Genomic DNA, 60948 nt, shown 5'->3' with positions numbered 1-60948 from the left:
TGCAGGGTGCCACTGATGGCGCTCAGATCTCCATTGTAACAAGCAGTCAAGTGTGTCAATCGCAAGAGCTTCCATTCACTGAATGTTTAGCAGGTGTGCGACCACCATAAATGCATCTTGCAGGGCCGCTCACAGTTCCCAGGGAATGTCTACGACTCCTACGTTCTCAGTCAATCTCAGATCCCTGAAGTCTTCCAGGGTCCACAGAGGCTGCAGGGATGTCTTCTCGAGCACAAGGGCTACCCGCAGAGGCTGTGGCTGATGACACCCATGCGGTGGCCTCAGACTGCAGCAGAGCGATGGTATAATGAGGCTCATGCTGCAGCTCGCAACTTGGTGGAGTAAACCATCAGGATGCTGAAAATGAGGCTCCTGCAATATAGTCCACAGAGATTGTACATGTCATAACCTGGCGCTGCACTGTGGAGAGGAGCTGGTTGAGGAGGGGATGGAGCAGATATACATCTCCCCCAATGAGAGGATGTCAACGGGGGTGAGTGTGAGAAGGTCCTCGAAGTTGATGATGTCAGTGATGCGGCCATTGCACTGGCCAGACCAGGCAGGCACACTCAGGAGGCCCTCATAGCTGCTAGATTTGTGGAGGATGATGATGACATGCAGTGAGGAGACACCATAGATCCTCACATTGCACCTATAAACGTTTGACTCCAGTCTGACTGATGGCAGCTCACATAACTTCTGTGAACAATGCTCCTGTCATGGAAACATAGCAGAGGCCCTAATAGTCGCTCAATTGTAGGAAGATGATGATGACATGCAGTGAGGATACTCCATAGATCTTCACATAGCCTCTGTGAATGTCTGACTCCTGTCTGGCTGAGGGCAGCTCGCTTGCACTCTGTGATCAGGGTCATATCATAGAGATGCAGCCATGAAACTTTTAAAACATCTGATCTTTTGTCAGCCTTCAACGCCTGACCCCTCCAGGAGCAAAGCATCATGGGTCACAGCTGCTGAAGAGATGGGGCCAGCCCCACCTTAAAGATGCCAAGAGCACACAGAGAGAATGATGGAACTTTGTGGCGCCTGCCCACAGGACTCTGGCAGCTATGACAAGCACCATCGAGATGCAGGCATCAGTAATGTTTCCAGAGAATGTGAGGCCGGACAATCACTTTGGTCTGAAGGCTGCACAAAGCAAAGGGAAGAGGCCCTGGACTGAGACACCTGCCTTTAGCTTGTGCAGGAACCAAGGTTTCACATCTGAGTGACGCAAACACTGCTCATTAGAACAAGCAGCATAAGCAGGGAGAGATTCTTGGGAGTTTATTGGCAATAGTTAACATTTTGTGCAAGTGATTAACGCCTGTGCCCAGGCTGTGCTATATCCCACAGAGGTCACCTGTGGATCCCTGAGGGGAGTGATTGGCATAGAAATTGAGCATCGTGGACACTTTCATGACCACCTCCATGTCCCTGTAGCATCAAATCCTGCAGCAGCTGGCAGATGTGACTGATCAGTTCCCTAGACATGCACAGTCTTCAGTGACATTGGTTCTTGGTCATTTGCAGGAATGAAAGGAGTCAGGTGGAGTACATCAGGAGTATGGAGACTGGTGACCTAACTGTATGCCTCATGGTGTACAGAGAGTGGAGATGAAGGAGAAAAGAGCAACAGACGTGGCTGGCTAGGCAGAGGGAGGAGCAGCATCTCAGGAAGAAGTGGGTCCTGCGGTGTGGCAGTGGCACTATCCTCGGCCTGTGGAGCTGGAGCTGCTGGGTTCACAGGAAGATGGGATTTGGATGGGCTGGGCACTCCTGGAGTCACCTGGGTGTATGACCGCAGGGTGTGATCCTGCTGATCCTCCTCCCATTTGGTGCCCTGGCTGACTCCTTGAGAAAAGGAAGCTGAGATTGAGCTGCCCCACACCCCTCTCGCATACACACTGTTGGGGCCAACTATGGCATCAGTGATGGAGTTCAACCCATGCAACAGTGCAGGATCAATGTCCTGGGCCAAGGTCTCCATTGCAGCTGCCATCCTACCAGTGTTGACCTCAGTGCATTGGCATGCCGCCACTATCACCTCAGAGTGAAGGCGGACGGACTCTTCCATCATGCCTTGCAATCTGAGGAGTGCAGCGGACATCCCATCCTGATGTTCCCGAGCTTGGTTTTGCAGCTCCAGCAACTGACACATGATCGAGTCCAGAGGCTCTTCATCTGACTTGGACTCAGCAAATTTATGGCTCTCATCAGTCCTGCTGAAGACCTGCAAAATCCCTGCCCCCAGCTGCTGTGGATTAGACTGTGCAATGTGCTCACCAGATTGTGATCCCGAGTCTACTCTAAAGCTAGGTCCTACTGAGGTGTGTGTCTCTGCGCGACTGGAGGGTATGGGTGAGCACTGTAACGTGACTTCAGTGGAGGTGCCTTCAGATTCCTCTTCAGAGGTTTCTTCAGGGCCTCATTGGAGCCCTGTGTCCTGGACTGCATCGGCTGCTTTGCAGATGTATCTGCGAAAGCAAGGGGAGATAATTATTGCATGGCAGTGGCCTGTGAAACAGGACTCATCACTCACAGCATGGTTGGCTGATGGATGTTGCACTGCTGAATCCTCACTTGGTAGAGCACCGCCAACCTCACCGTCAGCACAGGACTGTTCCAGATCCTCACCGTCCAGCTGGATGGCCCTGTATTCAAAGTCCGTGAGGACCTTGATTTCAGGCATTCCTCCACCAGTTTGCGACCTCTCCCTCTTGTTGTGTGCCAGCTTGTCCTGTATGAATAGGGATGGAGAGAGAGTGTAAGCAGGACGTCTGCCAGGCCAGATGATAAGTATGCCTGGCATTTGTGGGTGACAAGTGGTCCCATTCATGGAATGAGGACAAAGAAGGTGAGTGTCAGAGAGTGAATGGTGATGTCATTTGAACTGACAGTGAGTGAGGGCCCTGTGGATGTGTGATGGGTTTGTGAGTGTGTGAGTTGAGAGTGATGAGAAGAGTGACTTACCCTGGCGGGACGGAGGAGATCATTTGTCTTCTTTTCAGTGCTGGGTGGCTGTCCTCTTTTGCAGGGCGTTGCCGCTGACCATCACTGCCACCACCTCCCACGCTGGGTTAGTGATGTTTCTGCTCCTCCTGCAGCCAGAACGGAGATAGAGGACATATCGGCGGGCCTCCACTGTAACCTAAAGACGCTCAAGGGGTGTGTCATTAATGTGGGGGTGGGGGGCTGCAGTCTTCTTGCCTTTCGGGGCCATGTCCTCTGTGCAGCAGTTGTGGGCTGGAAGCACTGAGAGGCACGCGCGCAGCTGTACTGCATACATGGCACCCAGCACAAGGAAGCAGCGAGGTGACGGTGTGGCGGGCGAATGAGGGCCCACCCTCCATGGAAACGGTGTGTTTCCCGGGAATGCATCATTAATGAATGGGGACAATGCAGTGTGAAAAGCTGCCACTGTGGCCGGCGGGTAAACCATCCTTTTTCTCACCCACTAACACACTTCTTACAAATCTGAGACAATTCCGCACCCCACCACCACCACCACCGCCACCACCATCACCGCCACCCAACCCCATCTCCTGTTGGCTTTACACTATCCTGAAACTTTGCATCTGTTTCTGAGATGAGACATCAAAATGCAAATGCCTGTTCAGAAATAATGGCTGCAGCAGACATGGACTAATAGAACTTCCCCAGAATATACAGCCAGCAGAGTACTTTAAGAGACTGGTTAACAAGCAGGAGAGTGATCAAGAGCAATGCTGCACTGAAACAGGCAGCTGAAGCTGTTTGCCCTCTCTGTCTCCCCTCTCGGATGTATCGCTCCCAAATTTACAAAGTAGCCAATGACATACATATACTGTATGTAGTGAGTGAGCCTGTTGAAGAAGATGTGGTGTTTAGGGTATTCTAAGCTCTTTCTCTACCTCAGTACTGATTGCTGAAGTTGTTGTTCTTGCTGCCTGAGGACCCTTCTTCGTGGGGTGCGATGCTGCTTCTGCTGCAGTTGCTATGCCTGAATGGCCTACAGATGTGAGGTAGCTGCATCCGTGTCCCATGGGAGACTTCCTTGCTTGGGTAGCAAGCCTGGCTAAATAGATCGATGCCCCATTGGTGGCAGATTTTAGTCCAGGCTCTGATTTTTCAAGGAGCGCCACTCCTGCCTCCTCCCCACTTTTCCTGGTGTAAATGCAGAACCTTCCCTGAGGCCTTTCTGCTCAAAGTACAGAGAAAGTATCCTTGGCTTGCACACTTTTCAGAACTTTCCCACACATCTGAAGGGCCTCCCACTGTGTTCCCAACTGCACTGAGCTGGCATGGATTCTGCAGTCTTCTGAAGCTCCCACAACTCCCTGAAAATTGCTAAGTTACTGTTTCAACCATCCTTTCAATTCCCTCACTGTACGTGTTGGCTCCCAACCTGCCTGCACTGCTGAAAATAACCAGTGCTGGAAATGGGGGCAGGAATTCTGGATCCGGGTCCCACCCACCTTTTTCTTTGCCCGCCCAATTCAGCTCCAGGCTAGGACAGCAAAATCTGGCCCCATGTTTTAGTTACCTCCCATCAGCTGTGCATTTTTGATCTATAGGAAGTTAATGGTTATGTGGAGGTACACAGGAAAGTGGACTTAAGACCACAATCAGATCAAACATGAAATGGCAGAGCAGACTCGATGGGCCAAATGGCTCTCCTGCTCCTATTTCTCATGATCTAATGATGTTATGATTTATCCATTTCTTTGTGAAACACTTGAAGATTTTTTTTAAGATGCCATACACTAGAAAAGTGAAAGTAATTGTGACCTTGACAATGTCAGGAAGGATAGCCTACAGAAGATTGCTTATAAAAGAATGAACATTTGCATAATCCTTTATTGTAGTTTTGCAATTTTTCCAAAACAACACATTAATTTCAATCACAGAAGACTCCTTTTGCAAGTTAACCTCGTGTGAAGAAATTGCTATTTTGTGTTACACTGAGAATTCCCAACAAATAGAGATCATACACATTCCAGTGATTGTTTTTAGTTAATATTTGATTTTATTCATGGACTTTGTCGTGGTTTGTGGAACAAGCATTTTTGTTTGGTAGTAAGTAAAACTGATGAGCAAGTTAAACTGGTAAGTCCAAGCAAATATGGTGTCTATTGGCAATAGAAATATTTTTCTAAGCTAACACATATCCAACCTGTCTTGCAACCACAAGTAAATGAATATCACCCACGAAAAGTAAACAATCTTCACTTTAAATAGAGGTTTTCTATCAGGGTTTTATAAACAAAATAGCTCAGCAAAAGATTATTATAAGCCACTATATTAACCCTAAATGAGATATTATTTATTACTTTGTGTAGTTAGCAGATAAAATGTGATAAAATTTTGATAATCAACAGGCTATGCAGAAAATAAATATCTCAGTGGAGGAAAATAATCTTAAATAATGAATTATTTGTTTTCTGAATAAACTAGGTAGTGATAGTATAAATGGTCCATGTGAATTCAGAGATTAAAGGGAAGTTTACACAGTCGGTGCACAATATCAGTATTATCCAAGAAATGCATCCTCACAACAGAAGAAAGCTCTCACAATGATAGACCAGGTTTTTATATATAGGCTGGAACTGCTTTGGATGACAGGCTAAAAGAATTAAGTAGTTTAATCACTGAAAGCATGTGGCCCATTAATGTAATGATTCACTCAAGATCGTTCTTGGGAATGGTGACTAGTCTTCAGTAAGGTCAAATAAAAGAATTACGCCTTAGCTTCTCTAAACTCTAAAAACATGTTGTAAACTGGTCAAATCCACTTCTTTCCAATCATCTGGATGAAAAAATCTTGAGAGCAGCTTTTTCAGACTCTAGGATAAAGCAGCATGACAAGGAATGATCCAGTTGAAATGGATGGGTATCTGTTCCAAGCTCTGATAAGTCTATGTAGGAGCTTGAAGAAGGGGTGACATAAACTGAACTTTGCACTTGGATAGATTATCCATGACAACATCTAACTTATTCCGGCGCCCAATATTCTACTGTATCTGGAGAGGGTGCTTCTTCTGACTGATCTAAGAACCCTCTGTCTGGAATATAGCCAATATGGTAACCACCTGTCTTTCAATTCTAAACCAACCTAAAGTTTTCCTTGTTTTCTATAACCATTAAAGAACTTCTAATTTTTCAAAATTTTATCCTCCTTTCCTTTTCACAATTTCCTTTGCATAATATTGGATTCATGAACTAGTTAATATTTTCATTTGTGTACAAACACATTTCTCTGTGAAAAAATATACTTTTAGGAATCAAAGACAGGGAGTTTCCAAACCACTATCATCTCACAAACTTAACAATTCTCCCATCTGTCTAGAATTATTTCAACTGGGACATAATAACAGTGCCTAATTTACTTTGTAAAAGTAATTTGTATGATGCATTTGCAAATATTTCTCAGTCATGATATGGCATTATATAAATACAAGTCGTTTTCCCCAAAAGGATTTTTGAAAATTTGTTCATGGGATGTGGGCGTTGCTGGCTAGGTCAGCATTTATTGCCATTGCTGTGGGTCTGGAGTCACACGTAGGCCAGACCAGATAAGAACAACAGATTTCCTTCCCTAAAGTACAGTAGTGAACCAGATGGGTTTTTATAACAATCAGCAATGGTTTAATTCCAGATTTAAAAAATAAAAACAAAAAATCCAAAACAAAAACAGAATTACCTGGAAAAACTCAGCAGGTCTGGCAGCATCGGCGGAGAAGAAAAGAGTTGACGTTTCGAGTCCTCGTGTTCTGTTGAAGGGTCATGAGGACTCGAAACGTCAATTCTTTTCTTCTCCGCCGATGCTGCCAGACCTGCTGAGTTTTTCCAGGTAATTCTAATTCCAGATTTGTTGTACTGAATTCAAATTTCACCATCTCCTGTGGTGTGATTCAAATCTGGGTCCCCAAAGCATTACCCTGTCCTCTAGAATACTAGTTTAGTGACAATACCACTATGCCACCAACACACTCCCCTTACTTTCTCCTGTTGAGTTCATTTCCTGAGTGAAATAATTTTAAATATTACAAAATATTTGCAGCACATGCTACACGCATCTTCTCCAATCCTTCTCAATGTATCCTTCTATTCCTTTGTCCCTCAAGCCTGCCCTTAAATGCATCAATACTAGCCATTTCTTGTGCAGGATCAGTGCAACCACTCTGCAGTACAGAGGAATCTGGGTGTCCTGCATATGAATCACAAAATGTTAATATGCAGCTGCAGCAAGTGATTAGGAAGGCAAATGAAATGTTGTCGATTATTGCAAGAGGAATGGAATATAAAAGCATGGATGTTTTGCTACAGATGTATAGGGCATTGGTGAGACCACATCTAGAGTACTATGTACAGTTTTGTTCTCCTTATTTAAAAAAGGATATAAATGTTTTAGAAGCAGTTCAGAGAAGGTTCACTCAGCTGATACCTGGGATGAGGGAGTTATCATACAAGGAAAGGTTGGGCAGGTTGGGTCTCTATCCATTGGAGGTTAGAAGATTTGGAGGTGATCTTATTGAAACATATAAGATCCTGACGGAACTTGACAGGGTGGATGCTAAAAAGATGTTTCCCCTTCTGGGGTAGACTAGAACCAGGGGACACAGTTTCAAAATAATGGATCTCTCATTTAAGATGGAGATGAGAAGAATTTTTTTCTCTCAGAGGGTTGTGAATCTTTGGTATTGTCTTCCCCAGAGAGTTATCCAATCAATATTTTTAGAGCAGAGGTATCACATCATGTAAGCCACATATAATGTGCATTTTGTCTAGTACATATCCTGTGAAAAGGGTAGAACAATGAGAATATACAATCAGTATCATAAGATTCTCCTTTTTCTTCTAAAATAAGTCAATAATTATAAATACAGTATTTTTATTCATACTAACGCATAATATTCATTTCAAAAGTTAATTGTTGGTGGTGGAGGCGCAAGGCTGAAGGTTCATCTAGGGTTCCTAATACGCTTGCATTGGCCCTGTCCTTGCGGTAGTGATTTCTACATTCTAGCCACTCTCTGGGTAAAGATGTTTCTCCTGAATTTCCTGTTAGATATATTAGTGACAATCGTCCACTTATGATTCCTAATTATGTCTTGTCTACATGTGACAACATCTTTTCTATATCTACCCTATCAAACCTTCTTATAATCTTAAAGGCCACTATCATATCACCTCTCGGTCTTCTCATTTCCATAGAAAAGACCATTCAATCTTTCCTAATAGATATGACCTCTCAATTTTGGTATAGTTCTAGTAAATCACTTTTGTACCTTCTCCATTTGTCTCTATGTCCTAATTATAATATGGAGACCAACACTCCTGCTTGCTATACTCCAACTATGGTCTGACAAAGGTTCCATGCAAGTTTAGCATACCTGTTTTTCAATCCTATCCCTTTAGAAATGAACCCCAGTGCTTTGTTTGATTTTTTATGCACTTATTAACCAGCCTCACTACTTGTAGTGATTCAGGTATATGTAGCCCTAGCTCCTTCTGCTTCTCTATCCCACTCAGGCATCTATTTTCCAAGCTGTATGTGGCCTCCCCACTCTGCCTACCATCTCACACTTAGCTATATTGAAGTTCATGGGGTTATTTGGGGGTAAAAAATAGAGGCCTCTCATGAATATGTAAATTGCCTGTTTAAGGATCTAATTTTGACTTCATGCTTTTACTCTGCCATTTTCAGTCTCCTGCTTTTGTTAGATTACTGATATTTCCAAAAGAATTTACTTCATCTCATATAAAGATGATTTTAATATGCCCCTACCGATGGACAGGTGGGTACAGAGATGCAATTGCAAGTTTTGCTTATGTTCAGATACAAGAACTTTCTTTATGTTCTGAGGCAATTTTGCTCCTGAATCTGCACTATATGCAGAGGTAAATGTGGTGGCCTAATCATGTTTTTTAATGTTTAATATTTTTTTAAAAACTGGCTAACTGTTTTGTCGTATAGTCTACTGCAGATGTATAAAGCACTTGGTGGTATTTTGTGAAAAGTGTGAGTTGCACGTTGCAGTGTTTTATACACTTCGGGGGGCGGAGTAGGGGCAATTTTCAACAAATACTTTCGGTGCTAAAGGATGCTTGTAGGCAAGGTCACTTGTGCCAGTAGACAGAGTCCTGTCTATATCCATATTTCGATTGGCCTATTTGGAGCAAATAGATTGCTCATTTTATGCAGTCTAAGGCGAGTCCAACAATAATTTGGCGCAGTATCTAATCATCTAGTTCATCCCATGAACAAAGTTCAAGGAATTTATCTGTTATTCCATAACATTTGTGATCTGTAAGGACAAAGTCTGAGTTTGTGTATACTCAGCTCAACTCAACACTTTTTATACAGGGCCTTGATGAGACCACACCTGGAATATTGTGTGCAATTTTGGTGTCCTTATCTGAGGAAAGATGTTCTTGCTATATAGGGAGTGCAGCGAAGGTTTACCAGACTGATTTCCTGGGATAGTGGGACTGACCTATGAGGAGAGATTGAGTTGGTTAGGATTATATTTGCTGGAGTTCAGAAGAAACCTATAAAATTCTAACAGGACTAGACAGGGTAGATGCAGGAAGGATGTTCCCAATGGTGGGGGAGTCCAGAACTAGGGGTCACAGTCTGAGGATACAGGGCAGACCATTTAGGACTGAGAGAGTGGTAAGCCTGTGGAATTCGCTACCACAGAGGCCAAAACATTGTATGTTTTCAAGAAGGAGTTAGATATAGCTCTTGGGGCAAAGGGGATCAAGGGATATGGGGAGAAAGCGGGAGCAGGCTATTGAGTTGGTTGATCAGCCATGATCATAATGAATGGTGGAACAGGCTTGAAGGGCCAAATGGCCTACTCCTGCTCTTATTTTCTATTTTTCTATAAGGAAATCTTTTTACACGGTAAGATGTTAGATTCAGGAATGCATTACCTGAGAGTGGAGGCAGGTTCAATCACGGCTTTTGAAAGGGCAACTGGTAAGAGTAAAACAATGCAGGGCTTTGAGGAATGGATGGGGAGTGGCACTAACTGAGTTGCTCTTACAGAGAGCCAGCAGGAACAAGATGGGCTAAATGGCCTCCATCTGTGCTGCAGCCATCCTACAATTGGATAATTCTATAACGATTGTCCAGTGTTCTGATTACATTTTAAATTACAATTTGCTCATGATAGCAACAGAACTGGATTTGCAACTTTAGCTGACCAGGTTTTTAGGTTTATTGAGAAATCCTCAAGTATTTGTGAAGTTGGATTTTGAGTTCAGATGTGCCCATCTCTTGAACCAAAATATGCACACCCTTTTATTTGACTATATGTAAAGGAACAAAAAGGTGCTTGTTGACTTAGCAACATATTGGGAAAGCAATTCTTGTTTCTCCAGTCTGGTGCTGAGCTGCAGAGATGTCCAACCCTTTTTAGCCATCTAAGTGAGAGTGTATAGCCTGGCGTGATAATACTGTGTCTTTTCACTCAGTGAAAAATGGGCTTGTTTTGCAGCACTCATTGTACTGCCATTATATTGTAGATACAGATTACACCAATACCCACTTTGGCAGTGTGCACCGGGCTTCTTCTCAACCTTAGGCAATATTAATCCCCCAACCAGTGCCACTGATTATCTAGGTAGTTACCTCATTATTGTTTGTCGGGCCTTGCTATGCACAAATTGACTGTCACTTTCACCTACATAACAAACAATAACTACACCACGAAAGTACTTCATATACATATGTGAAGCATATCAGAACATCCTGAGATCTGAAAGGCACTGTAAATGTAAATTCTTCCTTACCATGCATACTAGCAGAAATGAATAGCCCAGTCTAAATGGAAATTTTAAAAATTGCTTGAGGAGCAATCTGTCCTTTAGCAACTCTTCGCTTTAATGTTAAGATTGTAACAACAGTACTTAAGACCACCTGCAAACATTTCAAAGTTTGGAACACTTGTATCCATAAGTGTGAGTTTAACTACTTGAGGTGGTCTTGGATTACCTATGATAAATTAAATCTTATTAAAGTTCACCTAAATTCGATTCTTGACCCACTTGATAGTCATTAACAAGGATTTGTACTCTATTTCAGGTTGAATTAATTATTGATCATTGTGAACAATGTTCTTAGTTTTCACGAGCAGTTAATTTAATTTTAAATAAAGATAACTCAACTAAAATTGTAAAATGCATTATTTTTTAAAATTCATTCTTAGGATGTGGGCTTCACTGGCTAGGCCAGCATTTATTTCCCATCCCTAATTGCCCACGGTGAGCTGCCTCCTTGAACCGCTGCAGTCCATGTGGTGTAGGTACAGCCACAGTGCTGTTAGGGAGGGAGTTCCAGGATTTTGACCCAGCGACAGTGAAGGCACGGCGATGCTGAGGAAGGCATGTCACACTCGCCTGAGGAGCTGGCAGAGGCATAGAGGTCCCAGGGCACCGGCAGTCAGAAGATTGCTGGAGGCCAAGACAATGCTGAGGCTGAGGTAAATGAGCCTTTGGAGTTGTCTATTAGGCAGCAGACGCTGGATGCCCAGCGGGATGCACATGAAGATCTAACAAAGACCCCTGAGGGTCCACGTGCTATGGTCTTTGTTTTGGAGGAGTCCAAGCAGAGCTTGAGCACTGCATCGGCCCAGAGCTCTGAACGCACATAGAGAGTTCTTCCATAGAAAGTGGCAACTCACATGGAAAGGCAGCTCCAGGAACTCAATCAGGGATTTCTGGTGTTGCATTCAGACCTTGGAGCCCACACACTGGCAGTGACCTCAGCAGGTCACTGCCAATGTGAGAGATGGATGAGGCACCTAGTGACTCTGCTGCTGTTCCATCCATCTCTGGTGAGTAGGGAGGTTCAAAAAAATCTCATGTTGGTGGATGACCTGTAGCTCCATGCATCTGGGGACTCCTGATGATGGCAGCAGCTCCTCCACCTTTCTGCCAGTGACCATCGTATCTGAGGGCACCGCAACGACTGAGAAGTGCCCAGCCATCGCACAGGACTCTCCTACCCTGCCAGGGCCTATACAGGCCATGGTAACCTGAGGACAGCCATAAAAACCATCAAGGCCAATAGGGTATCAGAATCGGCAACCTACGTCCAATGCAGCTGCCAGTGAAGGGGAAGCACCGAGATGTAGCACTTGTAAGCAGAAATTTAAGTCACTGTGATCGTGTAAGGGGTCTGATGGGTGAATATTTTTTCATTGACACATGTGTAATGGTGTAAGAAAATCTCACACTTCACTATTAAAATATGAGATCATTTATAATGGCTTTAGTGTGCTTCATGCAATTGTTAGGGAAGAGGCCTGGGAGTCGTGTATCACACATATAATGGGCTGCAAAGTTTATTTCAGAGATACGGACATGAGTGGAGGGTGACAGGAGTGCCTCATCAGCACCCATCATTAAGGTGGTGCTTCTCTTCCCATCATATTGACTCCATGCTTTGGAGTCTTAACTGAAAGTCCTCTGAATAAAGGCCTCCCCGGTCCCCCTGCCTCCCATAAGGATCCTCAACTCGCGCCCCATTTCACGAAGGGTCAGGCCTTCCACATGCCCACACGGCAATCGTAAAATTCTCCCCCTTGTGTTAACTTGGATTTTTTTACAAGGGATGTCGACCCCACAGGATTAAGTTCAGTTATTTTCCTGATATCCCTGATGTACGCGGCTATACCACTTCCTTCTTTATACACTCAGGTCTTTATGAACACTCTAGACACCCAAATGCTAAATTCATTTCCATCCTCTGCATTTAGCCTTGTTTTTGCTATTCCCAGCACATAATCCCCACTGCCAGAACTGTTTTCATGTTCCAGTATTTTAGCTCTAATGCTTCTGCCATTTGTGTATACAACTAGATTAGCCTCCTTTCATAAAACTCAGCAGGTCTGGCAGCATCGGCGGAGAAGAATAAAGTTGACGTTTCGAGTCCTCATGACCCTTCAACAGAACTGTTGAAGGGTCATAAGGACTCGAAACGTCAACTTTATTCTTCTCCGCCGATGCTGCCAGACCTGCTGAGTTTTTCCAGGTAATTCCGTTTTTGTTTTGGATTTCCAGCATCCACAGATTTTTGTTTTTAGCCTCCTTTCATGTTCACTGGTGATTGATTTTCCTGGACTCCTGTCCATCTCTCTGGGATTTCTGAATACAATACACCTATTAACCACTTTCTATCCAATGATCTATCCCATTTAAAATCCAGTTAAATCACTGCAATTCTCTCCACTCCACACTCCGACAGGCATCTATCTAATTTAAATCCCCTCAATTACAACAGTTCTGCACTTCAAAAGTACTTTATTGGCTGTAAGTCATGAAAGGTGCTGTATAAATACAATGCTTTCTTATATAATTATTTTTGATTCCTGCTTATTCCTCTCTCTGTTATTGTTTTGCTCCCATTTGATTTATTTGCAGCCCATCTCTCCTGTACCAATTCCCTTTATTCGGAAAATACTTCTAGTTATTTATGCTAGAACTATTCTTTTGATACCAGGTTTACAATAATTCATTTACATCATCAGTTTTATTGGTGATCTCTTCTTCCCCAAATAACAGAAACATACCAGAGAGCACTACTTTGCACCTTCATTTTTGAGTTTCAAGACAATCCTCAATGTGCTGTTTATAACCCTTATTTTCACCTACGTCATTTATCCATAATTAGATTACCAAAGGTGCTGCTGACTTGGGGCAAACCAATAATGCAGAATGGCCCTCAAGTAAGCACTGACAGGTATATCTAGAGACATGAATACACACACAGACAGGGGATGAATTTTATATCCCATGGGCAGGCGCGCTTCACACCCAATTGGGCGTAAAATTGCGTAAGATGTTGGGCGAGGGTCCCAATGTCATAGCGCACTCACGCGATATTTCGCTCGGCGGGCGCGCACAAAAGTCAGAAGCACGCCCGCCGACAATTAAGCTCTCGTTAACGGCTCCAATCTTTCGTGGCCCATCCAACCTTACAGCTGGCAGACGGGCAAATCAGCCAGGCGGCATTGCACTTTTCATCAAACCTCATCCAAGGGCGGGATGAAATTTCCGTGATCAAATAAAATAAAAATAATGTCTGTGGGCAGAATTTTATCAGCTATATATTCAGGTGATTGATTGTGATGCATGGCCTTTTTCTCAGCTTTTAAAAGCTTTATTTGGGCATTTTCAGGTCTGCAGCTCCCTGAGGGAGCTTTCTCGCCAGCGGTCAACCGCGCCCATGGTGACGTCATTGCTCGCCTTCTTCCCACCCCCACCCCGGCAATGCTGAGCATTTCAGTGCGCGTTTCACACGGGCTGATTGTTTCCCGATTGCTCCCAGGCCCGTCACAGGTAAAATTCAGGCCATAAAATACATACACATTTCTGTTTTTCATTCTGACTCTCTCTCCCTCTCTCTCTCTAATTTTAACCGTCATTAGAATACAGGTTCAATAATTGGTCAGCTTCAAATTCAACTTCCTTTGAAAACTGGAGTAACCTTACATGAAAAGAAATTCTTTGCCTAGAAGTTGTTTTGAATTTAAGGCACCAAGTGGTCTCTTAAGTCCCCAAAATAGTGAGCAGACTTCTGACTGTAAAGAAGCAATCTGCCATGTAAGGTGAGGTCAAGTAATTGGTGACTCTTGCCCATGCCTGAAGCAGGAGATAACTCCTTTGCATATACAAATAAGGGGCCTAGTACTTGTTGGTACGATTGTGACAGTCCATTATCTTTATTTATAACAAATGCAGCCGGGACCTGAGATGCTTAACACAGAGGGTGGAATCATCCATGCCCGATAGTGTTCAGTGGCATGAGCAGGCAATACGGTGAGAAGGCCAGAAATCGGTTTCATGACGTTATGTAACCAGTTTGCAATCATCCACTCAGCCTGCCGGCGGCGGGCCACATTCTCCGCCATCTGACGTGGGGAACCTCATTGTAATACATCAGCAGATCATTATAAGCCCAGGCCACTGGACTCATGCCCCCGCCACCCTGCTGGATCATACGACCACATCGCCAGTTCAGAACACAACTTGATAAGTGTGACGTGCAGAAGTCGGGACTTACTGCCAGGACCTTTTACACATCGTGGACATCTGAGGAGAAGATGCTGGAGCCAGACAGCAACAGGACCCTGGAGAAGCATCCATGGCATGCTGGGTGGATTCTCATGGAAATGGCTCTGCTGCGAAGCAGTTCACCGAAGCTAGAAAGTCACTGTTGATGTTCACAATGGATGATGGTTGAGTGGGTGGGAGGGGAATGTCTCAGATCCTCGGATCGACTGGGATAGGAAGAGTTGTTGAGGGGGTCAGGTTGTGAGGGGGGAAATGAAGGTATGGGGGGGTGGTGAGGTGGTGGGGTGGGGGGGAGGAAGGTGTCACGGGGGTGATGTTGGGGAGGTAAGAGCATAGGGGAGGAGGGGGTTAACGGGGGAAAAGATCGCAACTGGGGAGGTAGCTGTAAGGGCGGTGGAATGTGAAATGGAAGGAGTTTGGAGGGGAGATGGGTTGCAGAGAGGGAAGGGCGTCCGGGGGAGGAAGGAATGCAGAGAGGGGAGGGAGTGCAGGGAGGAAGGAGTGCGGAGAGGGAAAGGAGTAAAGTTGGAGGAAGAAGCAAGGTTGGAGGAAGGAGTCGAAAAGGGGGAAGGTGTAAAGCTAGATGAAGAAGTGCGCCTGGAGGAAGAGGTAAGGCTGGAGGAGTCAGGAAGGGGGAGTGAAAAAGTGGGGGTAGTCTAGGATGGGGGGTGGGGAGCAGGGAGGACTAAGTGGGGGGAGGGGTTCCAGAGTAAGGGGTCCAGAGGGTGGAGCGGGTTCCAGGGGAGGAAGGGGTTCAGAGGAGGGATTTCCAGGTCAATGTGCAAAGGAGGGGTCTTATGGGTCCATGACTGCCTCTTGGGATGCGAACTTAGGGTGAGTGTGGTATTAGGGAATAGCCAGAATGACCAAGTGCAGAATGAGTTGGTAGGATGGGAGGGTGAAGGTTCAACGGTAGTAGGAGGGACGGCGAGGGTGGTTGGTGGGCACTTGGAGGCAGACACAGACAATGAGGGGTGGGAAGGAGGAAGCTAGTGAGGTTAATGTAATGGGGTGGGATTTTTGGGAAGGAAGAGAACGTACATGTTCACTGGGGCATCCCCAAAGGAAAAGGGTTGTGGCTGGTAGGTCACAGAGAGGAGGTGGAAGGTGTTGCCAGGGCAGTCAACAGTGATGGAGGAAGGAAATGTGTGACTGGGGGATATAAAGGACAGGGGAGCAAAAGTAAACTGAATTAGCAGTATGCTGTCAAAATTGAAAGTGAAACGAGAGTAGTGCTGGGCGAGATCAGATGCTGCATGGGAGTGTGATCACTGGGTGGGCAGAGGTACAGGTGGACAACTGAAAGTGAACCCCAGCAGACAGCATTCAAAACATTCAGGACATTGAGATGAGTGTGATACAGGAGGATCGGTGTGTGTGGGAAAGTGCTTGCACGAGGCTCCCAAAGGCCCTGCCCCCCCACCCCCTCCACACTTCTCCCTCCAGAATTATTCATTGGCTCCCACTGTGGTGACAGAGGACGAGGTTGAGGGGGTCACAGACAAAGGGGACTTGGTGGGAATGGTCAGCCTTCAAGACTGAGTGGATGACCCAGGGGTGTCCAGCTGCCGCTCCTCCTCCCTTCAGTTGCCTGAGGGCCCTGGCCTGACTCGTTGAGAGGAAGGAGCAAGCACCTGGATGCCTTAACCAATCACAGTCAAGCTGCCTGGTTTACATTTCAAACAATGCTTGACAGTTAAATGTCAGTCAGCATTAACTGGTGCATTCTCCATGACAATGCCTCGATCAACCAGAGTCCACTTTTCAACCAGTCAGCACTCTCTTCTCAAAGTTGTTGCTTCCTGTGACATAGGTATTCTTGTGATTGTCCTGATGAGTGCAAGACAAATGGCTTCAACAAAATGTCTTTTATCAGCAATACTCACACAGTTGACTCATATCACAAGTTGGAATGCTGCCAAGTTAGGGTGGCTACATTTTTAGTAAATATTTTGTTATGACATGACAGGTACTGTGTGCCAGGCAGATCAAATCCACAAGGGAAACTTGGCCACGCTATCACAATGGTTTTGCAATTTGTACTTATTGCAAGAAGATTTGGACACTGAATTCAGAAGTAATGAGTCCATTAACACATTTAGAGATTTAAAAAACTAAATTAAAACATTTATTAACAAAAGAAAGGATTTCAAGCACATACATAAGATTACAGTTACTTAATATTATAATAAATCCCAAAATTCTTAATTAAACTGACTCTCAACTACACAAGCCCTTTAAGGCCAAAATAGATGTTAAATTTAAATAGCAAGCCAGCAGATTTACCACAGCACCCACTCAACAGTGGAATTCCAAAGACCTTTTTCCAACTTTAGTTACTGGACACAGCAGACTTTTGCAAATATGGCTGGAGGCTTCCCCAAGGCTGTTTTGCACATTCCTTTTAGTTCTTACAAGTGCCTCTCGACATCACCTTCCTTCCTTTTATCTGTGTTTTGCTCTCTTTAATCTATAAATTCCATTGTTCTACTTGTCTTTGGAAATATGTTTTTTCCCATAATATGAAAATCTTTCATGTTGCCAATATGGTCAGTACCTTTTGGGAAAAATAAACATATTAGCCTTGCCTTATTTACCTTGTTAGTAGTAAACATCCTACCATCCCTTTGAAACCCAAACAACTCCTTCACTTATCTAAAAATGCAAATTTCCTTCACACCCTACATGATAAGACCTCACCCATGCTTATTCATTATCATTTCAAATGCCTTTTATCTCTAACTTACTTTGATAATTTCAATCTTGCAGCCTATCTGACTTTAATTTAATGAAATCACACCTACAGAAACATCCACACTCACACCCATAAACCTACTTTACAATAGACCATAATAATATTATGAAACTTAAGAAATGAATTTTACAATTGGTCTATTTTTCAATGTTCACTCCTGCATATTATCCTCTGGAAAAATCAAAATGAGAGTTATCTGTAAAGTATTAATTGCAACTGCAATACTGGGTATTTATTGACAAGGATAAGTTGAGTAGGTAGGTGGGAATTAACAATTAATCTAAGACATTATCTGGTGATAAAGTAACCAAAATTTACTGAGAAGAGCTGCAGCTTGGAGAAAGTCACAGGGAGGAGGTGATAAAAGAATTGACATGTTCCTCTTTTGAATGAATAACTCCCCAGACAAACGGAATGTTACAAAACAATTTTGTCATATTTTGAAGCTTATAGAAGCTGTGTGAATCATATTTGCAACGCAAATGCCATTGTATAGCAATGTTGACCATCAGACCGAAGGTCAGTTTACTGATTAATGCATAACAGATCTGTTTGCACTTCCTGCAGTATAAATTGGCATTAAACGCCAAAGACCATGTAGAAGGAAGAAGAAAACCACAGTAAGAACAGTCTGCTTCATTTCAGGCAAAAGGGCTTAAAACTACAGTCAGGCATCAAGTAAGAAGCTGCTTACTAAATGGACTTGTCTTAGGAATTCAGTTGACAATATTTGAACCTCTTTAGAACTCAGTTTGCTTGCTATGTGTAATAAAGCATCAGCATTAAGGTTGTACAGTTCCTCAGCTTGAATTAGATGATTACAGCTCAGATTTTGAACAATCTCAAAGCACTGCAAAACAAGTTTGTTCTTTCCTTTGCAGGTTAAAGATGGGGAAACTGATTCCTGTGGCTTTGTTACTCATCACTGTGCTCTACAGTGGAATAGCCAGTAATGGAAAGGTTTCTGCATTGAAAGCTGCAACTCAGGCAGTTCATACTGGTTCAAGATCTAAAAACGATCTAGTTAGACAACTGTCTGTACTCAAACTTTCAGCTGCAAATACAGATTTTGCCTTGCGTCTCTACAGACAGATTGCCTCTCAGCCAAGCTCAACTGCCAAGAATATTTTCTTCTCTCCAGTAAGCATCTCTTCCAGCCTGGCCATGTTGTCATTGGGTGCAAAACATAACACTCGAGATCAGCTTCTACGGGTTCTTGGGTACTACAATATGTCAAAGAATGATGCAGCCGAGGTGCATGTAGCATTCAAGTACCTCCTTCAAGAGCTAACCAGTGAAAAGTGTGAACTGCATTTGACGATGGGGAGCTCTCTGCACATCCAGCAGGGATTAAACCTTCAAAAGAAATTCCTTGAGGACACAAGGCAATTTTATAATGCAGAGGCAATTGGTGTTGATTTCAAAGCAGTGGACAAAGCAAAAAAAAAGATCAACACTTATGTGAGAAAGCAAACGAATGGCAAAATTCAAGAATTTATTAAAACCCTTAATCGGAACACTTTGATGATACTTCTCAATTATGTCTTGTTCAAAGGTAAGAAGTCTTTTGTAGGCTATATACACATATAAAGCATTTTTAAAACAAAGGTGTTACTTCTACATTTCTGGAAGGAAAATCTGTTTATTAATTCAATTTAATATCATCAGGGATAGAACATTTAATAATATTGTCATTTAAGGGTTGGTAATATAAAGGGAAATTTAATCCAAATTAAGTTGTTTTGGTGAAATATTAATCTATTAAACTGGTTGAAACTGAACAAAATACATTTTTTCCATCAAAGCTATCTTGTGAACTTTAGTTAATAAATGTACACAGATGAATTAATCTCTGACAGGTTTGATACTTTCAACCAATTAACCACAAAATGGCGGGGAATGGGGCAGGATGGTTTTGCTGTAACTTCACTCAAAAAGTGTTTTTAAGGTAAAGTTTGCTTTCAAGGGGTTAAATTGAAGGGACATATTGCTTATTAAAAATGAATTCCAAGCAAACACATGCATCATTAGGATTGGAAAGTCGTGTTTCCACTCTTGTTAGTTCTAAAAGAGCCCAAATTGAATGAGGACAAGAGTGGGTGGGGTGAATAAGACTAAAGACAATTTGACTGCCAGCTCTACTGACCAACCAACTGGGGAGGGGAGTGATTGGAAGTCGAGTTTGCTGTGGAGAATGAAACTCAACTTCAACGTTAGTTGATAGAGACTGAGGAAGAAGGCATGGGCTGAATGATACAGGGATGAGAGGGGTTGGTGGGAGGGGCCAATGGCTCACCCCCCTTCACACACCCCGCACACCCCCCGCCCACCACCACCAAGCCCTCTCCCCATCCACCCCCAGAAGCAAAGTACGCGCTGCAGGCTGACTAAAAGGGCTAAGTAGGGCTTTTGCCCCTCACTGGAGCTGCCAATCAACCTAATTGGCTTGCTGTTTCATCAGTCCCGGCAGTTCCAAGAACGCATCAACGGCTGCTGCTGGGACTGCAAGCAAAGTAGAAAGAAGGCCCATGGATCCCTGGAGCAAGTAAGCCTGGGGTCTTGGGCAGGGAGAGCTTGGGAAGGTCAGGGACAAGGGTGGTAGGGGGCAGGGGGGTGGGGGTTGGATTTAAGGCTGCAGGCAAGTAGGAAGAAAGGGGCAGTTCCACCTTTGGGGGGCCACGCCCCAATAAGCAAAGGGCAGCCGCTTCCTTCCCGAACTTTGAAGAACTTGTTTTTAAAATCGGGCTGCCCGTCTGACTGCCCGTGCCGAATGTTTTACGGCATGGGTAGCGCATTATCAGGGTCAAACGGTTTGGTAACAAGACTAATTGACCCTTGGTTATTTATTTAAATATGGTGGATGGGCTGCCAGTTTCAGCGCCTGACTCCCACCACGGCCCCCCGCCTCCCAATTTTACAGGGGTGAGCTCAGGGGTGGGTGTGAAGGACTGGGCACCCGCCCTATTTTAGGTGCCACTCCTGCCCAAAACCCCACCCACCCAGTGGGGACATGTAAAATATGGCCATATGGCTGCTTTTAAAAGAAAACCAGCATACAGCATAGGCTTAGCCAATTGGTCAAATTTCTGAATAAAGGTGCTGTTACCAAAGCGTGAAAGTTTATTTAGGCAGCTAAAAGTGCCAGTGTGGCGCAAGTTATTATTTTATTTTGGAAAAGGAATACAACATCAAGTTTGAAAATTGCTTCAAATATTTATTGAGTTTCTCATCTGACAATTGCAAAATCGACATCCAACCTCATCTCATTAAAGACCATCTTCCAGAAAATTGCTGAAGAACAAAGAAACACTTGTGAAAGAATCACGATATCCAATTCTTATAACACTGTTATACCCCAGGTCATGAAAGGTCAATTAGATACTGGCTTGCGAAAGCAAATTCCTGGTTGTGATATGGATGCAGGTTTGTCAGCAGAAAAAAATCAGTGACGCTAACTCGAAAGATTATCTAAGGCAAACCCTAAATTTGTTTCAACAACAAACTTTTTTTTTAAATCCTTGTAATTATCTTTTATTTCATATTTTATTAACAAATAGATATAATATCAGAATTTATTCCCTGACTATTTTTATAATTATATTCCAAGAGGTAGTCCTCCAAATGATATCCTAGCATTAGGTTATTGTTGCTTTGAGTTTCCAACATGTGAAAAAATGCAGCAAATATTTAATACAAAGCAGAGCTTTACCATCGGTATCTGTTTAAAACTTGACCAAGATGAGTTATGATTAAAAACCTCACCTGTCCATGATCAAGAGCAAAGTGAATTTAACCAGCCTTGACATAATTCTTAGAAGGTGTTTGTCTACAACACAAATCGATCCATTATTCAGCTTTTCAATAGCAGTTTCACTTAAAAAAGCAAAGTCAGTTTTTTTTTAGTAAATGGGAATTTTGTTCATTTCAGAATGTTGGTGATAAAGTGCAAGGTTGTGAATGCTGGGGATTGGAACATTTTCCATCTTGCTTTTCTAGTTTTTTAAAAACTCTTTTATTGCCCAGCCCAATAATTGCTCTTGAGAAGATGGTGTGCCACCTTCTTGAACCATTATAGTTTACCTGGTGTGGGTACGCCCGCGGTGCTGTAAGGAAGGGATTTCCAAGATCTTGTCCCAGCGTCAGTGAAGGAATGGCGATATAGGGCTGGATTTTACAACAGCACCACCACCCACCACCCCCACCCCCACCCCCCATCCCTCCTCAGTGTTGGTGTATTTGAAGGCAGTGGAGGCTGGTAAAGTAAAGCAGGTGGCCTTCCAATTACCTTCCTGCCCACTCCCAATCTGTCTCTCATATTATGGTGGATGGGAAAAGCAGGAAGCCCAGCTGCCCTCAGGCCCATTCAGGCCCTTAAGTGGCCAATTAATTGCCATTTAAGGACCTCATTCTGTCTCCACCACTATTTTGCAAGTGGCAAGGGAAGCCAGAGGGAAGGTAGGTGGCCTGGCAGCTTTCACTGTGCAGGTTGCTAAGGGACAGGAAGTGAGAGTAACTCCTTTGCTGGGGTAGTGGGGGAGGGGGGTCCCTTGTGCTCATTGGAAGTATCCCTGCCAAGGTTATATTCCCTCCTCTTTAACCCTCCCTCCTGGCCCGTCAAACTCAGCTCTCTACCCTTCACTGGGGTCTGCCAGACAGGCCCATCCAAAATCCCAAATTTACATTCCAAGTCCAGACTCCATCAGTCGTCTTTCTCGGGGATTGCCTGTAGTGCCAGCGGTGGCCACCGCTCGATACTGGCGCTGCTGGTTCAACAAAGCTGCTGGCCAATCAGATTGGTCGGCTGCTCTCCAGAGTGGGACTTCACCACAAATTGGGGGCGGGAACAATTAAGGCTGTTCCCAGTGTAATATCATGGTGAAACAGCTGGGTTTTGAGTGGCTGGGCTGATGACTGACTTTTTGGTCGGTGGGGAGGGCAGGGAATACAGTGCTCCATAAAATCCAGGCCACATTTCCAAGTCAAGATGGTGTGTGGCTTGGAGGGGAACTTGTAGGTGGTGGTGCTCCCATGCGTCTGTTGCTGTGGTTCTTCTCGATGGTAGCAGTCGAGAGTTTGGAAGGTGCGGTCGAAAAACGCTTGATGAATTTCAGCAGTGTGCCTTTCAGATGGCCTATGCTGCTGCCATTCTGCATTGATGGTGGAAAGAGTGAATGTTTAAGGTGGTGGATAGTGTACCGATCAAGTGGGCTATTTTGTCCAAGATGGTGTTGCAGCCACATGAGGAGGGGTAAAAATTATTCCCCTATTCTACCACTTCCAGTCTGACTATAACAGGATTTTTTTGTGAATTATCAGGATGAATGTCTGTGCTTAACCATTTACGTGCTGATCAAACTAGTCTGGCTGGCTTTCTTGAGTTTAAAACAATAAGAGGTTAGGTTGTATTGAGTAAAAGGCCCACATAGGTAAAGATATAAAAATATTTAAAAAGGTAAATTCATGCCCGATTTTAACAACCCACTCATCCACACACACAAGCATGCAAAATTGAAAACTATTCAGAAGGTAGTTACTTTCTTAGCCAATACAAGTTCAATACAAAAAGGAAAACAAGAGAGTTCACTGTTTATGAGTCCTTTGCTAGTATCTATGGCTGCAGCAGATTCTTCACCATGCTGGTTTTGAAAATTCAATGGAATTGAAGTCCATGTAGACTGCAATTTCTGGAGATAGTCCCTTTTTAAATCTTTGCCAAAAAGTCAATGCTTTTTGCAGCTGAGGCTTCTTTTGATGAAAACTTCTCTATCTCTGTGCTGGATTTTAAACTTGAATAGAGATAAGGCCTTCATTTGAGGTACAAAGGGAGAGGGAAAGTATTACTGCCCCTTTGGCAGGACTACTCTTGTTTTAGCAGCTTGCCTGCTGTATTAAAAGGGATTTCAAAAACAGTTACTCCAATCACGTGACCTGTCTCCCCATAATGATTTCAGAAAGTCTTTGCTTAGCTGATGTCTGAACCAACTGTGGCTATTGTCCATGGCCTATAAAGCCCCAGCCATTATCTTCTGAATAGTTTATTATCCATCTTGATGAGATAGGGAAAAAACCTTTCCAAGTAGCTATTGTCTAGGTAGACTTCCTATCTACACTTGAGAGGTAGCCTTATAGAAGTACAAATGTGAGGTCCGGTACAGTAACAGTAAGTCTTTTGAAGTTGTCCTTGATGTCAGCAGCTGAGAAATTCCATAAAAGGATGCCATGACATGTCTGAATTGTGATTCATATTGGAACTTTCCAGAAACTGGTCAACTTGCAATGCCAGACATCAGGTGAATTGTAGCAGCCATCTTAAGTCAGTGTCCTTTCTTGCTTTTATAAAGTCCTTTTTAAACAGTTTAATTTATGTTTGATCAGCTGATGAAATTACAGTTAATATCATTTATGCACAAGTCACATAACCGTGACAATGGTGTTGAGCTTCTTGAGTGTTGTGGCTGCATACATCCTGGCAAGTGGAGAGTATTCCATCACATTCCTGACTCATGCCTTATCGTTGATTGATAGGCTTTGGGAAGTCAGGGGATGAGTTACTCGACAAGAATTCCCAGCCTCTGACCTGCTCTTGTAGCCACAGTATTTATATGACTGGTTCAGTTAAGGTTCTGGTCAATAGTAACTCCCAGAATATTGACGGCGCAAGATTCGGTGATAGTAATGCTGTTGAATCTCAAGGGGAGATGGTTAGATTCCCTCTTGTTCGAGATGGTCACTGTTTGTTATTATGTCAAGCAATCTGAGATCTGGGGGTGTATAGATGACAGCAGACGAAGGCATTTCTCATTCTGCCTCAAAAGACAGCCCCACACCCACCCCTCCAGCAACTTTTCTCAGTAGCCATATTTGGTGGCCCTTCTGAGCGTGATCACAATGTTACTGCCAATTAATGCTTAAGTTGAAACATTTTGTGCTGAGTACTCACATCGGACCTGACCACATTAATTTCACTTATAGTCAACAGTGAGAGAGCCTTTCATCTCACCAGTTTCAGCTGGATTCAAGCCCACACCCCATGGATGAAAGAACGTTGTAACCTATTGCATCAGATATTTGTTCTGTTTGCTTTATTTATCTCCTCCTGTAGATTTTGCAATTATATTTGATTTGGTACTAAAGACTGATGACCTGACTAAAAGGAATTGGAGGAATAATCGAGGAACTGTTGGCAATGCTGGGGGGCTGGAAATCAGCAAATATCCAGGATACCTTATCAAAAAGATTTCTTCACCCTTGTCCCTCATACTGCTAGCAGAGAAACTCCCCGCTGTTAGTTTCCCAGTTTTTATCAATAGCCATTAGATAAACAGAAAAAATAAGAGCGCTACTCTTGAATTACAGTACACAACAATACTCAGCTAACATTTAATTTGGGAAGTGAATTGCCCTCCATTCAGGAAAAAATGGGATGATAATTTCTGTTCTTCAGGCCCCAGCTCATCACTGATATCAGCTGAGTGGGAATTAATGCATCGCACTTAAACCTGCTGGTTCTCCTACAGGAGGAGGGAATTTTTCAAATCTGCCCATTGCAGAGGCAGAGGCTGGTGAAAACTATTTGTTTTAAATTAGCTGTGCTGTCATCATGGCTTAGCACAGGCTTGTATCTCCTATGAACCTGGGCACCAGCTTCACATACTGCTGTAAGGTAATGGGACACCCTGTTGGAAGGTGTAAAAGAATGGGATAGTGGCCCACACAACAATATGACTTACACACTTGATTTTACAGTAATTCTTTGTAGTTTCTCAAATTTGCAGAGTATTAATGATAGTGAAATTGCCTTCCTGAAACACACTGAAGAAATAAAGGTGAGAGAGTAACTAATCCCAACCGATGCTCTTCTAGATTTTATAAGACCTTATAAAAGACTTTCAAAATGACAGGAAAAACAATGCTTAACAAGACATATATGAAGAGTAGTTTGGTAGTTCAGAACTTGAGCATTGCTGGAACAAGACACACATTGTCAAAGCTTTTTTTCTTGCACTCATCAGGACAATTCACAAGAGTACCTAATGTAAAGGGGACAATAATTTATACTATAAATATACTAGTATAAGTTGTTGTTCCCTTTACATTTGAGCCAGAATTTTATGTCAAGCAGGCGGGCACGCACCCGACCCAAATGGGCATGAAATGGTACGAGGTGACATCGGGCAAACCTCCCAACGTCATCCCACACGCAAACAATCTTCAGGTCGGCGGGCAGGCGTGGGTGTCGGAGCCACGCCCGCCAACAATTAAAGTACCACTTGGTCCATTAAAAAGCCAACTGTACTCGAATTTACGTTGCCTGCACGATTTCGTGCTCATCGCATGGGCAAAACGGGCAGGCGGACAGCCCACTTTTAATGAAACCTCATCCAAGGGTGGGGTAAAACGGGTCTGCAGCATTACCATTGTGAGTAATGAGGGGTTTAGGAGATAGTTTGCTGCTGGTTGCTTATTTGAACTTGACAGAATCTTCTCTGTTCTGAGTCTTAGCATTGCTAGGCTTCATTTCAGGACTCATTGGTGTCTCCAAGGCTCCCAGAAGGTTGTGACTGTGTGGAGCCTTCCAGTCACCAGACAGACTTCTGTAACACAGGGAATGGGGATTGTAGTCCCCACAGGTGGCACCTCCTCTGAGGAGGAAGAGAGGGGCAGAAGGGAGAGGAGGCCAGATGCCCATACGCAACTTCCAGGGGAGGGACCTGTGGGAGGATAGGCGCAGGAACAGCAGGTAGTCCAAGGCGGAAGAGGCCGCAGAAGACACCACTATCCTGCTGCCAGGGCTTACATGCAGTGATGCAGCAACCTCAGTATGCCTGGGGTGCAATGCCGATGGAGGTTCTGCCTTTCCAGAGATACTGTGACATTCATTTGTGAGATGATTGGGCCTGAGATCACATCCAACTGTGTGGGTGGACACCCCATGCCAGTGGCTCTGAAGGTCACAGTGGCCCTCAACGTCTATGCCTCCAGCTCTTTCCAGGGGTCAGTGGGGGATCCGTGTGAAGTCTCCCGATCAGCTGTCCACAGTTGCATCAAGCTGGTGACAGAAGCTCTATTCAGGCGGGTAATGACATTTATTCATTTCCTTATAACTTGATTTTGACTTAGGACACATAATTTAATAAAGAATGGCTATCAAAATAATTCAATGATGCTGTGCATTAAAAGTAAACTCAGTGTGAAAGGATGTACAACCACAACTGCTGTTGTAATCTTGAACTCAGTCTTATCATCAGCACACTAAAGCATTCAGTGGAGACTAATTGTTTTCTTATAACAAGGAAAGGAAAAATTCTCCTTTGGGCATGTTGTATTCACCAGTTTTAGAATAGCTCTTGGGTAAGTGTGAAAGAAAGGCTTCCACACACTCAAACACATTCAACTGCTTGTAATGAGATCTGAAAGAAAAAATATCCTGTGACATTTTCCTATCATACTTACATTAGTATAAATGGCAAAAAGTAAATAATTGCCCATGAGATTTTTAAGGAATTTCTATGGTATTTATTTCCTTCTGTTGGAGAATAATAGGAAATCAACACAACCTATATGAAGTCTTTAGCATCTTTAGCACAGTGAAGTGTGTTATGATCTCCGTAGAAGCTGGTAACTTTTAAAGAGAAATTCGAACATCCAGTTAACAGCTGAAAGAATAGAACCATAGAACCATAGAAAAGTTACAGCACAGAAGGAAGATATTCGGCCCATCTTGTCCATGCCAGCCCGAGGACAACCAGGTGCCCTTTCTAATCCCACCTTCCTACACCCGGCCCATAGCCCTGCAGTTTACAGCACTTAAGGTGCAGATCCAGGTACTTTTAAAAGAGTTTAGAGTTTCTGCCTCTACCACCAACTTGGTAGCGAATTCCAGACACCCACTACCCTCTGCGTAAAAAAGTTCTTCCTCATGTCCCCCCTACACCTTCTGCCACTTATCTTGAATCTACGTCCCATGGTTCTAGAATTCTCCACCAAGGGAAATAATTTTATCCTGTCCACTCTATCTATTCCCCTCATAATTTTGTACACCTCAATCAAGTCACCTCTCAGCCTTCTTTGTTCTAAGGGAAATAACCCCAACCTATCCAATCTCTCCTCGTAGCTACACTTTTCTAACCCTGGCAACATTCTTGTAAACCTCCTCTGCACTTTCTCCAGAGATATTACATCCTTCCTGTAATGTGGTGACCTGAACTGCACACAATACTCCAGTTGTGGCCCTACCAGTGTTTTATACAATTCCAACATTATATCCTTACTTTTATATTCTATACATCTGCCAATGAAGGAGAGCATTCCATATGCCTTCTTTACAACCTTGTTTACTTGAACTGCTCTGTGACATCCTGGACCATGGCACCAGGGAGGCAACAGACCATTCTTGATTCATGTTTGCAGCCACAGAAGCGTCTGTCTGTGCCCCTAACTATTGAATCCCCTATCATTATAGCCCTGCCACTTGTTTTCCTGCCGTCCCTCTGATCAGCAGAGCCAGCCACGGTGCCATGAACTTGGCTGTTGCTGCTTTCCCCTGAGAGGCCATCCCCCCAACAGTATCCAAAGCGTATATCTGTTAGAGAGGGGGATGACCCAGGGGACTCCTGCACTACATTCCTGAGTCTTTTACTGTTGCTGATGGTCACCTATTCTCTTTCTTCCTGTGTAATCTTCACCTGCGGTGTGACCACCTCACTAAATGTGATATTCACAACTTGCTCAGCATCGCAGATGCGCCACAATGAGTCCACCCACAGCTCCAGCTCCGAAATCCGATTAGCTAGAAGTTGCATTTGGACACATCTTCCGCACATATGGTCACCAGGGACACTGGAAACCTCCCTCATTTCCCACATACTGCAGGAGGAGCATATCACGGGTCTGAGTTCTCCTGCCATGATGTCCCTTTCAATTAAGCTAGTTACTCCCTTAACAAATATGCTAGCTCGGGGCCTTATTTATGTTAGCTAGGAACCTTGTTTCTTGACTAGTTATACTTGTACAGTACTACTCTATACTTTTTTTTTGTTAGCTTCTACTTCAGTATTAAGTAATGAATTACTTTAATAGATTGAAAAAAAAACTCACCAGGATTTACTCACCAATCAGCTGCCTTTTTTTTTAAATCCACTTTCAGAACAGTGTCCCTCGCAGGTCTGATGCCATCCTTTAGGTACTGCCTCTCCCTCTCTCTCTCTTTTTTTGGTTTAAGGAGGAGGGAGGGATGGAAACACTACAGCAATGTAATGTTTGGGGCTATTCCATTCTTTGAGAGTGGGTCCTCCTCGATCCCCTTCTGAGTTGCGGTGACTGTACTGACTTCTCCCAGAATGCTTCATAATCACTTCTTACCACCCTCTGTTGGATCCTCTTTCTCCTGTTGGGAGCAAGGGTCCTTCTCCTTGATCCCCATCTGAGTTGCGATGACTGTGCTGACTTCTCCCAGAATGCTTCTCAGTCACTTCTCACCACCCTCTGAAACAAGTCAATGTTTCATATTTTAAACTATATATTTTACTAAATTAAACTAAATAATTTACTGTATCAAATGAACAGTAACTCGTTAATACAGGACTTGACTATTGCTGAAAAGAGAGGTATGAGACAAGAGAAACACTGTTGACTAAACATCATTTTCTTCTGGAGGCAACTTTTATTTAAACTCTAGAAATAAACTGTTCCTTTTTACATACCACTCTCCATGGAATTACAGTTCTTCTAGCAAACAGTTCACTGCTTCCTCCCAGCTTCTAATGGGTTGCTTCCTTGTAGGCTTGGAAACTTCTGTCATTGTCCAAGTGTAAATATCTTGCACCAGCCTCTCAATAAAACAATCTGAGTCTTCCTCGGATCGGTTAAACCCACCCAGGCTTACTGTCAGACAGACGTCAGCACAGACCACATGATCCCTTTCATCAACCCTACATTTAAAGCTACAGTCCCAAAGTATAGTAACCCCATTAACCAAAAGGTACAATCCTAAAATACAATAATTTTATAAACCTCACAATTGTAACAAGCGTCTACAGGGCCATTATGAAATAAGGTTTAACAACAAGCCACTTAAGGAATATTAGGACAGATGACAAAAAGCTTAGTCTTAGAGGTAAGTTTTAAAGAGAAACTCCAGAGATGGAGAGACAGGAGGGAATTCCAGAGGGTAAGGCCTAGGCAAGAAATGGTAAAGTGATTAAAGTCAGAGCTGTGCAAGAGGCCAGAATTAGAGACATGCAAAGATCTTGGAGGATTGTAACGGTGGAGGAGATTGTAGAGAAAGGGAGGGTCGATGCAATGGGAGGATTTGTAAAGAATCTTGATTATAAATTAATGTACTGAGGAAAATATGTATGTTTTCATACAGTTGAGTAAACAGTTCAGAACAGCCTCTTATTTACTCTATTTGGTTGTTTTAGGTAAATGGGTGAAACCTTTTGATCCTCAGGACACTTATGAAGATGACTTTCATGTAGATGATACAACAACAGTTAAAGTTCAAATGATGAAGAGGAGAGGAAGATATTCTATGAATTACGATAATGAACTTGCCAGTTCTGTGATTTTGATTCCATATAAAGGAAATGCTTCTCTAGTCCTCATACTACCAGACCCAGGAAAATTAACAGGAGTGGAACAAAATCTGACTATTACCAGTTTTCAAAATTTAATAAATTCATTACGGATTGGGTAAGTTTATCACATCAGTGCAATAAAGTTATATTATTTTTCAGCTGCACAGAGGTGGTATGTTACAATCAGAGGCAAGGTGACAAAAGATCAATGTTTTCTGGTAATTTTACTTTAGTCAACAACTTCTTTAAGATTGTCTGCTGTTATTGCTCCAAAATCCATAACTTTCATGAAAGAAGACCCAAAAGGGAAAAATCTGAGAGGGATTAGTGTGACCAAGTGATCCAAGTCATTTTGCAGTGTCTTCAAGTGCACTGGAGAAGAAGGAATCCTACTTCTGACATATAGTCCTTTACAGAAGCACAGTTATTTATGGGTGGCCTGGTGGTTATGGTACTTGGTTAGAATTTCATGGGCCTTAACTAATGATCTGGAGATATGAGGTCAAATCCCAACATGACCCCAGGGGAATTTAAATACAGTTCGTGCTCAAGGCTAAGATTGATAGATATGGAGATGAGACAGGATAGAGGAGTTGAGCTGAGGATCAGCTGTGGTCAATGGCTGTACAGCATACTCCTGGTCCTGTGTGTTATGTCTCTACTTCCATGAATATTTAATATTCTGGAGTTTTGAATTAATTGTTTTTGTCCAGGAAAGTTTTATCAATAATTACTGACCCTCCTGAGAAGAAAAGGTAAGTTGGGAAGAGTGCTTTACAGCATTAAATAATACATTTCAGCCTCCATTAGACATCATAAGACAGAGGAATACATCTGTAAACCATGAGGTTTATTTTTATTAGTTTCTTAATGATAAAAAGGTTTAAAAAATCACATAGAGTCAAAAGTACCAAATTCTGTCCTTTTCCTACTGAACAGTGATGCACCAGTGCAGGGAAAATATATTCACTTATAATATGAATAAAATCAGGAAAACTTTCATTTTCTTGGTGTGTATGTTTAATTGGGAGGACAAATTCTGCAATGAGGTGCCATCAACTCCAAGGCTTTGCAATGTGAAAATTCTAGAAGAGGGTGACCAAGAAGTAGCTAATTGATCGTATTTTGTTGTAGAAGTAACAGTGAGACTAACATTGCTCACTTTTATTTTCATGGAAATCGGACAGCAACTTCTGGCAATCACACATGCTCAGTCTAAAGAGAAAGTACAGAGTTACTGTCCGAGATGCAATGTTACTCCAGAAGCTTGCAAAAAACAACATCTCACCGTTTGACTCACCATTCAAATACATTGAACAGCAAGTAGCTGCTGACTTGCCTCATAGATGTGGATTAAACTTGCCAGAAAATGTTAGGGCTGACCCATTTTATTACCCTTTTAACAGTGTGATAAACCTTAATTACTGCCAATCTCTCTGGCATTCAAAATTAAATTTTAAAGCTGTGGAATCATATTCCTTCAGATTTTAATTATTGTTGGAGATTTTTAAAAATGCTTAAAATTAAATCATTTTTTTAACTTTTGCTTTTCCCTCTCTCTTGATCCATTTTTTTCATTTCATTTTGTTTCTGGACTTGATTTGACATTGAATTCATTATCCAAACTGATGACAAGTCCCAGTTCAGACTCTGTGCTGCTCATTAATACTTCTTCAATTTGACTGGTTGAAGAGATGCACAATTACTTGCCCTGGTTCTAGCTACCCTGTGCTTTTTGGGTCTCTAAGTTCAAGTATGTTTCAGTGTAAAACCCCATTGAAATTCCCTGGGTTAGTGCAGGTTTACCAAATTACTCAGTGCAAAATCCAACCTAGTGAATGTTTTTCTATCTTTCCTTGGATGTAATATGCTAGTGGAGTCAAATAAACTTTTCCTGTTCCATACTTATTTCCTAGCATGTGTGGAAATCAAAAGCAATTTTAAAAACTAAAGGAATTTATAAAGGTCATTGTGGTTAGTAATAAATTTACTTCTGATATCAAAACAAAACTTAGTCACCTTTTTCCCAACAACTACTTTAAATTTAAAACTGTTTCTTGTTAAAATGAAATCTATTTCAATAAATACAATTCTCTGTAGATTCCCCAGATTCTCTGTGCCTATAGAGCAAAAATGCGACTAGGTATTCCTGCCCCTGGCTGCTATCCAGTGCCCCCTGCTGGAAAAAGAGTGTATGGTCAGGAAAATTCCAATGACACCCTGGAACCATGTTCCAGCTAAGATCACCATCGCCTTGCAAAAAGTGGAGTCAATGGATGAAGAGTGGGAATATATATATATATATATATATATTATATTATGTTATATATATGCAATGAAAGGCTTCATAAGACGTGTGTACAAATTTGAAGAAAATAATGAGTGAAGTAAATTATCTTTCTGACACCAAATAGGTCTGTGGATTTGCGCCTCCCAAAGTTGTCACTGAAGTCCTCCTACCAGCTCAAACACCTACTGATTGCAATGGGTATTTTAGACGTCTTCAGTAATAATGCAAACCTCTCCAAGATCACGAAATCTGCACCACTATATGTATCAAAGGTAAAACACTTTCATTTTTAGCTGAAATGCACATAACACAATCTTTATTCAGATTGTGAAACCTGGACAAGTTATTTGAATGTTTCAAATATTAAGATTTGAATAATCATCAGAAGACATAATTATTCCTTTAAATTTTCCTGTGACCTTTTTCTCTTGCATGTCACCTTTCTGGAGTTCAACCTCCAAGAAATATTTTACTTTGTGCTAAAGACCACTTAAATGGGTGTTGTCAGAGGTTTTGGTGACCATAGGCCATTGTTTAGTTTCTGGCCATAAGCAGACTGAGTCCAGCTGCACAGGGCAGCTTTTTGCTGACCTGTGTAGCTCTTGTCATAAAACCAGTGATGTCCTGTGGTCAGAAAATAACAAGTTGCAACTGTGACAAGCATGCACATGATCAGTTGTTTCTACATTGTTAACGATATCCTGGAATCCATAATTCAACAATAAATAGGAATAAAATATCCAAGCAAGTGTATTCACAATTAGTGCAGCTTTTATAAACGTGCAAGGGAAAGACCCGCTTTTCCGTCCAGGTTGTCCCAAATAATTGCAATTCTTTGTGTATCATAATAGATGCACTTTCTATCCCTCTCGAAACCATGTGATTTCGTTGGCAATGCAAAAAGAGGTTAAAAATCCAGGCCAATTAGAGGACAGAAAATCTGGGAAATTGCTCTTCGACACTCTGCACCTCCACTCCGTCACTATACCCCCAACTCTTTGCTGATGATGGGTTAAATGGCCTCCTTCTGCACTGCATGATTCTATGATTCTAGTGTTTGAGTGGAACTTCAGACAGGCATAAATTAATAATGAGGAAGCCAAACTGAAGAACACAGACCCATGAATAGAATAATTGGTAAAGGTTCAAATGTGATTCCATTGGAAATTTGCAGATTGTGCTACTTTAACTACATTGTTTATTATTGTATCTAAAACAGGGTGATAATATTGTTAAAGTAACACAGAGGAAATCTGACAAGCAGCAATTTCAATGACAGGATGAGATACATGAAGACAAAGTAGCTTAGAGACACCAAACTTCGGTTTTAAAAACTTATACATTGTAGGGAATACTGAAGGAGATAAGAAGTTTCGCAGTTCTGATATTCTGGGAAAAAAATGCCTAGGAATTTCATCAAAGCTGCTTCCCTTCTCCTGCTGTAAATTCACAGGTTGTTCAGGCAAAACCCTAATTCAGTCAGTCCCAACACCAGAGCAGGAACAGCTTCAAGGAAATCCATCCACAGTGAGACATTTTGCTTCAAGACTTGAGTTAAATACAATAAAGATGGAGCGGGCAAGGTAGGGTGTAGAAGGGTATATCTGCAGCTTGAATAAAGGAAGGTTCAAAGCAGTGCTGGTGCTATGAGCATCAATAAAGCAGAAGGTAATAATAATTATCATGAAGCGAAAGTATGATCACTGAATCTTGGGCAGGCTCGGTGATCATAGAGCTGAGAGCTTGGGGTGGGGTGGGGGGGGAGGAGAGGGGAGGGGGTGGGAGGGTCCTACCAAACTTCCAGCAAAGTAATGTCAGTGGAACAGGGGCAGCTCCTTAATTGGCCACCTGCCTCTGGTCAGTGGAGCTGTTATCATTCCTACCTTTAGGAATATCCGTGGACAATGGGAACACGCCAGGCTTCCCTCCTGAGCCCACTTTACCACCCTTCTCATCCAGCCCTTCTACAAAAGGCTGATAAAATCCCAACTGTTACTTTTGTTAATCAGATTTCACATTTCATTGTTCTTGTAGGTGGTTCATGAGGCAGTGCTGGATGTTGATGAAAGAGGAGCAGAAGCTACAGCAGCTACAGGAGTTGGTTTAATGCCAATGTCAAGGCTTCCTCAGCTTAAACTTAACAGACCCTTCTTACTATTAATTGCTGAACACAACACCAAGAGTGTGCTGTTTGCAGGAAGAGTGATGAACCCCAATGTTTAATACTGGTGGATACTCCACATTTTCAGAAAAATGCAGTATCAATAAATTGAAAACAAAGAAATTACTTGTAACAGCTGTTAACATTTAAATAGCTCGAAGGTTCATTAAATAAAGCTCTATACAATAATAACCAAGTGTATCAAATGTAGACTTATTGTTTACCATGCTTTGTATAAAGCCTAGTATCAAGTTGTTTAATATCATTTACATTAAAGTAGACAATGCATCTGAACTTTTATGGTGTCATTTGCAGCTTTTTTGTCCAAAGCTGCTTGTGAAGTACTGTCTGGTAAATTTAATTTATTTTATTTGATGACTAAGACGGTTCAGAAGAACTGATTGTAATTTTCAATTGGATGGTGTATTTTTCCTGTATGACATGTTGATTTTTTTTAACACAATCGATCTATTTTATGAGGCTGCACTGGCAGAATAAAGTGGGTTGGTGTTGAAAAGCTAAGTCCATGACCACACAGGCCCAAGTCCCAACATGCCCAAAATTCCAACTGGAAAATTTCAGAGCAAATATTAGGCTTTGGTGTACCTGCAGCTCAATTCTATTTATCTGCAAAATTGGAAAATTAGACCTATCTCATTGTCTCTTGTAAAAAAAATACAAACACTTTTCATGAAGACAGTACCCTTTAAAAACAGACATATATGTATATTGCTATGCTGTATCCTTTCCAAAATGGGAAATTAGAATATGAATTGTACCTTTGAAACCATATTATACCCAGTGATGGCATTAAGAATGCCTAACTGGCCTGATGCAGACAAAGGAACTCCTCAATTACATTGACAATATGCCTCTTTTCTCTAGGGACTTGGTACAACTGAGTAGCTTGCTAGGCCATTTCAGAGTTAACAGTCAGCCCTGCTGCTGTGGGTCTGGAGTCACATGTGGGCCAGACCAGGTAAAGCAGAAGATTTTCCTTCCCCAGTGGACATTGGTGAACCAGATGGGCTTTTAGGACAATCCGAGAGTTTGTGGTCACCTGTTTAACTTCAATTACAGCTCCTCTGATAAGGTAGCACGCTAGCCTATGACATGAGTCTCTAGGCTCAGATTGACAAGTGACAGGCAACATTTGCACCACAAAATGCTAGGTCATGATCAGTCTGAACAAGAAAAAGGCCAGCCATCTCACCCAGTCTTCAACACTACCATCATCACTGAGACCCCCACTATCAGCACCTTGAGGAACTATTGATTAGAAATTTACCTAGATTTTTTTATTTGAACACCATGATTATGAGAAGAGCTGCATGCTCTGTGATCAGTGGCTCTCATCCTAATTCCTGAAAACCTCTCTACAACGCTCAAGTCAGGAGTGTGATTGAATACACACCACTTGCCTGGATTGGTGCAGCCGCAACAGTCAAGAAATTTGATACCATCCAAGACAGATCAGCACCTCTATCATTGGACTCAGTATTCGGTCCCTCCATCTTCAATATACTGTATGGCAGTACATATGATCTACAAGAAGTATAACAGCAAGATCCCCAAGATTACCTTGACAACTTCTCCTTACCTAGCAATCACCACCACCAAGAATGTCAAAATAAGCATTATCATGAGAACACCACCATCATTGGTACAGCATCATCACCAAGTTGACCTTCCAGACACATGTCAACCTCACCTGGATATCTATCACCGTAATGTAATCATCACTGCATAAATAACTTGGATTAATGCACCCAGCATCATCAGAGAATCACAGAATGATACAGCACAGAAGAATGCTGTTTGGTTCATCCTGCCTGTACTAGCTATTTGAAAGGACCAGTCCATTAGTCTCACACGCCTGCCCTTTCCACAAAGCCCTGCAGAATTTTCCCCTTCAAGTGTTTATCTAAATTCCTTTTAAAAAATATCATTAAATCTTCTTCCCCTAGCCTTTCAGGCAGTGTAACAACAACTTATATCTATATAGCGCCTTTAAGATAATTAACATTCCAATGTGCTTTACACGAGCATTAAGTATAAAACATGATATGACATTGAGCCACATATCAGGTCAGATGGCCAAAAGCTTGGTCAAAGAGGTAAGCTTTAAGTCATGTCTTAAAGGAGAAAAGTGAGGTAGAGAGGCAGAATGGGAGAGAATTCCAGAGATTAGGGCCTGGGCAATGGAAGGTCTGGCCGCTAATGGTGGAGCAAATAAAATCTGAGCTGCTCAAGTGATCTGAATTAGAGGAGTGCAGATATTTCAGACGATCGTGGGGCAGGAGGTGACAGAGATAGGAAGGGGCAAGACCATGGAAGGATTTGAAAACAATGGCGAGATTTTAAAAGCTTGACCTGCTGCTAATGTAGGTCAGTGAGGACATGGGATGATAGTGAAACAGGATTTGTGCAAGTGACGATACAGGCAGCAGAGTTTTGGATGACCTCATGTTCACAGAGCGTAGATGGAGACCAGCCAGAATGTTTTGGAATAGTCAAGTCTAGAGGTAATGAAGACATGAATGAGGGTATCAGCAGCAGATGAGCTGAGACAGGGGTGAAGTCAGGTGACCTTACAGATGTGGAAATAGTCAGTCTTAGTGATGACAGAAATATGTGGTCAGAAGTTCACCTCAGGGTCAAATATGACACCAGGATTGCAAACAGTCTGGTTCAGTCTCAGACTGTCACCAGGGAGATGCATGGAGTCAGTAGCTACGGAACAGATTTTGGAATGGTTTCAGTCTTACCAATATTTAATTGGTGGAAATTCCTGCTCATCCAGTACTGGATGTCAGATAAGCAGCCTGATAATTTAGCAACATTGGGGGAGTCAAGAGAGGTGGTGGTGAGCTAGAGCTGGGTGTTGTTAGCATACACGTGAAAACTAACGGTGTGCTTTTGGATGTTGCCACTGAGAGACAACATGTAGATGAGAAATAGAATATTCAAGGATAGATCCTTGGTGTGGGGGGAGGGGGTGTGTGGGGGCAGTTGAGCACTAGGGGTAATGGTGTGAGAGCAGGAGGTGAAGACATTGCAAGTGGTATTCTGGTTATGATTAAATAGGTAAGAATGGAACTAGATGAGAGCAATTCCACACAGTTGGACACCAGTGGAGAAGTTTTGGAAGTGGATGGTTTTGTCAACTGTGTCAAAAGATGCTGACAGGTCGAGAAATGCAAAGAGGGAGCGTTTATATTTGTTATAAGAGGTCATCTGTGCATTCAAGATCACGCAACTTTCTGCCTTCTAGTTCTTCCTCCAATAACGTCTTATTATCCAGCCTTGTGTCCTAGAATCAGTTTCTACTTATTTACTTCATCAAATCTCCTCTTAACCTTAATACAAAAGCAAAATACTGCGGATGCTGGAAATCTGAAATAAAAACAGAAAATGCTGGAAATAGTCATTGGGCAGACAACATCTGTGGAGACAGAGAGAGAAAAACAGAGGGTGGGACTTAGTTGAGATGATGGAGTCCCACACATCCATTGGAGAACTGGTGGGGACTCAACATTGCCTTCCTACAGGAGGCCCAGCTAGTTCAGTCCAAACTGGCACTTACCTGGACAGTGACTGGCCTCTCACAGTTCAAAGCCATGTTAGGGAAGAAATTCCACCACTGGGAGTTGTTGGCCAATCAGATGCCAGCAGCTCTCCAGAACCAGCAGTGCCACCAGAAGAGATGACCGTTGGTGCTAATGCAGTAAGGCCTTCACTAGGATCATTGTTGGATCCCTGGTGAGAGGTAAGTGGGGTGGAGTGAGGGTCTAAACAAGGGCAGGGGGGTGGCTTTCAGTGCTCCCACACTCCCCTTCTTGATACTGGGACCCTCGATTGGGCACTGAGTGCCGATGAACAATGAACACCCCTGCTAGGCTGCTGGCAAACCAAACAGAATTTGCCAGGGTGCCCCCTGTGGGCATGGGAGACATGTATGAGGCCATTAAAATCCTTGAGCTATTGTTAAATCCTGCTGGGCTCCCGGTGGCTAATTGGTCTCAAGTGACTTTTTAATGAGCCTAATTGAAATCCCACTGCCAGCGGGCATGTTTCACACCATGGGCACTACCCAGTCCTCACAAAATACAGAACACTTTTCCCACTACCTGGGGTCAGAAACAGAGCCTCCCATCCAATCCTCCTGACCTGCCCACCACCTTGTCCACTCCAGCAGGCTCCATTAAATTCCGCCCTGTTTCACCAGACTGTCTTTTTCTCTCTGAAGTTTCTTACTATCCTCCTTCACTGTTGACTAGATTGCTGAGTTTAAGTCATCTGCCAACTTGGAAATTATGCCCTGTATGTTCAAGCACAGATTGTTAATATATATCAAAAAGAGCAGTTGTCCTAATGTCAATCCTGGGGGGAAACCACTGTATGCTTCTGTTCAGTCTAAAAAACATTCACTATGATTCTGGGACACAAGGCTGGATAATAAGACGTTATTGGAGGAAGAACTAGAAGGCAGAAAGTTGCGTGATCTTGAATGCACAGATGACATCTTATAACAAATGTAAATGCTCCCTCTTTGCATTTCTCGACCTGTCAGCATCTTTTGACACAGTTGACAAAACCATCCACCTCCAAAACTTCTCCACTGGTGTCCAACTGTGTGGAATTGCTCTCACCTAGTTCCATTCTTATCTATTTAATCATAACCAGAATGCCACTTGCAATGTCTTCACCTCCTACCCCTTTGCCAACTTCATGCCCATGTTGTCACTCCTGCTTTAATCCTGTGGGCTTTAATTTTGCTAACAAGTCTATTAAGTGACTTTATCAAACACTGTTTATATGTCCACATACACAACACCAAATGAAATACCTCATGAAACCTCTCCATTTGGGAGCACGTCCCAATGAAAGGATGCAAGGAGAGAGCCCACCACCAGCTTCTGAGGGAAACAGTGTCAACCATGGGTGAGTGTAGCACTCTCACTTCTGAAGGTTGTGGGTTCAAGTCCAACTTGAAAGACTTGAGCACAAAAGTTAGGCTGGCACTTTAGTACTGTAGGTGTGCTACACTGTCTTTCAAATGTGAAGTTAAACTGAGGCCCCTCCGCCCTCTCAGGTAGATGTAAAAGATCCCATGGTACTATTTGGAAGAAGGCAAGGGAAGTTCTCCTATTGAAGTCCTGGCCTTTATTTATTCATTAATGAAGGCCGCTAGAAACAAATTACCTGGCCATTATCACTTTGCTGTTTTGTTTGAGCTTACTGTGCACAAATTGGCTGCCACATTCCTTACATTGCTGCAGTGACTACACTTCAGAAATATTTCATTGGCTGCAAAGTGCTTTGAGATGTCTTGGAATCATGAAAGGTGCTATATAAATGCAAGTCTTTCCATAGATCTAACTAGGAGTAGTCAATTCCTGCAGTCTTGCCAGATTAGTCCATATCCCGAAAGCAAAATTGGATGATGAAGCTCTATAAGTCTCCTTCATGTTCACCAGGTGGAGATCTTTATTTATCCAAAATCATGGTGTGCTTTTGTGTTGTGTTGAACCAAAATGTGCTGAAACAATTAGCCTGTAGGAGTAAACTATTGAGATGTCACATTTTGAAATAATTTTTTTCCCTTTGAGTTAATTTAATGTTTCATTTACATCAGGTATAGTTAGTTTCTTTGCAAGACAGCTCTTCTCTGCAATTGATTTTCAAGAAATATTAGAACAAACGAGAAACATCTGCAGCTAATTGGAACAGGAGGAGACCATTCAGCCCCTCAAACCTGTTCTACCATTCAATAAGATCTTGGCTGATCTGCGATCTAACTTCATATGTCCATCTTTGCCCTCTACCCTTTAATACCTTTGGCTAACAAAAATCTATCAGCCTCCATTTTAATTAACAACTGACCTAGCATCAATTGTCATTTGCAGAAGACAGTTGTAAATTTCCACCACTCTTTGGATAAGGAAATGTTTCCTAATTTCACTCCTGAAGTGTCTGGCTCTAATATTTTGACTATGCCCTGGTCTTAGACTCCCCAATTTGTAGAAACAACATCTTGAATACTTTGATCAAACTACCCTTTAACCTTCTAAGTCCCTTCTAAATACAATCCTAATTTGTGTAATCTCTTTGCAACTTAATCCTCATAGTCCAGGCATCACTGTAGTAAATCGACAATGTGCTTCCTCCAAGGCCAATGTATCCTTCCTAAGGTGTAGAGTCCATAATTGTTTACAACATTTCAGGTATCCCGTTGATATTACTACTGCGTCCATTTCAAGTTTGTTTTATTAGTACTTTTATTATGCAAAAAGATAACTCAGTTTTAAAACCCCTGACAGCTTTATTTGTGTCATAGCAATGGAGCCAAGCAAATCAGTTTTTTAACAATCCGCTTGTACACCCAGAATAAATTCATTGCTAGCTAGGTGGTGGTATTGCCGCTGACTGGGATTCCAGAGACCCAGGGTAATGTTCTGGGAAGTGGGGATCAAATCCCATCACAGCAGATGGTAACATTTGAATTCAGTAAAAATTTGGAATGAAAAGTCTGATGATGACCACAAAACTATTGCTGATTGTCGTTAAAAACCCATCTGATTCCCTAAAGTCCTTTAGGGAAAGAAATCTGCTGGTCTGACCTACATGCGACCCCAAACCCTCTGAAATGGCCTAGCAAGCCAGGGATGGGCAATAAATGCTGGCCTAGCCAATGGTATCCACGTCCGGGGTTACGGGGAGAAGGCAGGAGAATGGGGTTGAGAAACTTATCAGCCGTGATTGAAAGGCGGAGCAGACTCGATGGGCCAAATGGCCTAATTTCTGCTCCTATGTCTTATGGTCTTATGGTCTTATCACATGAACAGATAAAAAAAACCCTGCGCTGCTTGCTTAAAGTAATTTAATAAGAAATTGAAAAAAAAATCACTTCATTTGGATTCACTTGCTTGTCTCTTTTCTCCTCAATGTTCATTTTAAATTTTCTTTGATATTGTCCCCTCAACTTTTGAAGTTAAATAGCTTTCACTCGTCTTCATTCTTTGATCCTCTCCCGCTGTCCTGCTCTTATTTTGGATGCAGGAAGAGATGAAGTGTTTTGTTACAATTGACTAAAAAACAGCATGCTGCCTCTTAAATGCCCAGATTCTGAAGGCTGACAACTTTGTAGCATCTTTATAATCATTGACATTACAGGACTTTCACCTCAATTGACAGAGCTGCTACTAAAGATGCCCATGGCTTGATAACAACCAGATAAGTAAACTGGCTTTCTGCCTCACTCTAAATAAAGCTCTCTATTCTTGTTGGCTCCTTTCCCTTTTATCAACAGCCAATAGAGTTCAATAATCCCTGCAATTGTATCACAAACCATGAAACATTGATGCAAGTACATTAAATAATCTTGAAAACTGCAATGTGTGCAGTTAGAAGCTGATTAAAAGCAACCCCTCTTTCGTGTCTTGTTCCGTACAACTAATGTGAGCCCCAGGGTTGCTCACATAACCATCGATGTAACTTTGACAGTGAGGACACAGAACACCAGCTCTGCTTGAATTGGTGCTACGAACAGGCAGGTAATGAATAGTTGAGTTCCTTGGCATTATTTTTGAAAGTCAGTTTTTTTTCTGTATGTCATGCCTTGATAAACGTGTATTTAAAAACAATCTCAAATAATTGACACTTCTATCGCAGAAGGTCAGCGCAATTAATCGACTATAATTGAACGTGCTATTAATGTCATGCCTGTTGCGATTTGCAGTAAAACAGGGCACAAAAGAGCAAATGTGAATTAAAATGGAAGGGCCTTATAAGAATTGTAAAAGAGGATTTTTTTCTAGCTAATGTTTATGTAGCTGCAGTAATCTCGTTCTAATCTAAAAACCACTTCCAACATTTCTGCAACAATGACTGGTCGAACCTGTTTTACGAATAAGGGTCATAATTTGCAGTCAACTTAACAATTGACATTAGTAGCTCTCATGCACAAGTGTCGGAACTTCAAGGGAGGAAATCCAAATATCAATTTGTGATGATAGGTTTTACTTCTGCTGCAGTAACTGAAGAGGCACAAGGCAAAAGCGCTCATTATCAATCTGCAACTTTTGCCTCCCTTCCTATTTCCTCGTCTCCCACCGCTTCTCACTGGAACCTTTGAGTGAGCTTCCAGGAGTTCCTCCTTTGTGACAGCTGCAAGGCCAGAGGTTAAGGTTCCCACCACCTATTGCAGTTGCCTATCACGGCATTTGGGCAATTTTCTCCTGGAAAGAGGTGGACAGCGTGGAGAACCTCGGATTGCCTTTGCAGCTCTCATGTCAGCTTCCGTTTGTAATGGAGGTGATAACAGGAGCGAGAAATGAACAAATCGATATCACAGCTTAAAAGAATTACGTTCGCTGTCTGAACAATGAGTGTTCATGTGCTATATGAGGTATTTAGGAATATATAACTGTAGATGCATTGAGTGAACCGGCCAGTTATGGCCAGTCGGCATGAAGGCCGCACTGAAAGGTTCAGTGCTGCCAGGGCGGGCGATTACATCAACACAGGCACGGGCAAGGACTGAGGGAAACCTCCCTGAAGACAGAGAGCTGCCTCAGGGAGCTGCAGACCCGAAAATGTTTCCATGAAGTTTTAAAAAGCAGAAAAAAAAATGCCTGAGCATCACAGTCGGGCACCAAAAAATATAGATGCTGGCCACAGATTTTTATTTTTGTTTTATTTCATTAAGGAAACCTCACCCAGCCCTTGGATGGGGTTTCATGAAAACTGTAAAGACCACCTGGCTGATCCGTCCACCGTAATGTTGGACAGGCGATGAAAAATAGCAGACAATTGAGCCGTTAATGGGCTTAATTGCCCACTTAACTGTCGGCGGGTAAAAGCAAAAAACTGCGAATGCTGGAAATCCAAAACAAAGACAAAAATAAAAATACCTGGAAAAACTCAGCAGGCCTGACAGTATCTGCGGAGAGGAATACAGTTAACATTTCGAGTCCGTATGATAGTTCTGTTGAAGAGTCATTCGGACTCGAAACATTAACTGTTTTCCTCTCCGCAGATGCTGTCAGACCTGCTGAGTTTTTCCAGGTATTTTTATTCTTGTTTTTGTTCACTGTCGGCGGGTGTGCTTCTGACTTTTGTGTGCACCAGCTGAGCGAAATATCAGGCGAGTGCACAGTGACATCGGGACACTCGCCCGATGTCATCTTGTGTGATTTCACGCCCGATTGGACTGGGTGCGCGCCCACCCACTCAGCATAAAATTCAGCATGTATGGTGATGCATCTACAATTATTCTCATTAGATTAACTGTCATCTTACACTCTGGTGCTAGGTCCACAGTAAAGGTTCTGGATAATAGGGCAAATAGGAAACCTACCAACAAGGTTTGGATGAATAGAGAAAAAGATAAATTCCTGTGAATATACAGCAAGTGCAATATCCTCACGAGGTGCCTTTAAATCCATTTTCGCATATGAATAGTCATTTAGTAACCCTAAATGCACCTTTTCCACTGGTGTTCCATTTGTTAGGTTAGGCACAGGTAGCAAAGGAAGGAAATTGAACCTCAGGCAAAATGCTGATGACAGAGCTTCTGCAGTACCACCTGTACACGGATCAGTGTTTTGCTGAAGCTCATTGCCAACTTCTAACAGTGCCTCGCGGTTTCAGAATGAGGGGTGTAGCTAACACATCACTAAAATAAAAGCAAAATACTGTGGGTGCTGGGGATCTGGAGCAGAATTTTCCCATTGGCGTGCCCCGCACACACGCACAGTGACATGGGGCGAGCGACCCAATGTCATCGCGTGCCATCGCGATATTTCATTGGGCGGGCGCACGATGCTCTTCGATGCACGCCTGCCATTAATTAATGGGCCACTTAAGGCCCTTGACGCTCGACTCAACCACGATTCTTCAGCGCCCGTGAGATCTTCGGGTCAGCGCACGGGCGCAACGGGCAGGCGGGCAGGAGACATTTATATAAACCTCATCCATGGGCGGGATAAGAGGGCTCACTGGGGTCGCGAGTGTGCTCTGTCAAATATTGATTTTTCAAAGTTATTGAAACTTGCCTGTGTGATCTGCAGTACTTCGAAACGCATACCAGCTGCGTGGTCTGGTCTCTTAAACTTCAGGTCAGCGCTCTGCAGTAAGGAACCTTTTTGGGGCCTGCAGATTTCAGGAAGCCTTCTTTTAGCCTGGAAATGGGAGCTGAGCTGCCCACTGGAGGCACCTCCTCTGAGGAGGAAGGGAGGGCTGGAAGTGGGAGGAGGCCAGGAGTGTACATTCAGCCTCCAGGGGAGCCATCTTTGGGAGGACAGGCACAGACACAAGGGGCACAGGGCCAGGAGGTTGACCAAGGCAGAAGGGGCCACAGAAGGCGCCACTATCCTGCTGCCAGGGTATACAGGCGGCAAAGCAGCTTCCTCAATATGTCTGAGGTGCAGTGCCGAAGGAGGCTCCGACTGTCAAGGGAGACAGCCAACTATATCTGTCAGATGATTGGCCCTGAGATTTTCAGGTGTGGGTGGACACCCCATGCCAGTGGCTCTGAAGGTCACAGCTGCCTGCAACTTCTATGCCTCTGGCTCCTTCCAGGATTCGGTAAGTGACCTTTGCAGTTTCTCCCAATCAGCTGTCCACACTTGTGTCAAGCAGGTTACAGATGCTCTGTTCAGACGGGCACTGACCTTCATCCATTAACATTGGGACCAGGCAAGCCAGACACAGTGAGCCAGAGGCTTTGCGACTATTGCTGGCTTCTCCCGTGTCCAGGTTGCTATAGACTGTACACATGTGGCCATCAAGGCGCCAGCAGGTGAGCCGGTGCCTTCATCAACAGGAAGGGCTTCCACTCCGTGAATGTGCAGATAGTGTGTGATCACAGGATGCTGATTCTACAAGTTTGTGCAAGGTGCCCAGGCAGCTCCCAGGACGCCTACATCTTCAGACACTCCCAGGTGCCGGCGCTCCTCTGCTCTGGCTCGACTGGATGGATGGCTGCTGGGTGACAAGGGCTATCCCCTCAGAAGGTGGCTCATGATGCTTCTCCACCATCCAAGAACAGAAGCTGAACAGCCGTACAATAGGAGCCAAACCTCCACCAGGGCTGTGGTGAAGAGAACAATTGGTCTTCTCAAGATGGACTTCCGATGCCTGGACCACTCAGGAGGGGCACACTCCAGTACCCCCCAGATCGTGTGTTAGTGATAGTGGTAGCATGCTGCGCTCTCCACAATCTTGCACTGGAAAGGGGGGATATTGTGGACGATGAAGACGTCAACACAGTGGCTGCAGCTGCACACGGTGAGTCCAGCAGTGATTCCGAGGATGAGCACACACAGGGAAATGCCAAGGGGGTAGACACTGACCCGGGCACACTGCAGGGAGGCAGGGATACCCGGGAGGTTTTAATCCAATGAACCTTCAGCTAGCACACCATAGATGGATCACCAGGACAAGTGTGCACTGCAGGCTCCATACTCGACACCTAAGTGCAAAATCTGCCAGGTTAGGAACAGTAACTAAGGGCCTTGTTAATAAAGCTGAATGTCCCAAAAGCACTCATAACATTGTTGGAAACCATACACATGCAGAAGAAAAGAGATACCCTCAGCGATGGTCACATGTCTGAATTTAATATCACAGGCAAAGGAACTTAAGCAAAAAAAAAAAATTCCAATTCCAAGCAAATCATAAGGACTTCATCTCGGGCCAAAAGTACCAGTGATAAACCCATGGTGTGCCTAAGGTGCCTTAAGTTTACATTTCTGGGTGCTACGTCTTGGTGCTGACCCCTCGCTGGGACTGGCATCTGAGACAGCCTGCTCACTCTGCTGTCCTGTTGGCCTCCATGACCTTGGCGGTCGTCCTCTGACCCATGGAGCCTGTGCTGGCCCCGCCTGGGAGGGAGCTGCCAGTTCCACAACTGGCATCTCCCCAGTCATCGCAGCCTCACCGGATGCGACGGTCACTGGCAGAGGGGCGGAGGGGCCTCTGCTGCTCCTCCTCCTAGCCGTTCTCCACTGATGCTGAAAGGAAGAACAAGGACATTGGATCAGTTAATGTGGAGACAATGACAAAGTACATCCCTGCCACCGCACCCCCCCCGGATCATTATGCGCTCATCCTTCCATAAGCAATGGTCAATCCATGTTGCAAAATTTAATCACTTAACATTCAGCACTGCCATGGCTGTTGGGAGGACAATGCTGCCCTTACTGCTGGGCACATACCTGGCCGTGGCACCTCAGCCTCACCGCGGCACATGGCACCTCTCCAAATCCAGGGCCTCCTGCTCAAACCGGCTGAGAATGGCTAACTGTGCCTGGCTGCTGCCAGTCCTCAACCCCTCTGCTGCATTGTGAGCATTCTTCTCCTGAAAATGAGAGAAGAGCATTGAATTGTGCAAATTGTACATGGACTCTGTTCACGCACGGCCCACCCCAACCAGAGTGGGACATATCAGGGCTCCTGCCGAACACTCACAAAGATTCTAGGCCTGTTCCTCACCTCCCACCACCCCCTTGGCCACATGCTACCTACATCACATTAGGCACCACACAGTATATCCTTCCATAGCAAGGAGGCGCAAGCATGTGGAGTGCAGAGAGCAGATCAATCGGTGCCACGCCACCTTGAAGCTCCCCTCTCAGCATGTCATCCCCCTGACTTGGATGTGTCCTGCAGTTCAAGCACCTAGCTGCCTAGGTGCAGCTCCTCCAGGTTGCCCCCAAACCAGTCATGTGGATCTCAGTGAACCACATGCTGTGGGTGCACCACCCTTTCAGGCTGACCTCGGCATGGGCAATATCTGCTGGCCCATCCGGCAAAGGACACATGCCGTCAATGATTCAATGCAGTCACAACACTCAGACTTTACTAGGGAGGGGGGCAGCAGAGAGAAAGTTGCTGGGTTAAGTGACCAACGCCAACATTGTCCTCATCCTTCCAGAGCGCAACAAGTCATTGAAGCGCTTGCGACACTGGATCCATGTGCGCTGCACGACCTCCGCTACCTCCTCCCATCCTGGGGGACCCACACCTCCCACCGTGCTGCCACCTCCTCGAGGAGGACAGCAAGGCAGTCATCAGAAAAACAAGGGGCACACTAGCCCCCCTGCCCTACCCTCCAGCCTGGCTTGCCCCGATGGCCTACCGTCCAGGCATGCGTCACCTCCACTGCCCCTCTGCAGAGCCCTTCGCCCAGGCATTGTGAGCAGCCTTTCCAAGGCTGCCAGGCCTACCATTATACAGGCCACAGGGTTGTCATTGGACCTGGCAGGCTGAGGTGCGCCCGCTGCCACCCACCCACCCACTCCCGCTCTGCACGGGAGTCATGAAGTACGCTGGGCGGGCCTTAATTGGCCTTAATTGGCCCACCCGAGTAAAATGGTGGCGCGGACCCGATTGCGAGTGGCGATCGGGTCTGCGCCCGCCCGCTCCCCGTCCCCCACCCCCACCCCCTGCCATCCAGAAAATTCAGCCCAAGTAAAAGCAAAAAGGGCTGGAAAAACTCAGCAAGTTCTGGCAACATCTGTGGAGAGAGAAACAAAGCCAACATCCAGCGTCCACATGACTTCTTCAGCCCTCCACAGTAATTTGCTTTCATCTTAGTTGTTTTGTTCCATCTGCCTCACAACCACCCCCCCCCTCAAATAGTATAAAACCCATCACATTTCTACCTCTCCTGCTCTGAAGAAGTCATACGGGCTCAAAACATCAACTCCGCTTCTCTCCCCACAGTTGCTGCCAAATCCGCTCAGCCCCTCCAGCATTTTCTGTTTTTATTGCAGATTCCCAGTCTCTGCTGTATTTTGCTTTCATTCAAGTCTTCAAACGTTGTTAGCTATGGAGGTACCCGAGCCTCTGGTACGGGCAAGCCCATGTGTATCGGTGCCAGGTCACAGCCTGGATAAATGGGGAGGATTGGCGGCAGGAAGGGCATCCGGCTCAGGCTGTAAAAAGACGTGCTCAATCTAAAAATGATGGGCGATTATGAAGGAGTGAACATGGGAGGAGCCGAAAGAGAAAGGAAGACAGAGTGTATGACCTGGAGGTGGTACTGTTCCCGTGTGCCGAGGTTGCTGGTTTGGGAGGCACTTACTGCATTAGTCCTCGCAGCTCGGGCCACACAAGAGCGGGGCCCATCCCCTTTCCGTATACCGCACATTCATCCAGGCTACGCAATACAAATTTCATTTATTTGGAGCAAAATAGGGTTTGTGATGGAAATAACGGGCGGAATTATCCCAGATTTCCACTAAGTATGGTAGCGGTGGAGTAAAAAGCCATCTTACCTGCCGGCCGCAATGGCGGGTCTTCTCAAGCCATATCATCCTAAATCCGCCTCATTAGTTATGCATTCCTGGAAAAGACACCGTTTCGATGGTGGGTGGGCTGTCATTCGCCCGCTACACCATCACCTCACTGCTTCATCACACCAGGTGCAAAATGATGTGCACAAGACTCAGTGTTCCCAGCTCACAACTGCTGCACAACTGATGGCCCCCAAAAAGGTAAAAAGACTACAGCACCCCCGCTTCAGTGACATGCCCCTCGAGCACCTTTTCAAGGCCATGGAGGCTCGCCATGATGCCCTCTTCCCCGCTCTGGCCGCAGGATGGGCAGCTGCACCATCAGTCCAACTTGGGAAGCGGTGGCAGCTGTGGTCAGCGCCAACACCCTGCAAAAGAGGACAGCCACCCAGTGCCACTACAGGGTGAATGGTCTCATCCTTTCCACCAGGGTAATTCACTCTTCTTCATCACTCTCAGCTCACACACTCACAAACCCATCACACATCCACGGGGATCTCACACCCCAAGGGACAACACCACTAACTCTCACACACACACCCTCACGTCTCCATCAGGCTCATATCCTTTGGAGCTCACGTCCTCATCCTGTCCATGGCGTCGTTCACCAGAAAAACACTCCACGCAGTGCCTTGTGTCCTTCTCACACTCTCTCCTTCTGTTTTCATGCAGGAGAAGCCTGCTCACAGCAGCAAGGAGGACCAGCCCGGGAGTGGAGTGATCCACATTAGGCCCCTCACTTACTTTGAGGAGCGAGCCATCGTGCTGACTATAGTGATGATGTGGACCATGTCTGCGGTGACGGTGAGGTCGCTGGTGAATACTTTGTGAGGATCTTGCATCACATCATCCCTCTCTCAATGTAACTGTGAGTGCTCTCTCTCCTGCTTTTGACTCTGCTGCCATGAATTAATTATCACCGCTTTGGTTCACAGGGAGCTCTGCCAAGCGACCCTCAACCAGCCAGCCCCTCAGCTCCATCCACATCCTCACCTCCAGCCAAGAGGACACCGAAGAGCTGGAACTAAGCAGCCTGGAAGACCCATCACAGCGCTTACCCCCACCCTCCACCAGCGCAGAGACACACACCTCGGTGGAACCTAGACATAGAGCAGGCTCGGGTTCACAATCTGGTGGTCACCGCACGGACGCAGGTCCACAGCAGGAGGAGGCAGGTTTGGCCGAGATCCCCAGCACTCGGAGGACCGCTGGAGAAGAGGCATCTGTGAGTCAGATGATGAGCCTCTGGATTTGGTCTTCCAACTCATCGTGGAGAGTCAGCAGAAGGCAGGGGAACATCACGCAGAGCTGTTGGAAGCCCTCAACAGAGTGCCACGCAAGTCGGAGGAGTGCGTCCCCCTGCTCTCTGATGAATTGGTGCCCACATGTGCACACATGGAAGTCTCCATGGGGAGGATGGTGGAGGCCTTATGCCCCTCCATATGCTCCTTCCTTCAAGGAGTCAGGCCAGGGCCCCCAGGTGCCCGAGGGGAGGAATTGTGGCAGCTGGACACCCCAGGGCCATCCACTCAGGAATCTCAGAGGCTGTCCGCTCCCTCCGAGTCTCCTTTGCCTTTGAGCCCCTCAACCTCATCCTCTGTCATTGCAGAGGGAGCAGCTGGACAACGAGTGATTCTGGAGGGAGAAAAGTGTGTGTGGCAGGGTCTTTTGGAGACTCGTGCAAGCTCTCTCCCACGCACGTGGATCCTTCACGTATCACACTCACCTCACTGTCCTGAGCATTTTCAACGCTGCCTGCTGGGGTTCACTTTCAGTTGTCCATCTGAGCTGATCCGTATCCCCACCCACCCAATGATCACACTCCCATGCAGCACATGACCTCACCCACCATGACTCTTCTTTCCCTTTCGATTTAGACAGCATGGTCGTGATTTGGTTCTTCATGTCATTCCCTCATCTTTACCACTCCCCCAGTTACCCATTTCCTTTCCCCCATCACTGTCAAACACCCCACCTGGCTTCACCATCCACCTCCTCTCCTTGAGCTACCAGCCTTTTCCTATGGAGATGTCCATGTGAACGTGCACATTCCCTTCCTTCCGGAAAATCCTACCCCCACCCACGTTCACCTCCACAGCCACTTATTTACCAACCCCAGGGTCCATGTCTGCCTCCGAATTCCCACTAGCTACCCTTGCCGCCCTTTCTACCAATACCGTCGAACCCTAACCCTCCCATCCTACCGCCTCACTGTGCCCTCAGTCATTCTCACTATTCCCTCATTCCACACCCAGTTCACTTCCCAGGAGGCAGTCATGGACTCATCAGAGCCCTCCCTTGCACACTCAGCTGGGCATCTCCCCCTCTGGACCCCTTCCTCTCTTGAAACCCCTTCCCCTCTTGGAATCCCTTCCCTCTTTGGAACCCCCCTGCCGGACTCCCCCCACTTAGTGCTCCCACCTCCACCAGACTCCCGCCCCCTTGGTCCTCCATACCACCAGACTCCACCCCACTTAGATCCTCCCCCTTCCTGTCTCCTTCAGACACCCTTACTTCAACGCTTAGTCCTTCCCCTATCCTGACTCTTTCCTTCAGCCTTACATCTTCCTCCAGCCTCACTTCTTCTTCCAGCCTCACTCCTTCCCCCTTCCCCCTTCCCCCTTCCTGACTCTGTCCTCTACCCTTATTGTTTCCTCCAGCATTACTCCCTCCCCTCTCCACATTCCTTCCCCCCCCCCCCCCCCACGCAGCCCCCCCCCCCCCACCCCAACACTCCCCCCCACCCCACTCCCCGGCTCCTTCCCCTCTCCACACTCCATCCTCTCACTGGACTCCCTCCCGTCTCCGCACCTCTTCCCCCCTCCGAACTCCTTCCCTTACACCTTCCATCCCCCCCTTACACCTACCTCCCCAGTTGCTGTCTTCTCCCCTGTTAACCCATCCTCCCTCATACTCCTTCCCCCTCCCAAACTCCCCAGCAACACCTTAATTCCTTCCCTCCCAACCTCACCCCATCCTGACACCTTCATTCTCCCCCTCCCAACCTCAGCCCCTGACACCTTCATGCTCTCCCTCCCAACTTCACCCCTTCCTGACACCTCTTCCTCTGCTACCCCCTAGTACATCTTCCACTCCCAAACATAGCTGGACCTTCTTCTCCATCCCCTTGACCATCATCCATTATGAGCAGACCCTCAACAGTGACTTTCCAATTGCTGCGAGCTGCTTTGTGCTGGAGCCATGTCCATGAGAATCCACCCAGCATGCCATGGGCGGTCCTCCAGTGTGCCATTGGTGTCGGGCTCCAGCATCTTCTGCTCCTCGGATGTCCGCGATGTGAGCTAGGCCCTGGCAGTAAGTCCCTACTTCTGCACATCACACTTGTCAAGACGTGTTCTGCACTGGGGTGCAATCACACCGACGTGGGCGGACAATCCAGCCGGATTGGGAGGGTGGGTTGGGGGTATGGTTCCGGTGGGCTTGCCTTATAATGATATGCAGATGTATTACGATGAGGTTCCCGAAGTCCGATAGCGGGGAACGTGGCCCACCATCAATGGGCTGCGCTGACAATGGCTAACACGATTTCTGGCCTTCTTGCCATAATGTCCACTCACACCACCAAACACACCCGATGCCAGTGGGCACAGAAAATTCCGCCCAATATAACAGTTCAACTTGAAACAGTAAGAAAACATCTCCAACCAAGTAAAATTCTGTGTTAAGGAAACCTATTTAAATAACAGATTAATATTTCCAATGCAAACAACAGCTATTCATCTATTTAAATTTTCATTCTGTATATAAAATAAAAGCTGGGCACTTCAAATAGAATGACCCCACTTTTAGATTAATTTTGTCCTTTTTTTCATGAAAGGTAGAGCCTAAGGACTTCAAGGTGTCAAGTTTCCAATAGGGGGCGTAAACACCCACTCCTAATATTAAGATTAACCTGACTCAGGCAAATGCAATGGAGTCAGAGCTGACGGAATTGCAATTCCAAATCGCCTCTGGCAAAACACCACCATAGGAAAATTTAGCTCATTATTGAGTTCAACAGCTTGAGGCGGATCAACACTCAAAGTAAAAAAACACAACTAGAGCTGATATGCTTGATGACTGATTACAATGCATTTTCATAACACTTAGTCATCCCCTGTGCAGTGATGTACTGACTGTCAAATCAATTAACAAATTAAACATTGATCAAAAAAGTATTCAAAACTCATTAATTGATTCTTACTGTGGATGCTTATGCACTGGCTTGTTTGAAAGAAGGGATCACAAGTTAATGACATGGTTTAAATGTTGCCTGTGCTCTCTTGTTTAAAGATCTAAGTTCAAAAATCTTGAGTAAATAACATCTTCAAAGCTACATGTTGAGTTTTTAAAGTTTCCGAAGGAAACAAATCCAATTCTCATTAGCAGAAAGTTCTTTCTTCTCTTGAAGAAAGCACTTTTTCTATACAGAAGGGAATATTTTAAGTAGATTTAAGTTCTTTTTAATGGTAATAACTCACTCCTTTCATTTACCTTGACATCTTGAGGACAATATTCAATTGTTGCAGCTTTTACTGTTGTTCCAGCACTCAACCAGATAAACTTATAAATCAATTTTAGCTGATGTAACTTACAGCATCTTGTACATTTTAGTGCCACTTTTTTTCCATTTATCAAATCAAATCTGCCATTTTAAGTTTAGAAATGACAGCATACACCGGCATGATATGTGATGGCCTGAAAAACTGGATATTTTTCCAAAGTTATCAATAACAAGAAGGCAGCAAGTCAAAAATAGCAGTTATAAAGTGAAGTGGACTATTCCAAAAGATAATCCATTCTCTTTTGAAGTGTAATGTTGTCTCTGCCATTTGTAGATCAAGTCCAATTAGCATGAACAATCATTCTGCTTTGTATGTACACCAATGTGTATCAAAATAAATGTTTTTATTTTCTGTTGGGACCTAAGTTCTAATAATGTCACCATCTTACTTTGTGAAACAGTTCTACAATGTTCCATAGTATTAAATTGTATTCTTTCAAAATTAGTTACAACATGTGCAATAGTGAAATTTATGACTATTGTGAAAAAGGAACCATGATCTAAAGAATGGATGGAATGTATAACTTTAGTTATATTAATTTTATTTGAACACTAACAACTGGTCATGAACACTCAGAATAGGGTGAGTATCCAATGATAAATAATTCATTTAACTTGACAATCTGTGGGAATTGACGAATCCATTGTCAATGTCAGTGAAGTGGCACAGGAGTCGAATTCAGCTCAGCTCTTATAAGGCCTGATCCTATTTCACTGTACCGATGTGCCCTCTTGCTCTCCCCCTACGTTGGCAGCTTCTGCCTCTGACGGTGGGGCTGCTGATCGTTCAGTGCTTACTGGCCCTCCAGCCTTGGGGGCCTATCTGCCATGCCGAATTAGATGGGGAGTGCATCATCTGGCCTCTAATTAGCCATCAACTTGAAAATCGCGTTAGACATCGGATACTGGAACGATGCTGGGTCAGGACTCAGAATTGATTCCAAAGTCGGGGTCTCAATCCAAAACCCAACAATTCAGCCCTAGAATCTTGAAAGTTGCTTCTATTTTTAATTTAAATTAAGCTGTTAACGTTATTGACTCACTTCGGCATGAACCTTTTCACTTCAAATAAGCTTTAAGGAGGTGATCCTCCCCAATTTTTGAGTCAACTGACCTTCAGAGCTTTAAGTCAAGCTTTCTCATTGAAATTGCTGCTGATTAAATTAAATGTGACTGTGTGAGTACTTAGCCTTGAATAGATAGTTATAAATTATCACTGTTATCTGGGTACATAGACTCAAACAAGTTTAGATAAGAGTTAGAAGGTTTAGATTCTAGTCCCAATCCAGGAATTGAGCACTCCGGGCTGACACTCCCATTCAGTACTGAGGGAGTGTTTCACTATCAGAGGTGTCATCCTTTGGATGAGACATTAACCTGAGGCCATGTCTGCCACTCAGTTGGACATAGTAGATCCAATGGCTAGAAGGTGAGTAAGTGAGTTATACCCAGTACCCCGGCCGATAATTATCCCTAAATCAACATCACTGAAACAGATCATCTAGTCGTTATCATGTTGCTGCTTGTAGGAATTTGTTTTGCACAAATTGACTGCTGCATTGCCGACATTACTTCAGTAACTCCACAAAGTGCTTCGTTGTCTGTAAAGCACTTTGGGACATCTTTAAAATGTGAAAGCCACTATATAAATTCAAATTTTCCTTCTTTTTAATTCTCCTCACTTTTAATTGCCTAGCTTCACAATTCCGAATTTGTGCTGAAACTTATGCGAGGTGTTGATACAGTAGATCGGGAAAAATTATTCCCACTACTCACTAAGCCAACAGAAGCAGAGGTCAGCAAAAACAATTTTATGCAGAGCGTTGTTATAACATGGAATGGCCTATCAAAACAGTATTGGCGGCAGAATGCATAACAGCTGTCAAAAAGAGAACTGGATAAATAAATACAATAAGTTAAATGGCTATAAGCAAAGGGCACAGGAATGGAATTAAATTAATTGCTCATTTAAAGAGCTGGTGTATTAAAGATGAATGAAACTCCTTCTATGCTGCAGAATTCGAAGATTGTATGAATAATATGTATTTTGGCTTGCAAGTTTAAATGCGGTTAATTGTAAATAAATATAATTACAATAAATGTAATATTATTTCATTAAGTATCTTTGGGATTTTTGTTTAACTGACAGTCTGTTTATCTTAAGCTGCCACTGTTCATAATTCTATGAAAGATCAACTTCAATGGAGATTTAGCATGAATTGCAATTACAAGGCAGCATGTTTATTAACAATGACCACCTCACATTAAAATGTGGAAACTAACAATAAAACCTTAAACATTATCCAGTAATAAATGACTTACAATTTATTCAGAACATCATAGTTTGAGGGACATCAGAGTACAACAAAAGAAGGGAAAATAGGTAACAGGTTTTCTCAACACAAAATATGATATATGAAAACTCTTTTTGCCACATTTAGCTAAGCACATAGTTGTAAGAAATGTATTTTTAATGCAAAGATCATTGTAAAGCATTGGTAACTGCCAGACTGCAGGTCAGTTTACTGATTAATATGTAACTGAGCTGTTTGCATTTGCTGTGGTATAAATTGACAGTTAACACAAAGGACCATGTACGAGCAAGGAGAAAGGTGAAGTACAAACAGCATGCTTCCTTTCAGGTAGGATTGGCATTATTCAAATCTCTTTGGAACTCATCTTGCAGGGGCGTATTAAGGATTCATTATTAAGATTGTACAGAATATAAGTGTGAGTCAGATGAAAGCTGGTCAGTATTTGAATTACCTCAAAGCACTACAACACAAGTTTGTTCTTTGTTTTGCAGGTTAAACATGGTGAAGCTGATTCCGGTAGCTTTGCTACTGCTCACTGTGCTCTACAGTGGAGTAGTCAGTGTTAATGGAAAACCTGCCGTACCAAATGAAATCAATTCACAACAAATATCTGCACTGAAACTTGTAGCTGCAAATACAGACTTTGCCTTGCGTCTCTACAGACAAATTGTCTCTCAACCAAGTTCAACTTCCAAGAATATTTTCTTCTCTCCAATAAGCGTCTCTGCTGCACTGAGCATGCTGTCTTTAGGTGCAAGAGATAGCACTCGCAATCAGCTTCTACGGGCTCTTGGGTACAGCAATATGTCACAGAATGATGCAGCAGAAGTGCATGAGACATTCAAATTTTTCCTGCAAAAGCTAACCAGAGAAGATCGTGAACTAAATTTAACAATTGGGAACTCTCTGCATATCCAGCAGGAATTTGATGTTAATCAGAAATTCCTTGAGGATGCAAAGCAATTTTATAAGGCAGAGGTGATAAGTGCTAATTTCAAAGAAACAGATAAAGCAAAAGAACAGATCAATACTTACGTGAGCAAGAAAACGAAAGGCGAAATTCAAGAATTAATTAAAACACTTGATGCAACAACCGTGATGGTACTTCTCAATTATGTCTTGTTCAAAGGTAAACCGTCTTTTGTAAGTTAAACACATATGTTCGAGCATTTGGACAAAGGGAAGGTATAGCACCTGCATCTTGAGTAGGACAATTTCTGAATGAAATTTTTCAAGTTAACTTCTTAGGGATGGTGGGGTAAAAAATTGGTGTTAGACTGCAATAATTTGGGGATGGTAATATACAGGAAACTTAAGCTTTGATGAGATATTAATTGGCAAAACAATTTATTTATTTCATTTAGGTATCTAAAAGGTTGACCTTAAGCAAATGATATTTTTCACCAAAGCTGGGTTTTGCTTTTAACTTGTTTGTTTGCAAGGTGAATGTCTCACTCCATATTAGTAAATCTCTCTTTGTTATGTAAGTCAAAGAAGTTTTTCTCTTAGCAGATTCTGTCACCTCTAGTTTGCGTCCTTCTCTTTTGTTCTTCTTTCTCCTTATCTTCATCCACTATTTTCTGTTTGATCTCCTGCTTTTCACTTGCATTCTGCTCCTGCCTCTGATCTCCCTCTCCTCCTGTGCTGTTCTTTCTTTGTCCTTCCTTTCCCTCCTGCTGTTCTGTCTCTACTCTCATCTTTCTTTTCTGCCACTTTCTTTTCTCTCTTCTATCCTGTGTGTTTCTCTTTTTTGACTTTTCCCTCACTTAGGCCGCAGTGGAGGACGGGATGTGGCAAGTCACTGGTGCAGGGGGTTTTAAAGAAAGAGAACATGTGCACTGCCTTTCAATTCTCAGGAAGACCTACAGCAGAGTCAATGAATTACTTCATTTTATAGGCAAGTGCAACAGCTAGTTTGCATATAGGAAGGCACTGTGAGCAATAGTGAGATAAATGGCCAGTTAATCTACTTTTGGAGATATAACTGTGGGATAGTTATCCACTGGTGGGAGAGGATTCAATCCAGGACCACAGTCTGGCATAATATGGAGGCAAGGAGAGAACAATAGGACAAGAACCAAAGTCAAAAAATATAATGGGGTAAGTATGTTTGTTGCAGCTTACACTGACACCGAGGCTTGATGAAAATATTACGGCAGAATGATAGACAAGTCATGATGCATGAAATAAGGGTAATACTAACCAAAAATCTAGAAATTGCTCAATTATTGCAGATAAATTTGGCAATCAATAATACAAAAAAATACATATAATATTAATACTGTATTCCAAGATATAATCCTTGAGATGATATTCTAAAAACAGGCTACTGTTGCTTCAAGTTATCCATTCCTTAGAATGTGAATTGTCTAAAATATGAAAAACTGAAGCAAATATATGTATAAAATAAAGTTTCAATGTTGGTACCTGTTTAAACATTGAAGGGAATTAGGATGAAAGTCTTATCTGTCTGTTGAGTGTAAAGATCCAGAGTCAGATGAATTTGGCCAACCTTGACTTCATTCTTAGCAGGTGTATGTGTACAGCACAAATCTGCCCATCATTCAGCACCACTTGCTGGTCAATGGCAGCTTCACTTAAAACTGCAGAAAATAGTTGCTTTGGGGACTGAAAAAATGTCATCGCCCTTGTTCATTTCAAAACGTTGGTGTAAAGGTGCAAGTTTGATAATGCTGAAAAATAGAATTTTGTGGTATTTTGGTTTTTTTACACCAAGTGCAGACATGAGGCAATCTGAGGTTAGCTAGACTACAGATTGAGGAAGAGCAAAATAGTCCCCCCAATCGACTACCTTTCAAGCATTAGTGGTGGGAAATTTTTTACTTCGCTCACTTGCCTTCTGTTAGCTTGTCTGAGGAGATTGCAGTGTTTATGCCCATTAATACTTAATTTTAGATCATTTTTTACTGAGTGCTCATGGCTATTAATAGAGTGGCCACACTTAATTTCACTTACAGCCAACAGTGAGAAAACCTTTCATCTTGCCCGTCTCAGCTGGGTTCAAGACCAGGGGCAGGATTTTTCATTCCGCAGGCAGGCAGGCAGGCGCAAGCCCAACCCGGACATGAGTGAAATAGTGCGTAATGATGTCAGGCGAGTGTCCCGATGTCATCACGTACACTCGTAATCTTTTAGTCGGCGGGCGTGCACGAGAGGTGGCAGCACACTCGCTGACAATTAAGAGGCTTATTAAGGCCCTTAAACGAGTAATTAATTTGTATTTTTCACTGCCTGCATAACTGTTCAGTCGGCAGGTGGGCGAATATGCCAGACGGCCTTTGCATTTTTAGTGAAACCTCATCCCGCCCATGGATGAGGTTTCCAATGGTTACTAAAAAAAAAGGAATGTTTTAATGTCATTTTTAACACCTCCCTCTTGATGTGACTGAGTCACATGTGAGGACATGTTTATATCATTTGTAAAATGTTAATTCCTCAGTTTAAAATTCTTCAGCTCCCTGAGGCAGCTCTGTGCCTTCAAGGAGCTTTCAGTGTGCGCTGCCCCAGACATGCGCAGACTTCAGCACTCGCAATCCTCCTGCCCCCAACCCTGGCAGCGCTGAGGCTCTTAGCTGGCTGGCCGTTAATTGGCAGGAGAGGGTAAATGGCAAAAGGTTTCTTTGTGCAAGGCCAAAGGGAGTGGTAATGAGACAAGTAAAGAAACAAAAGATGTGCAAGAGGATGTGTGAATGGTTGGATCCTTAATAGCTGCTGTCCAAAAGCAAAGTAAAAGAAGTAACAGAAAAACAAGAGCGGGAATAAAATGCAAACCAAAAAGGAAAAAGAAATCTAAATGGCAACAGAGATTACAGTCTGAAGTTGTTGAACTCAATGTTGTGTCCAAAAGACTACGGGGAGAATTTTTGCCCTGTTGTGTGGGCTGAGTGGGAGCAGGCGCGGGCAGGCACGCAGCCGATCGCCGCTCGCGATCGACTGGGCGCCACCATTTCACGTGTGGGGCCAGCCCAGAAGCACTGAGTGCTCGCTGTCTGGGCAGAGGGAGGAGGAAGAGTCGGGGCCTGCGCCCTTTGGTGCATGCCTGCAAAAGAGCACAGAAATCTCCCTGAGGCACAGAGCTGCTTCGGGGAGATTAATTTCATCATGAAAAATGGAAAAAAACAATAAAAAATATTACTCAGACATGTCCCCGCATGTGATAGTGTCACATGAGCTGGGACATGTTTATGTATTTCAATAAAATTTTTAATTTAATTTATAAAGTCTTCATGAAACCTCATCCTGCCCATGGATGAGGTTTCATGAGAAACGTGAAGGCTGCCTGGTCTCTTTGCCTGCCCACCAGCAGGTTGGATGGGTAGCCCAGACAATCAGTTCAATTAGTGGATAAATGGCCTTAATAGGCCTTTGACAGTTCAGCGCGCAGCCGACTCCTGTGCACGCCTGCCAAACTGAAGATCAGAATGATGCACGGTGATGTTGAGACGCACACCCGTCCCCACATGCAGACCAGAAGATTCTGCCCTTGTGCCCTGTCAATAGATCAGATGCTGTTCTTCGCTTTTGCATTGAGTTCATTGCACTGTAACAGGCCAAGGACAGAGGGGTCAGAGTGGGAGCAAAGTGGTAAATTAAAATATCTGGCGATTGGAAGATTAGGATATTAGAATCACGCTTGTGCACCGAATGGAGATGTTCCCTAAAGTAATCTCCCCGAAGTAGAGGACCCCACATTGTGTGCTAAGTTGAAATCTCTGTTTCACCTGGAAGGAGCTTTTGGAGCCTTGCACAGTGAGAAGGGAGGAGGTAAAAAGAAAGGTATGCACTGAATTTGATTCCTAAGATTCTTTCACAGTTTTGGATCATCCCAAAGCATTTTACTTTTGAAGTGTAGTCACTGTTGTAATTTAGGAAATCCAGCACCCAATTTGTGCAAA

The 60948-nt window shown here is 43.9% G+C and overlaps 2 protein-coding genes across 2 annotated transcripts in view; both read left to right on the top strand.

Moving 5' to 3' along the window:
• The first annotated feature begins 18709 nt into the window (after nt 1-18709).
• LOC121292689 (alpha-1-antitrypsin-like) lies at nt 18710-34912 on the top strand. The gene is made up of 4 exons (XM_041214977.1): nt 18710-19376; nt 30244-30514; nt 32814-32961; nt 34724-34912. Exons 1-4 carry the CDS (start codon nt 18710-18712, stop codon nt 34910-34912), a joined length of 1275 nt encoding a protein of 424 aa, XP_041070911.1.
• Nucleotides 34913-48686: 13774 nt separating this feature from the next.
• Nucleotides 48687-60948, top strand: part of LOC121292362 (alpha-1-antitrypsin-like) — a 21923-nt gene continuing 9661 nt past the window's right edge. Inside the window, exons 1-4 of the mRNA XM_041214213.1 lie at nt 48687-48707; nt 49826-49957; nt 55414-55571; nt 56524-57161. Of these exons, the coding sequence (XP_041070147.1) occupies nt 48687-48707; nt 49826-49957; nt 55414-55571; nt 56524-57161 (949 nt within the window). The remainder of the gene's footprint in view (nt 48708-49825; nt 49958-55413; nt 55572-56523; nt 57162-60948) is intronic.

This window comes from Carcharodon carcharias, chromosome 20 (genome assembly GCF_017639515.1).
Source record: "Carcharodon carcharias isolate sCarCar2 chromosome 20, sCarCar2.pri, whole genome shotgun sequence".
In the NCBI taxonomy this organism is placed as follows: domain Eukaryota; kingdom Metazoa; phylum Chordata; class Chondrichthyes; order Lamniformes; family Lamnidae; genus Carcharodon; species Carcharodon carcharias.
This window is presented reverse-complemented; position numbering and strand designations above follow the sequence as displayed.

Coding starts and splice junctions, on each gene's coding strand:
- LOC121292689 (XM_041214977.1), top strand. CDS start 18,710: ATGGGGAAACTGATTCCTGTGGCTTTGTTACTCATCACTGTGCTCTAC. Junction 30,515..32,813: donor ATAAATTCATTACGGATTGG/GTAAGTTTATCA, acceptor GACACCAAATAG/GTCTGTGGATTTGCGCCTCC. Junction 32,962..34,723: donor CACCACTATATGTATCAAAG/GTAAAACACTTT, acceptor TTGTTCTTGTAG/GTGGTTCATGAGGCAGTGCT.